Raw genomic sequence first — 72,089 nt, forward strand, 5'->3', positions numbered from 1 at the left:
AGCCATCTCTTAAAAAATTATAACCATTACCAGTGCAGACACCTAAACTTTTTTTTTAATTGTAAGGAAATAGAATAGAATAGAATAGAATAGAATAGAATAGAATAGATGTAATCTGTGTCTGTAATACCTGTGGTGCTATGTGGAGTAACCTTAAATGAAACTATGTATGTTTATCAGTGTATCTGAACTGGTCTGATCACAGTCCGTTGCTGACCTTTCCAGGTCTTGCCGCTTGTTTGACAAGAGAAAACAAGGCTATGAGTCCAGCATTTCTCCTGTGGTGCCTGGTTCTGTGCTCTAGCAGCTGCGTAGTGGTCTACTCACACATGCCTATGGAGGACAGGAGCCATGGCAATGAGTCATCTTCACCCAGTTTACAGACACAGAACTCCACAAATGAGCCTCCCGTGATTGTCATAGGTGAGTTGTATGAGAAGTGGGACCTTTTAACTGGATATCTATAATGACTGTTTTTACACAATGATGATGCAGCCAAATACTAGACAACTTCTCCCGAGCTGTAACCTAATGCTTTACACTCATTTGTTACATTGTGCAGTTATGCGTTCAGGCCTGAATCCACTATAACAATCTGAAGGGACTATTTACAATTTCATTGAATCTGAAAAAATGTAGTTATAAGGAAAACCTGGTGCACTTGGTGAAACATCTGATATCTGATTCAGAAAGCTGTCAATTTTCAGTACAAGTCAAAACAAAAAACAATTCTTTTTCCTTCTGCAGCTAGTGAATGCCAGCACTGCATTCTTATTTCCGTAACTAGGCAAACTGCAACACACACACACACACACACACACCAATATATACATACAGTGACAGGCAGACAGATAGATAGATAGATAGATAGATAGATAGATAGATAGACAGATAGATAGATAGATAGATAGATAGATAGATAGATAGATAGATAGATAGATAGATAGATAGATAGATAGATAGATAGATAGATAACTCCCTCCTTATATCTGCTTGTTTTGTTTTGTTTTGTTTTTCGTTTTTGTTTTGTACCATGTGTATATGTAGAATAGGATGATATGTCCTCTTCTCTTCCTCTTCAGATGGATCACAATATTTCCATAGTGTGCCGCCAGTGCATGTGTGCAGCTGTCTCCATAATTATATATAACCATAATAACTTCATAATAACTTACAGTACAACCTTATAACACATGTTAATATTATTATTGTTATTATTATTATTTCTGATGTTATTGTTGTTGTTGTAGTAATTATTATTGTGACTTTTCAGAATTGACCAAAGCTAGTAAGAAGAATAAAAAATCCGAAAAGAAACCAAGAAAGGTAAAGTCGATTGAAACGTCTATCGCGTAAAAACTAGCTTCAAACAGAATATACTCAGAAATTTAAAAATCGTAAATAGCCTATATTTCCTGATATACATTTGCCTGCTTCAGTAATTGCAATGACTGGCACATTAAGGAAGGTGTTTGATCGTTTAATTTTTGTATATTCTAGTGCTGTTGTTGCAACCCGAGTACAAGAATTTCAATTAGATTATCCATAAAAATACCCTCTACTCCAGAGAAAAAAAGTCGAAAAGATAATAATTCGTGGACTACTATACTTTTATAGTTTTAAAATGGCGATATCCGTATTTTAATGTTAAAGTAACTTGATATATAAGCCTTAAGAAATCTGTAAACGTTTTCAAATGATTTTATGAATGTGAAACTACTGTGAGTGGAAGCTGACTTAAATTACCGCGATCTTGTCCATCAAACCTGTCCAAATCAATAGAACAAGTTTAGCACCAGGAGTAAAAGACCGCCGCCGCCAGCCAACTGCGTGCCACTCTGGGGAAGCTGCAAGTCACCGAACGCAGTCTGCTGCGAGTATTGCGCCTTTTGCCACTGTCGCCTTTTCAAGACGGTCTGTTACTGCCGGATGGGGTATCCGCGATGCTGAGGACATGCTACAGTAAACCAACGCTATACATAGGAGGTGGAGGAACCTCCAGCGAATCTCTTCAGCGGACTGATGTGGTCGCTTTGCAAAAGGCGGACAAGGGATGTATGGTAACCAACTGTCACCTATTCGGGAAGAAACATTTCCGACTGTTTTGGCCGTTGTAGGCTATCACTGTCATTATCTAGATCCAGGGGATCAGCGCTCCTAATTTTCAATAAAGTGCAAAACCGCTGAGGGAAAAGGCAGGCAAAATTTTTGTCAGCTAAACTGACGTTCTGCACAAATGAACAACGTTTGTTAGAACACATAAAAGTATTTTATTATCTATTCAAAATGAACATCATTGAAAATGTTTTCGAGTTTCTACCATGTACGGTAGGCCGCAAATATCAGTGTTACTTCGCTTAGTTACTTCATGTAGTTGTTTTTTTGTTTTTGTTTTTTTGTTTTGTTTTATGTTTTGTTTTGTTTTTTTAATTCAAATTGTGCCCCACCAAGCGCACTTGATCTTGATGTCCCAGGGTCGCAGAAATGTTGTGTATTAAATAGCTGGATACAAATGGTGTGCCTTAACTGTAAAACAATCTAAATATAACATTGCAAATGACGGTCTTCACTCAGAGCTGGTTAATTTTCTGGCACGACTTGCTTTGCGAAAAGTGAGTTAACCATTTGTGAGTGTCGTAGACGTGACGGTGTCTGTGAGTTATAGGCGGGAACTATTTGTGCGCTCCTCCGCTGAGAGGGCCCGGTCTTCCTTTAACGGATCTGTGTGATGTGCACTTTAAAGAGGCACTTTAAGGGAGTGTGCGCCATGGGTACCATTCTCTGCCAAACATTGCGTTTCCTGCGTTGCGTTTTTGCTGCTATACATTTCAAAGGGTTTTTTTTGTATCTGAGATTTTTTTCGACTGAATGACTCATATTTCTTTATAATGGTGAGAAATTAAAGGTGCGTTGGATGCGCTTGAGGGCTATTGAGTTAAGAATAGGAGAGCACGTCTACGTTACCAATATTAAAAATATTTGGTTCAGGAGAACAGTTCATTCAGCGAACCCCGTCTTATAGGGTACAAAACTTTGTATTAGCATTTTTGTCTCCATTTTAAGTAAACAACAGGGGAACAGATGTTTATATTGTCCATAATGACTTGTTTGTGTATAATTACACTTGATAAAACAAGCTGTTTTTCTTTCACTGAATAAACTTATTGGCTTTTTGTAGAGACAATATCTCAGTGATCCATAATAACAATTCTGCAGATGCATGATGCTCATGGATCCTTTCTCTCTCTCTGACTGACACGCACACACAGACACACACACATTTTATATACACACACACACACACACACACACAAACACACACAGACACACGCACATTTTATATATATACACACACACACACACACACACACACACACACACATATATATATATATATATATATATATATATATATATTCCCTTTAAAGTTGAATGAACAGGTCTCTGTCTGTGACAAGCCTGTTTGGTAGATATGTGGAGTGCTGGTATGCAGACAGTGGATTAAGGCAAAAGCCAGATCAATATTAGACAGGAAGGGGGGGGGGGGGGGTACCTAAGAATACTCTGGGAATATCACACATGTTTTAGTCACAAAGGAAAACAGGATTGGGACTGACCATGCTATACAGGGTTAGACAGTCTTAAAACAGGACTGACCATGCTATATAGGGCTAGACATTTTTTAAACAGGACTGACCATGCTATACAAGGTTATACATTTTTTAAGAGACTTAAAAGCATTCTGACTCTGCTCATAATCTGTTTCATATGAATTTGAGAAAAGAGAGAGCATCAAAAACATCTGAGAGAATGTAAAGGTAGAGTGAGGGTTTATCTCAAAACTGCTGACATATTGTAGCCATAATTGTCAGAGTTCTCCAAGGGTGTCACAAAAGTACTCACTCCAGCCAGGGTGGTACTTCAGAAAGCAAAATGTCGTAATGTCTCACTTTGCAGGTAAACAATCTGCCAAATGCCAAGATGGTCTGATAGAAATCTCTCTGAACTTTCCCCGCACTCTGCAGTGCTCAGTCCTGACAGCATGTTTACCTAAGTAGTCCTTCTTATTAAAAAAATCTCTTTTGTGTGTGTGTGACATACACTCTGTATCTCATTTTTTATTTAGTTTTCTTTTTTTAAGATGATTCTGGAGGGGGTGTTTTGTCGTAGTACTGGTCAGTGTATTTGTTAGGATGGAGATCAAAGCCATGTGTCTTGTTCTCTTCTGAGAAGCTTGACACACGTAATGAGCTTAAAAACATGGGCTTGACTTACCAGGCACAGGTAATAAACCAAACACACACACGCATGCACACACACACACCCCACAATGACACTTAGGTCCCAGATGCTGCAGCTGTTTCACATTAAAGGAGGGGTAAGTGAAAAGATGTGGGAGGAGGGGGGAAGGGGGGTCTCAGAGGAGTTTTCATCATTTTAATGGTCCAGGGTGTCTAATTGACCACAGCTTTCCCCTCGCCCCTTTACATTCACAACTACCAGCACTGCATCACACTCCATGTCCTTGGTATGATCTGTCGAAATTCCCTCTCCCTCAAAGCCCTGTCAGAGACTGCTTAAAGAAGACATCCCAAGCAGAGCAGCACAAAGAGTTCAAAAATGTTTTGGTTTTTTTTTTAGCATGACTTCAATTATCTACATAATTATCTATATTCCACTTTATCTATCTATACCTGCCTATCTATATACATCTATATTAACACCCCAAAGTAGCAGAGCAGGGTTTTGAATTTTACATTTTACATATTTGAAAATGAGAAATGATATACACACCAGACAAGTCTTATCCATAGCGACACATCTTTTGGGAATTCAACCTTAAAATGTTGGAATTCCCAAAAGATGTGTTTTCTCTCCACCTGTTATGAAAAACTGTAATTGTTCACCATTGATGTGAATAAATGACCAGAGATCTCGGAGACATTAGAGCTCCCCTTATTGGTCAAAAGGTGGAAAACACCATTAGTTATGCTGTAGTAACAATCTCTGAACAACGGCTGGCTGATATGTATGACTCTGATACAGGGCAGACACTGACTAGCAGAATTTGACCATTATCGATTTGTGTGCTTAGCTTTACATGGGCGGTGTAACGGCCGAGACATGAATAGAATCAAGTGTTCCTGCAGTCAGAACACTAAAAGATGCACGTTTTATTTATTTATTCCTCATTCTTTTGGGAAGGGGACCTGCAATAACATCATTAATGGATAACAGCAGGAATGTTCCACAGAAACACCGATGGATGAATGTAAACAACGATTGGATGAAGGTGACCAAAAAGAGAAAGCATGAAAACAAGAGCTTAGATTCTACATGGTCATGTAGAGTCATTAACTCTATCCATGGTCATATCTCTTTTAGCCCATCCAAATTCTATCCCACATCTCAGCCCCCAGACCGCAATGGCCTCAGATTATACCCACAGGAAAATAACTACAGGAGCAGGGTTTTTTTTTATTTTTGGAGGAACTCCACTTCCTTTACTTGGTTTACACAGGATACAGTGAAAAGTGCAGACAGACCTGTTCGGGACTAGTCCACAAACTCTGGAATCACTCTGACATAACGCAGACAAACCAACAGCGGTGACTTTATTCATCTGACATGCTGATGCAGTTCACCGTTTCGAGCACTTAAGTCAGGAATTTTAACAACATGGATATTCTTAAATTCAATTATCATAAAAATCAGGGAATGCAATTAATACACAGCAGTGCTCTGAAAAACATCACTACATTTTGATATTGTAAAGGCCTTGTTTTTGCAGTCTGAAGAAGTCTGTGGTGTGATGAGTGAGCACTTTCACCTAATGAAACCATTCTATCTGCCAGAATGACAGTGCTTTCCCTGGACTTCCTCTGAAACAAAGTTAACTCCTGACTAATCCTTAAGCGCATCAGTGACTGCGGCAAGGAGGGCTCCGGGTCCTTAGTAGCGGTAGTGGTCTGGTTTAAAGGGGCCATCACGGGGAAGGCCCAGGTATTTGGCCTGCTTCTCTGTCAGCTTGGTCAGCTTCACTCCCAGCTTGTCCAGGTGGGCTGCTGCCACTTGTTCGTCCAGCTAAAAAGTTGAGGAGACAGAGAAAAACTGTAACAGTTACATATCTCGGGGTGTGTGTGTGTGAGACAAGCATGTTATTCTTCCTCTGAGCATTAATATTTGATTTAGTTTTGTTAACAGTGACTTGCATCCTCATTGACTAGACTAATTAAAATAAAAAACACACACAGTTAAACAGTGAGCCCTCAGTCAGTCAGTAAGACCTGACTTTGTTGTGAAGGTGGCATCTGTCTGTCTTCACACAAATTGGAGCAGAAAAACAGATCAATACAAAAGGAATACGGTGATATCATAATCTCCTTTGTGTTGTGCTTGGCCACACAGCAATCCAAAAAAGAAAGAAGAAAAAAAAAAACAAAAAAACCCACCCTTAACTGTCCGTACTGTCAGGATAAGAATTCCAGATCCCAACGATAGCAGATACTCAAACTATGGCTGGCAGTGCTCCAGTGCACCATTTCCATGGCAACCCACTCACCGCGTATGGTTTGAGTTACACGACACAAGATGTTTGCTACAGTCCAAATGTATGTTACTCTGTGGATGTCACTCCATACACAAATGACATCAAACATCTGGGTGTGAGTAGTGTCACACAAACTCTCTCTCCCTGCCGTTTGCTGTCCCTGGTAGTAAAAAGCTTTAATGACAGTTTCATGTGTTATCTTTCTGAAGCCTGACAGAGTAGCAAAGAGTACGCATGGGTCTGTGGCTTTGAGGTTCTCGATGAAACTGATATTCTTAAAAGCAGCATAAACTATCAACTTAAAAAAGCGAAAGTACAACACAAACAGTCAAACAGATTAAGGCATCTAGTTGATGACACATCCCGAAATGCAGCAAAACCAATGATCACATCCTCAATTTGTGAGGTTTTTAACCGAATCAGTTTAAGGCATGAGTGTATACTTTACTAGTCTGAGACCAAACCCCTCCCCCACTCTCTAGTTCCTCAACCCTATACCACCAAATCACTGCAACCCGCTCAGTAACAGCTTTACCCACTGGGCCACTGTCTGAGGGCAGAGCCAGCAGACTGTTCTGGACCAGACCGCTGATTCACAATGGCCTCTTTCACCAATACCTTCCTAAATTTTTTCTTAAATTTGTTCTTGAGAAAGATCCTAAGAAAAAGTCTACGTCAGATTCATGATGTGTTCTTAAACCACAGAATTGTTTGCATCTTTGTTCTTGTAATGATTAATCCCATTATCATCTTAAATTGGAAGCGCATGCCAGTTGTTCCTAATTAGCATAGGTAAACGCCCCGTCAATCCTCATAAAAGGCCAAGAGACTGCAGGGCCGTGTGCACACAGAAATCCATGGAAGCCCATTTCAGCCACATTTGGGGAAAAAAAAAAGTTTGCTTAGTTGCGACTTTATTTCTCTGAATTCCGACTTAATTTCACGGCATTCCGACTTGATTTCTCACAACTCCAACTTTATTTCTTGTAATTCCGACTTTTTTACCTCACGATTCTGACTTTTTCCCTCGCCATTCCAACTTTTTATTTGTGTTGATTTTGTTTCTCATAATTCTGAGTTCTTTTCTAGCAACCAACAAGCAGCTTGAGCCATCATTTTTGCTCCCACTTTAATGGTTCAATGCCACCATTTAATTGTAAAATAATGAAAATAATTATTAAAAAACATAAATGATAAAAATATTATTGTGATTTCAATGGTATAATATAATATACAACTGTAGAATTTAAGAAAATGCAATAAACAATTAATTTGCACAAACATGTCAGCATTCAAATGTGCGCAAGTGTGCTCTTGTGTGTGCGTAGATTCTGTTCTTACCTAGGAACAAATCCCAAATAAAACATTGGTGAATGTCAGAAAACTGCGTAAGTAGGTTTTGAGAACAAATTTCTTCTTAAGAACGGTTGGTGAATGAGGCCCAATGAGAATGCCTTAGCATGTGACCGCCATACCTTCTTTGGCAGGAAGTAGACTCCAATTGGGTACTTGCTGGTGTTTGTCCACAGTTCGATCTGGGCGAGGACCTGGTTGGTGAAGGAATTGCTCATGACGAAGCTGGGGTGACCCATAGCACAGCCCAGGTTCACCAGTCTGCCCTCAGCCAAGATGATGACATGCTTGCCATTCTTCAGGCGGTAACGGTCCACCTGCGAAGGGAAAGGTAATGTTTAATACACGTAGCACACTGGAACTGGAAAAGGATGAAAGGAACAGAGGGAAGAGAGAGTGATGAGCACTCTTCAGCTCAGACAATTCGTCTTTAATCTGCACCTAAATAATAGATTACTGATAATGTAATAAGAAATTATTGATAATGTGCTTAAGGAATTTACATATTTGTATCCTGGCAGGCAGTCACATTTTTTTCTTCCATATTTTCACATATTTCTATACCCTTATCTGAACTCTGGCTTTCTACACATAAGCAGTGTGAATGGACACACTGACATGACACATAGCCAGTATGAGAGATTTGCCAGCAGGTTAAACTTTCTTTAGTTATTGGTGATTCAGTACTGGGCAGTCAATCATTTATCACCAAGGGTGGAACTTGGACCACACAAGCAGATTCAACAAGAAGCTGAGGGAAGCTCAAGATCATCTGAAGGTCGTTTATCTTTGAGCAAGCACAAACAGAATAAATCTGAAGACTCACATACTCATTAGATCTCTAAAGTCCACACTGTGTAATGTCAACTAGACAGCCATCCATGATCTCTTAAGGGTTTGTCAGTGCAGACTGGCTGCCATGGATGGCAGATAGAATATTCAGCCATCATCCTAATGTTGAGATCCACCATCTCAGTTCGTTTTCATGTCACTGCTTGAGACATTAGTCTAGATAGTTTCATGATTAAATTAAATCCCTTTTATACACCTTAAGTCTGTGTTTGCCATTTAGTACTGTGAGGGAGGACTATTACAGTTCCCTGTCTGGGTGTTTATGGCTATTGCAGATACATTACCTGTCAAACAAGGCTGTAAGCTCCATTTCATGTACACTGGAGCTCACATCAGTGACAGAGCCTTACAAGTCACTTAAATTCAAGTTTGATAAAGCATAAGGACCCAGGGCCCGCCCAAGTTAAATAATCCAACTAGTAGGTTAAACTAGGTGGGTTGCGGAGGCAGTGTCTACAGCTGAAAATAACAAATATAAGAGACTCCACTGCCTTGTACTCTTCACTTTTAAGTAATTACTTGACATAAGCTAAATTTCTTTGACTGCCCTTTTCACAACGTACTCTGTTTTCATCTAAAGTAGTGCTTATACTTGAGGATTAGTTTTTTGAGGATTACCTATTTCATATCAGGTCAGTATCTTGGTTACTGATTGCTGTGAACTGATACTAGGGGTTTGATATCTTGGTTACTGACATGAACTGATGCAATACCTGAGGTTTGATGTTGACCTTCTCAGCAGCGTTGTCATCAAGCCATTTCACATCAATCTCACAGTCAAAGTGACCAATGTTGCAGACAATCGCATCATCCTTCATCTGCTCAAAGTGTCTGAGGAAAGAAAGAGAAACAGGTGATTCATTAATCGCCAAACTGAGGCAAATTTAATTAAGTAAATGCTGAGATTGAAACCTGTTTTAATCCTTCACTTGAACAATCCCTATGGCATAAAATAAGCACAAACTATTTCTCTCTCCTTTATGCATTATTGCCCAAATCCTTCCCTAGAACCCAAAGCCTGTATCACTTCTGAAGAAGAAAAAGAGCTGCCAAAATCAGACAGAATGCTTTGCCACTTAAGAGCATCCAAGGTGAAGTTCACAGTGGAGACAAGCATCATGTCTGACATTTCTCCTTCCCTAGAACAGAATGCTGATCATTCACAGGCCCATAGAGAACTTGAGGAAGCAGGTAGCTGAGTTGAGAATGCAGTTTTCGTAACAACAACTCCAGGGAAGAGCAAACCCAAGAAGCCTGAAGCCTGGAGTCAGTTAATATCTAAAGCAGAAGTACAACAGATGCCGTCCAAGGCTCAGTCAAGAGGCATGGTTCTGCTTCAGATGCAGTGAAGATGGCCCTCTTGCTAGAATGCGAGGAAACTCCATTAATCAGGTGGCTACTGACGAGATGGTCAAGTAGCTCTTGAACTGAGACAGTGTTTGTGAGTGATTTCATAAAATCCAAAGATACGTATGTAAAGAATGTCATCTCTCATCTTGCATTCATAATAAGTATCCATACACCAGTAATAACCATTCATTGGAGCGGTTACCACACAGCAGTGATTCCTGCATGGATTAGATCACTCGCACCTCATGCCTCCATTCATATATAGGAATGCCAGGAAGGACCAGTGGCCCATTCTTCTTGGTTGCATGGCTGAAGGAGGAAGGTTAAATGATGCAAATGATGCGGAAACAGAGGTGGGTTTTGGGGCATGTTTTGCAGGAATTTAAGAGACTGGCTGATGTTCCATCAGGAACAGTGGCTAAGTGGATGAAGTACACGTGAAGTTAAGACAAAAACTAGGGTCAACTGCATGTGGTATATGCTACAAAAAAACTCTAGGTTCATGATGACCGTATCTGGCTCCTCTGCTGTGGTGTATTGTGTAGTTTTCTGGGCGTGGCCTCCATCCAGCCTACCCCCGTAGAGGGCCAGGTAAATGCAAAAAGATACAAAGGCTCTGAGTGATCATTCTATCCTGATAGGAGTGGTTTCTTCCAGAATGACAATGGAAACCATACCCACCAAGTGGTTTGATGACCTTGAAAAGAATGTAAACCATATGCCAGGAATGTATCAGTAATCAGATCGACACAAATGAAGTGTGGAAGTCCAGACACCACGTAAAGACACACTTAGACTGTTCTACTAGATCATTACAGCCGTGTTAATAAGGTTTATGAAGGCTTTTTGCTTCCATCTGCAGGTTACGCTTAACACAGAAGTATTCCAGAATATTCTACATATAGGGGCGCAGTTTGAACATCTGTGGGTAATCTTGAACAGCAGCGCAGATCCCACTCTTTTCTCTAAGACAGGCCCATGAATCCACTGCCATTCATCACATTGATACAGAGCGAAAAACACACTGATACAGAGTTAAAAAGCACCAGGCAACAGTAACTGTATCCTTCACTGCCTGTGTGTGAACATGAAGATGAGCGGGGGGTAGTGATGGCAGATGATATACTACCATAGCATGCTGTATATGTTTTAAACACACAGGAGGGGGAACGGTGAAGCTACCAACTTTACAGGACGTGCTTACATTTCATTCTATCAGAGACATAAGCAGCAGATCAGTTATTTGTGCCAATGGAGGGGAAACACACCCTTTAGGCTACTCAACTGCACATACAACCCTTTCCACCTACCACACTACAACAAAATGGTAAGTGTGCCCTCTAGCTATGATTTAATCGTCTGCACTCCATGGGAGGACCAGGGGAGAGTTTACACATATAAGATAAAAACTGCAGGGCAATCCACAGTAAATTAACTGCCTTTATGTGGACCTGTACACCAAGCAGCTCAATACCCCCCCCCCCCCCCCCCCCCCCCCCCCCCTACAATTTTAATGAGAGCAATACACTCACCCTCAGCCTATAGTGTTTTCAGGATTAAGACAGGAAACGTTATAGCTTTTCTTAAAGGAAGAATAGTTCTGTAAGTAGTCCTGTAAAACTTGGTAGCAGGCATTAATCACACTTTCCCATAACCGAACAGGAAACTGTCAGTGGCCTTAAGTCTGAGGCAGATCTGTGCCAACAAATGGGTACTGTTTGATGTAACCATCCAAATTTGCCTATGCTAAACTAACCAACAAACTAACTAATTAATTAATTGATTGATTGATTGATTAATTAATTAATAATCCAGGGAGTGTTGACAACATGACTTGCTTTATGGGAGTAAGATTACTGGAGTCTCATGGCAAATTTTTGTTGGGTTGCGAAACTAGTCCAGAAAGTAGTCTAGACTTATTGAAGTCAACAGGAGAACCCTGAGAATTACAACAGGTTTTACAGTGGGAGGTCATACAGAAAAAAAAACAAAAAACAAAAAACACACTCAAACAGGAGTGGTCCTTTAAACACTGTGCTTTAAGAGCTGGTGAACTCAGTGTGTGGCATCCATCTGTAAAACAGAGTGCAACACAAACCTGCCCAGGATGATGTCCTCACAGCCAGTGGTCGTCACAAAGATGTTACCCTCCCTGCAGGCTTCATCCATGGTCGTGACCTCATAACCTTAAAATAAAAAAAACAGGGAAATCTTAACAAAACAAAGGAAATAAGACACTAGTATATTCCTCTCCGTTTTATCATTTTACAGAGCACTAAGGTGTACAGCTGCTACCTCCACAGTTTACAACAGATAAAATAAGCTGTAGATGCTGAACAATATAAACTGGCATCCTCTAATGGTCGACAAGAAAAGTTCACCTACTGTGTTTACTGAGAAAATTAATTCAATATATGTCTAAAAATGACCGTAAAAATGAACCAAAGAAGGAAACGTACCCTCCATGGCAGCCTGCAGAGCATTGATGGGATCCACCTCAGTGACTATGACACGGGCACCAAAGCCACGCAATGCCTGAACACACCCCTTACCGACATCACCGTAACCCGCAACCACGGCAACCTTACCGGCGATCATCACGTCTGTGGCGCGCTTAATGCCGTCAATGAGAGACTCCCGACAGCCATACAGGTTGTCAAACTTACTCTGAGAGAGAGAGAGAGAGAGCAAACATACACAAGGAACTATTCATTCACAGATTCACAGGAGCAAAAAACAAACGCATTGCTGCACAAAGCATCAGAAAAGCAAACAACATTTTAGGCCCAGTAGGAGATGTCTACACCTGAGACAGTTAAAAACTTGAACGGATTGAGCACACATGACAAACACTCTCTTTCCCATGCACTCCGTGACCTCTACCATCCCCATGACTAAATGCTAATCCTCTGAACAGTTTGAGCAGTACAGAAAGTCCTAAAACCTCAGGATCTTTGTTACCTTGGTTACAGAGTCGTTGACATTGATGGCTGGTATTTTGAGCTCTCCGTTCTTCAGCATCTTGTACAGGTTGTGCACGCCAGTGGTCGTCTCCTCAGAAACGCCCCGGATACCTTAGTAAAAAAATACATTAAAAATAAATAAATATCTAGGGAAACAAACAAAAATGTCTTTGCCCAACAACCATAATCGTGCCAGTTTATTACACACACGAGTCAGGTGCTGGGTTGGACTCCCATTGTCCCCAGAGCAACCTGAATTCCTCGGGGCTCGATTCTGCAGTACTCTAGTGTTCTACAGGGGCATGAGGGCATGCTGAAACTGTGCCATCTGGCAGAGGGCACCAAGCGGGACAGCTCCCCTGCCCCGTGCTCCTCACACCAAACAGTGACTGTGCTGCCAGCAGGACTCAACATGACATGGCATACACCCAACCAGACCATGTTTCTCCACTCTTCAGTGGTTCTGGTTGTGTCCAACTGGAGTGAGTTCTTGATTTTAGCTGAAAGGAGCGGATGGCAGCACCGCCGTCTGCTGCCATAACACAGGCCCAGTGAGTTGGATATTCCACAGTACCAGTTTACACCACTGCACCATCATCTCCCCCACAGGCAAGAATCATGCAAATAAGCAGTACACGTCTTTCTTTACTCTCTCTCTCACCTTTAACCCACAAGATTGCCAAAAATTGAATGGACCTTTTGTAAACCCCAGACACCGAGCGGCCATTTCTGACTGACCTGAACACATGGGCTTTGCCTGGCAGTCTGTTTCACACAGCAAACCGCAGTCAAAAGACTCACTATTGCTTTCAGTCAAAATTTCAACTCTAGTTTTATATTATGGTTCAACACTGCCACCATGTGTCCACAGAGCAGAACAGTCACAAAGATACTCCCTACTGAGCTGTGATCACTTCCCAGGTCACATGCATCACAGAGCCAGTTTTGAGAGTAACACCGCAGACAGACTGTGACCAGTATGATCCAGTCTCACATGGCGGGTACCATGTGACCAACTACACGGCAAACACATCAGTGATGTTTCTTCACTCCTACTAAATACATTTCACTTTGTTTGTTCAGTCAGGCTGATTCAGGCTTTTGTAACAACAGGCATCAGCTGTGAAGTACATGCACTCATGAATGCATTTGGATCACTTTGCATATGGTGGGTAGTATTCCCATTTGTCTCCCAATAAAAAAAAAGGCACCTACCAGATCCAGCCGGCTAGCATAATGAGCGAAATGCTTACAGAATGATGCTAATCTGATTTCAGGCTTCTGGCCCCACACTGAGGCCACAAGCATAAATTATTCTAGTTAATACATACGCATTACAAACTTATTGCGGCCTCCAGCATGAGTTAAAACAGCAGTACGAGGAAAACTGTTTTAGATAAGGCTAAAAACTCTGCTAGAGGCCTCACAGTCAATAGGAGGTCATAGCTGCAGACAGACGCAAGCAGGTACCTGCCAGCAGTTTGGGATACTTCTTGTGGACCAGGTTAGTCAGGTCCCCTCCATCATCCAGGATCATGTTGAGTGGCTGTCCGTCCTTGAAGTAGATGGTCTGCTCGATGCACCACACATATTCTTCATCTGTCTCCCCCTTCCAGGCATACACTGCAAACAAAAAAAAGTCAAAGGTCACGGATCAAAGCAGTGGTCTTCCAAGATATGTTCAGAGATTTTAGAAAATCCATTCAAAATCCAACACCAGAACTATTAAAAACTGTGCTGAGACGTTAAATGTGCATCAACAACAACAAAAAAAAACATCACACCGACAAGACAGAATGACCTAAGCACGTTTACTGATTAACCAAAATTTCAGACAAAGCAACACAGAAACTGCACCAAAGTTAAGAAACCCACAAATGCATCACAGTCTGTTTTTGTTTCAGTAGTTTCAACACTCAGAAATGTGAGATTTTAAAATGAAATCTGACTTTCATTAACTTCTTGTAGGTTACTTCACAAACCAAAATTAATCAGTCAGACAGATTAGTTCAGTCATGCTCTTTCCCAACCCCACAAAAAGGCATTGCTCAATCAAACAGGCCCCAAGGACTAAAGTATACAAATCTCACATAAGAAATATTACTCAAAAGCCTAAGATTCTGGCTAAGAATTTAGGCAAAGTAACAAAAGAATTTTCACTCTCTCTGAATCTTCTTTTCAAAAAAGTCAGCATAGCACTGCATGTGAATTCATGGTATAAATCTACAGAGAAACTGTCCAACTTACAGTAGCACACTAGCCTCAAGTAAGCAGTGAAAAGAAGAGAGTAATGATGAAAATCCATTTCCCTCTGCCAGTTAGACCCATTTATCTTTTAACCTACATTAACTGCCAATGGCAATGCAGCTCTACAATGAAGCAACCAGTCAGTTCACCTCCAACATCCAATCAGGTTCCTCAGAGTGAGGCAAGTTAGGCCAAGGAAACATTTTGCATGTACCTTAAGTGAAACAGTAATTTCACAGCATATCAAAAGACAACAGCAAATGACAGCCTGCAACAGCTGTAAGCACAACCCAGATTCAGTGGGTCTGAATGAGTCTAGTCTACTCCACTCTGACATGTGCTTCCCAACATGCCTCCACTGGCTCTTCTGTCGCACTAGCCCCTATCACCTGCTGGTCTATACAGCACCACCTTTGTGTCTGCACTCGTAACCAGGCACACATCTGTGATATGACCCAATGTTTCATGCAGCTGTATCCTTGCCCTTTAGCCTAGGACTCATTCAGTGACCAACAAACAGGGGCTCTTGTGTACTTAGTGTCAGGCTTTATCTCCTATTGGCCGGTTTGAACATAAACTGCCCAGCAGGCCCAAACCGGTTGTGTGTCAGCTCAGTGGGCTAAGAGCAGACCACGAACACAAACAACTGTTACCTGGAATGCCGGCTTTGGCAATAGCAGAGGCAGCATGGTCCTGAGTTGAGAAGATATTGCAGCTCGACCACTGAACCTAAAACGGGAAGATAAATCCGAGAAAAACAGAGAGAGAAAGGAGAGTGTTTTTTCTGCTTGAAGAGCAAATGAACAAACCAAAAATGGCCTGCAAGGTAATTTTCTGAAATAGTAGTGACGGCATTCAGGCCAGTGACTGTAGAGTAGCAAAGAGTACAGACTCAGCATCTTGAGTCTCTGTCAGAATTTGATTAAGATGTGAACAAACAACTTCTTAGAGGAATTACTTATGTGTAAACACTTTATGTTTTTTTTGTGAATTCAAACAACACTGGGCTTGCATATGGATAACTGGTACTGCTATATTGGCCTGGTCTGTATCTATATTTCAGAAAAGGTCGGACAGCTTTAGAGAGGGACACTCTGTCCGTAACACAGGCAACAAAAGGGCTGGGACCACAGAGACCAACCATGAATCCAATCAATATAAAACAAATGGAAGATTCACTGAACATAAGAGAAGTCAAAGGCAAGTCAATGGTCACCCTTGTGTTGAACCATTAAGAGGAGATGAAAATGGGAGGTTTGTCAAAACATTGTGACTAAAGGGTAATGTGCTTATATGACTGCTGCCAATGGACTGTAATAAGTTAAACTGTCTTTAAATATTATTTTTGACCAATTATTCTATTGCTCTACATCAAGGATAAAAAAAATTGTTCTTGGCTCTTTTTTAAACTTCTTGTTTTAGATGCAGGTATAAAGACATCCCCTGTTTCAGTACTGGTGACATGACAGCTGCCCAGTGCTAGATCATTTAGTCCACATATGCCCTGCTCTGATGGCTCAGAGCTCCAGCTTACCTCAGCTCCCAGTGCAGTGAGGGTCTCGATGAGGACTGCCGTCTGCAGGGTCATGTGCAGGCAGCCAGCGATACGGGCACCCTTCAGAGGCTTAGACTGCCCGTACATCTCCCTCATCTTCATCAGACCTGGCATCTCATTCTCCGCAATCTCAATGGCTTTACGTCCCCACTCTGCCAGGCTGATGTCAGCTACACACACACACACACACACAATATTACTTCAACAACACATACAGGTAAATAATGTGTAAATGACCATAATATTTGTATGCATGTGTGTCTTTAAAGCTTTTTCATTCTTGTTTCAAGCTTGCCAATCTTAGTCCTAGACTAACACCAAACACCTAATTTGACATGTGAGCTTTGCCACGAAATGAATCAACCAAAACTCTACTCCCAACTGCAAATAGGTTACAGATAGGTTACCCCTAGGTTTGGTCTTTGATGTGTGTGTTCTGGAAGCCAGAGTGAAATAGCTTATTGACGCTAGGCTAGGCCAAGGAATGTGCAGTGCATTCCTAAATTTAAGGCAACAGGATTCTAAACAAGTTTCCAAGTTATGCAATCTGTGACTTGTGAGGGTTTAGCTGTGGCAGGTGTTTGACTCAAATCCCTGAGCGACTGATTACAGCGCCTCGCCAGCTCCCAGTGAGAAAAGCCAGCCGCACCATCACCTGTCCTGTCGGTACAACGTACTTCACATTATCGTTTTTACGGGTGTGGATTAAATACTTAAAAAATAAAAATGTCTAACCTGGTGAGCAGGCATAGTACTTTCGCTCCTCTGAAAAAAATTAGAATTTGGATGATGTCTGAAAAGAAACTAACACAAAATAAATTTCTTTAGAGGAGTCGCACTGTGGGGGGTTGGATGTGTGTCTGAATTTAAGTCATCCAACCGGCAACTTTCTCTGAACTTGCGTCAGTTAAGATCGTATTTTGTACTGATTTCATATTTGATTTCCTACAACTGGAATTCTCCAGCTGCAACTCAATCATTCGTAAGTGACGCCCTCCCATTGCGAAAATCATGTGTGACCAGTGTTTGGCTGCAAACCTAGCCGCACTGATCTGGAACACGCCTGTGCGCAGCACATCTGTTTCTTGCCAACAAAGTCTAATATTCCACCGTCAGTTTTTTTTTTAAACAACAACAACAACAGCAACAAGCATACATACCAATTCGTACCGTTTGAAGGGAACCGCTACCGCTAAAGCATAATCTGAATCCATGTGTACATTTCGTTCCTTAAAGCAGCATGTGAGAACATTACATAAAAGTGGCCTGATGAATCTACGTGCAATGCAGCAATATTTCTGCCAATATGTCTAAAGGCCTATCATGTTTGTGACACATATACAGAACACGTTAATCGTAAGGGAAGCGTGGCTTTTGAAATTTGAACTCAAGGTGTTGGCCGAGGGGGCAAAGTCTAAATACTATTACTATTACTACAAACTGATGTCCTGAATAGTGATTCAACAACGTCAAATGGTCGATACAAATATTTCCTTATTTACTTAGGACAAGCGGTTTGTAAAAACACAGGGCCTCAACAGTTCTATGTACAGGAAAATCTCACTGCAAAGCAATAAACTGCAAACAGTAAACTTTGCAACAAAATAACAAATAATAAAGCTTTTCATTTTACGCTTAGCATAATCACACGTGCACGTCGAGTGTACTTGTGGCTGCCGATCAACGAAAACTGGCGGCGTAACGCATTGCATCATAGGGGGTGTAGTTTTCTCAAACAACTGCATTCAATGGATCGTCGTAACTCACCACCTTATGTGGACTACAATTACCGATATGGATCTGAGGTACTCTTCTCAAGGAAACCATGCTTTCTCGCTCGGTTCCTGGCGAGGTGCTATGTATGCAAGAAACCTTGCAATATAAATATTGTTTTTACAAAATAAGTGGTAAATCTGAACTATCCCCAGCGCCGAGACGTATTTGTTTATATGCTGCATTGTGTTCTGTTCGTCGTTTAGGAACATTAACATCACACACAAACGATACGCCCCCCGGCTTCTTCACCATGTGATAACTAAATATGAATCATGAATTAAACAAAATACATTAGTTTAAACACGAACAGTCGCTTGCAATGCAATTTGCGTGGCGTTTGAAACTACTATCAACCTAAAGCCATTACCAAAAATATTATCTGCAAGTACAATTGATTTGCACCGATAGCGTGAGCATAACCCGGATAAGAATCATTTACAAAGTAAATTCATACTGACCGACTTTGAAGGGTAGCTTCTCAGACATGTTGCTGGTCGTTTCTGGTTGACACTGGCGAACAGGCAGCTATGCTCTTTAAGCCCGGTTGTTGACTTCAGTGGGGAAGAAGGAATAATAGTTGTCAACTTGGTTTTAAGTGGCGACAGACAGCCTTATTATAATATTCATAGGATTTTTGTGCCTATCCCACGCCTCTTGTTTCATATTGGCCAAGACCATCGCACAACAAACTTAGCAAGGGCGTGGCCAGTTATGTAGTACGGCAGCCAATGAGGGACTGAAGTACAAAGTGGGTGTGTTGACCGAATAATGTATAATGTTTGTTTCAGTTGGGACTGAGTAGTCGGTAAAGGTTACAGTTTTGCGCCTTGGGATCACCCGTAGGCATAGAAGTTGTACCTAATCGTACCCGAGAAATTCTTTGATCTGAAACAAAGTGAATGAAGTTTGTTAGACAGTTTAGACTTATTAATTACGACAGAACATGAACCGTTCTGCACGTTATGACAATGTGGATAGTCATTGGAAAACGTAAATGTTCACGCTACTGTGGCAGTAATACTACTGACTGTTGTTAGTTGAACATTTTGTGTGGAATGAAATGCATGAAACATAGTCCAGTGCTTTTATGTTTAACAGACAACCTGTTTGAGGCTTTTCCAGTATCTGACATCACATATGCACTGTTTTCATTATTTGCAAGTTAAAGGAAGATATTTAAGATTCCTAGGTTTTAAAAGGCTAGCTTAATAAATTACATGACCCCAATTCAATTCTTTCATCTAAACAAATTCTCCACTAATTTTTTTTAGCAGTTTCCCTTTTAACATTACACTTGTAAGAATAGTATCCTCATAATTTAGAAACTGTAATGTATTCAAAGTAAGGAAGAGTGGGATATAAGTGCATTTAGTACATAGTACCCATCTGTGTTCAGGAGGTCTCCCAAGCTGTGTTGTCTTGTCTTCTACATATGAGGCTATGACAGTGGACCTGAGGGCTCAGCTCAGATCACCTTGTGTTTACATCCTGTTTGTACATCCTATTTGTGGCCATCGTTGGTTTGAATGTTTGGTTTAGCCCAGGGCAGAACCCACCACCACCACCACCATTACATCACTCATTTGGGTTCTCTCTCTTCTGTCTTTATCACACACTATTAACACATTATGTTCCTTAACCTGGGCCTGCATGTACAACAAACCATATGTCACTATTCGAAAGAAAAACATTTTCCCCATTACTGATTGTTACACAATTAACATTCTGTACTATAGGGAGACCAGCCACTGAGCATACAACCAAGTTATCGCCTGACCTGAACACACGCAGACAAATACACACAGTATGATCAAAAACTCAGAGCTCAGCAAACTCTAGGCCGATCCAGCCATAACTCCCCAGTGCCAATTTCACTGCTACAAACAGACATGTTGAGACGAAAAAGTTTTCACAAAACCATTTATGTAAGATTGTTCTGGAGTAATTGTGTAATACTAACCTCAGAAAGGAAAACAACAGACAAACAGGACTGTATCAGAACTTCCAAAAGGACAAGCCACCAGTTCGCCAGTACTTTTTAATTCTCTCAAGCATACCATGACTGGGGTGACTGACAGACAGACAGACAGACAAAAGTGCATGCATGAGTCAGAAAACAACATTTTACTATCAATTTGTTGAACCTTTAAGTGGTAATGTTTTTTGTTTATTTTTTGGAACATTATAATTGCGTGAGCTCGCTAATGAAGAAAGATTACATTTGAATTACTAAAGATACATGATAACATCTCATTCAGTAGATTATTTAGTTGGGTACGAATTAAACTGGTTTAAGTGTTTTGAAAAATGGGTACAGGAATCACAGCGTAACAGGAATAAGGTTGAGGGGGGAAATGCTGAAATCATGTGTTTTATTACACCCCATGCATGTGTATCTGAGGTCTCTCCTGCTAAATTTGGCACATGCACAGACAGGCCCACTCTACATTGGCTGACTGCATAACCCCACACGTTATGTAGATTAGTGCCTCTTACACACATGCAGATCCAATGCTCTGGTGACCCTCTATATTCTTTAACATGCCTGTCTGAGTAACAGGCCAGTGTTCTCACAGCATGGGGAGAGCTGTGCACTGCTCTTCATGTGTATGTCCTTTAGTTGATTCATCTTCATTCTCAGATTATCATGGTAAGAAACCATTAACCTGCACCAATAAGCATTACTGTTTTAATAATAACCAATCCAACAACAACAGGGTCATGAAAACATACAAATGCATTAAAGCTACTTCTGTCATATCCTGTACACACAGACTGCCACTGTACGCTACAGTATGCTGATTACCCAGACATGATCTCATTCAGGAAACGGAGCTGACTTGTGGCAAGCTTTGGTCATACCATAGACACTCCATTAACCTCTTAAATCACCCATCCTGCTGAACAAACTTACACATTTGGAAATGGATCTTACAGGGCTGAATCAGTCCTGTCATTTTACAGGCTTACAATCTGTTTGAACATACACATACAAAAAAAGGCTTTGTTATCATGACAAAATGCTGTTTGTGACACACATCACTGTGACAAAGAAAGATACAAAAAAGGGAAAAAACTACACCAGATCAAAGAGAATGAAGATGCAAAACAAAAGTCAGGGAGAAGGGGGTGGTTTGGCAAAACTTTAATTTAGGCGTTATATTAGATGATACAGGTGAAGGCAGGCCGGAAGGGCTGACGTATGAAAACGAGGGTGCAGTCTTAAAAACTTTGGCCCTACATACAGACACACAATCAAACTCTAAGCCAGAGGTTCAGAGGGCTGTTTCATGGGGTAAAATGTGTTGTTTGACTGGCTAACTCTGGTAAATGAGATGTCAGTAGTCCAGATTGTCTAACAAGAGGAAACACTGAGAATGTTCCACCAGGACTGGACAATCCTGACTGTTACGAAAGATTCCTCAAGAAGTTATACGGTCTGCAGAGAAATTTCACCTCTATGAAACAGCCCTGGAACACATGAAATAAACGTAGTGTTGTTATACATTTGTTAATTGCTTTTCCTTACTCTGAAGGCAGCATATTTCAACAGAAAATAAACTTTATATACTCTTGAATGAAGAAATCTAATAAAAGGAACCTTTGTATCAAGATGAACATTTTAAGAGCTAACTGCAGAGAAACCATGATATTAATTAAATCAATACAACCGTAGGGACCCTCCTATCTGAACACAATCGTTCACAACTTACTAAAACAAGAAAAAAACAAACAAACCAAAAATTCTCAAGTCCACAAATCTGAGAAAAAATCCCCTGCCCCAAAAAATTAATTTTGAAGCCATTTCTAGTGTTAATTTATATTGCAGTTCAACAGTTACACACACACACACTAACAGAGAAGGGGTGACTGTGCATGTTGGGGTGGGGGGGTGGGGAATGTAACGTGGTTGCAGCGGGAGTGTTGTGTTTTCAGGGAAACCTTCTCAACCAGGATTCACACCAGTGCTAGTCCTCCATAGCGTTTACAACCACACCCACAATACAAAAAAACCAAAAACAAAAACGGAGGCAGCTTGTGTAACAGCTCAGTAAGAATTTTACATCATAACTTCTGTACCATGGACAATTTTGAATATAATTCCTCATTAATTAATTAATAATAATAAAAAAAACAGCAGCAGTTCCTCTCATTCCAGGTGGGATCAAAATGCAGGATGATATTGACAAAGTTTGCAACATATTCTAAAGGTGATAGGATTATACAAACTTTAACCGTAGCCTACGCCTGACTGTGGACTGACCGGTTATCAGGCATATAACCAGCGTCACACAAGTTTGCATGACATGAAGTTAAGTAAATCTGGCCCTCAGTCCTTTTCTTTACCACATAACACCGAGTGTTATTTCATGTGTGAGGGGGTAAAAAGCAAACAAGAAAAACAAACAAACAACAAAAAAAACAACCACCAAAAAACCCTGAAATGCAAATCATGAATCTTGTCCAGTTATAAATGGCAAAGAAACTTACCTTTTTTTTAACATGGAACTGTCTCTTACAAGATTTGTTTTGAATTCTCATTGTTTTATGTAATATATATATATATATGTTTTTTTAATATTATTGAGCACAGACACGTGCTGAGGGAGTGCAGAAAGCCAGTCATGGAGGAAAAGAAAAAAAAAAAACAATGGGAATATCATACAGATATCATACAGAAAAACGTATTTTTTATGGGGTTTTTTTTCTCTGTTTGGTCCTCCGTGCAGGAGGCTTGACCATCGGAAGGAGCTACGAAACCAAATGGGTCTGGAGCAGTGATGTAAGTGCAGTACGGTCTGAATCAGCCCTCTTTATTTTGTTTTCTTTTTTTTCCCCTCTTGTGTATTCGTTCGGTATTCCATTCCTACCAAACAAAAAGACGTCACACGCTAAACCATAAGAGTCCTTCTAGTTCCTCCTGAAGCAGGTCTTAACGTGCAGAGAGTGGCGCTGATTAATTGGCAGCCCATGCTTCCAGATCTCTCATATCATCCTCGTCCTCTTCCTCCTTCTTCTTTGCTGTGAGGGGGGAAAAACAAATCCAGCAGAGTTGTCAAGTAATGAAAGGTCCTTGCATTCAGCATGAACAGCCCACTGTGCTAAGAGACTGTCTGAAAGCTTAGGGAAATATTTTAGTGTGTGTCAGACAAAAAACAAAATCAGAGCACTCTTTCTGCACCTGACAACACAACTAACTCAGGGCATTTCCTCACAGAACGGGACTGAACTCTGTCACTGTCAGTACCTCGTACGGAGAGCCGTCGGATCTCACAACAGAGCTGACAAAAGTCCTGTACAACATGTACTGAATGAGAATGAAAATGGGAATGTGAATGTGTGACAGTACCTGGTCTGGAGGGTAAGGACGTGGATGGCACATTGGGCAGTGGGACGTTCTCTGTGCCTCCGATCTCCAGCAAGTTCTTATCCAGCTCTTCCTGCTCCAGCTCTTCCAACTCTGCCAACAGTTCATCCTGGAAACGGAGCCAACCAAAACATCACATAAGGGCATATCCAAATCATTACACAGGTAACACCCACACCCTTACAGTTCAACAGCCATAGCATGACCTACAGCCAACAGATTACAGCAAGACGTGGGGGGGAAAAAACTTAGTGAAATGGTAACAGTTGGTGCTCCTTACCTCGTCAAACTCCTCGCCAAAGCCAACAGGTTTGGAGATGGCGTCAGAGATTTCTTGCGCCAGCTCCTGTTGCTCTGTGATGTCCTGCATTAGATCATCCACTTTATCGATGTCCCTGAGGGCCGACAGGAAAGGAAAGGTTTTATAGCCAACTGATACAACCATTACACCATAAGACACAATCAAACCAGCCTCTCTGTGACCTTTCACAACACTTCACTGAGACCACTCAGGTATACAGCCTTTTTCATCATATAAATACATTCAACGGATCACGTTACGTCATTTTCTGCTGTCGTCAAATATTTTCGGCTAGCAACCCGCCTGCTGCTGGTTCACATGGTCTCAGATTTCCTGAGCTTCACTGTGTGCATCTCTGGTCTGTGAGTGAGGGGAAAAAACACACTCATCTGTATGGCAGACAATACTCACATGTTATCATGGGCAGCCTTCATGGCCTTGGCAGCGAAGCCCATGTTCTTGATGACTTCTGTGTTAGTGTTGGCGTTCTCCAGAGCCTCTCTCTGGAACTCAATGGTGGACAAGGTGCCGTCAATCTGGGCCAGCTGCTTCTCATATCTCTTCTTGCGTTTCAAGGCCTGCAAAGCAGCTGGAACCCACGACGACGAGAACAGTGAGTGAAGAGGGCAAATAAGACACAACAATGTGTTCATCCGTGTGAATCACACAAGCTGAGCACAATCCCTGCCACTGCAGCTGGGGACAGAATAAGCCAAAAAAGTTTCCTTACAGGAGGACAGAAAAACAGACTTTGAGCACAAACTCTTCTGTGAGTGAAGTTTCAGTCATTTTAAGAACACATTTTTACTCTAACCAAGAGATTCATATCTGGAATAATGAGGAATGGTTAAATGAATGTGAGTGCAGATCAAATGACCATGTAGACTGTACGAAACTACTGAACAACAGGTCTGAAAGCTATGGCTGACTGTGAGTGCATGTTTAACACTGATGTTTAACCTCAACAGAGCCAGGGCACTGGGGCACATCTCTGACAGAGTACCAGTCAAAAAAAAAACAGTCCAAGAGAAATGTGTAGAAACAGTACTGGTAGTGGGATGGAATGTTCAGATACTCGATTTCACTTGTTACACACAGTGTGCACTGCCTCATGTTGTCAAGCAGATCTGACGCTAAGTCTAACTTTACTGCTGTACAACATAATGTGAGAGATAGCAGTGACATAGCTAAGCTGTGTGGTCATCTGTATTAGTGTTTCCATGACAGCATCAGCAAAAGTTGACTGTGTTTCTCTGTTACTTCAGCATGAGTGCACTCAATATGACATACCAGAGTTATCACTGGACCAAAACTGTTCTTTCAGTGGACGGAGGCGCTGAACTCACTGCCCATGTGAAAGAACAGGTTAAGTTAACAAAGTCTCTATTCTACAGTAAACGGACAACATTCCTACATCTCTCCAACAATCCCACTGCATTGCCACAGGAAGACCAGAGCTCTGAGAAAATCAAATCAATTCTTGATTACTTGAGTCTTGGAGACGATAGACCTAAATAGATTAGCCTATGAGTTATTCAATCCTTGGGGCTCTTTAATGCAAATCTTTCAGCAATTTCTGATAGATTAATAATCTATTGTCTGTTTTATCACAGTCAGTGGTGGTCTGAGACAAATCTAAGCTCTGTACAAGTGCAGATATTTCAGCACGTCAAAAACTCAATTCTTTAAAGATAATACGGTGCAATAGTATTTCTAATACATAACAGATGTGCCTTTTAACTATGCCGCTCGAATAATTACAAAATTAACAGATTCAGTTTTTCAAAAAAACAAGACGTGCCTAGCTTCAAACCCTAACTTTCAAGCGTCATAAAATGCATGACTAATACCTTTTGGTATACAACAGTTCTGATCTTTATTAGACTTGTGTCAGGCATAGACGTTACACGGTTATTTTTAGAATCAGAGCGTAGGGAGTCCCCAACTGCAACAACCTAGCGCCCAGCCCATTACTGATTAAAAAAAAAAAAAAAACATACTTCCCCACAGCCTCGTATCCGTTACAAGTATACTTACAGAAAACTAACCTCGGATGAATGTTGCCTATTAAAGAAAGCCATTATCAAGTCAGCTATAATGTTTTAAGGGTTTCGACGTTCGTTTTTGAACGATTGTTGTGCACCTTTTTCGAAAGCTGGGTTCAAGTCCTGACTATAACTCCAACAGCGTTCATCTTTGGGTGTTAAACGACATACTTAATATGAGTCACTTAAGATACATGGTTGCCACTTGTCACATTGTGTTTAATAGGCTACACTATATTTCTGAACATTGCTATTTAAAATTTAGTTTTGATAGAAAGTCTTGAACCGTTAGGTAGCCTAAACCTAACATAAAACCTTAGCTTCACCGCCAATAAGGAGGGTACATAACTGGCGGATTTAGCCTAATAACCATTAACTGTCCTATCGCAAGCTGAACTTCATTTCGGCTATGACGGACCTAACCAACTATAAAATCTAGCTGAACACAACCAGACACGTCTACCTACTCATTTGCAGCTAGCGATAGATAGCTATGCTAAAAGCCTACCAAATCACTAGCATGATAGCACAAGAGGCTAAGAACTTCCTTCTTCCCGACATGATACTCACCTCTTTTGTTTTTTGTGCCATTCTTTTTTGCAATAAGGAGTTCCTGGTCGATCTTTTTCTCCAGAAATTCTTGTTTCTTGGTTAACATTTCTTCTGTTTCTCTAAGTCGCTGAATTGCCTCCTGTGCGCTAGGAGCTTTCCCCCCTTTACCCCCACTACCAAACAACTTTCCAAACAAAGACATATTTGCGTTAAATTATAACAATGGCAGATACGGAACGCCGGCGTTACTTCTAAGAAAGACTGATTAGAGTATTAGAGTATTGATTATAGACACTAATCTCTTCTGTGGCCTCACCGTCACCAGCCAAGCGCTGCTGTTGTTGTTGTTTCTTCTTCCTCTTTCCAACCAGGCCTCGTGATGTCAGCACGTCATTTGGGCGTGAGTCACGTAATGATATAAGAAGGAACGCAAACACCCAGCATTGGTCACCCAATAAACAACTGGAATTTTTTAGTAACGAGCTGACAGAATTTAATTTTGTAATTGTCCGCCATGGAAATCAGGTATAGGTATCATACTTCACCCTCATTCTTCATGATTTATCTGTGCATTTAGAGGCGTTTGAAGTATCCTGGTTGCTTATTAAAGATCCGGAGATGTACACCCTGTGTTAATCACTGGATTTTCAGTTTTTGCATGTCAAACTGAAAAATAAATACGAATTATTATCCAACTTCAGATGTTGTTAACACACTCCTTTCTCCTGCAGTTTCATCGCTCACCACTTATCTAGCCCGCACCTAGCAGCGCTTCCACTCGATCTCTCCTCGTTTCAAATGAATAATCAAAAAAGTAGACTGTATCAAAATCTAACATGATTGTGCCGCTTGTTTAAGATGGTTTTACGAATGTATATTGACTGCACAGAGGCATTTTTTAGTACATTGAAGGCACTAGTGCTTTCTTTCTTTCTTTCTTTCTTTCTTCTCACGGTCTTGTTGATGTCTTTAAAACAACATCCTTTTCCACTTGATTATACAAATGCTGCTGACTATTGCAACATTGAGGGGGGATGAAATATGGAAATATGAAAGTATGAGACTCCCAGGAGAGACAATTACACTAAGTTAACACATCTTAGCTACACGTCTCGGTCCTACGTCGCTGTCTCAGTGTGGAGTTAAATACTGTAGCACCACACAGCGTTAGTGTAGCCTAGGAAATCGATACAATGCACATAATTTTGGAATGTAACATAGTGTTTTATTAAAAATGCTCATCAGTAGGGGCTATCTTGGTGATATACAATATAATGCAGCCATGTGCAGTACAAGATTTTTGATTTAATTTATACAAAAGTGAACCGTATGTATGTATGCTTTTTTTTTTTTTTTTACATTGTACAAAACGTTAACAGTAACAAAATGAGTTGTCAGCTCTCATGATGAACAATGTCACTGCATTAGTGGGCCATGTAAAACAACAAAATGCAGGATGGTGTATCTGTTTCATCAGTGTGTAGGCAGCAGGTAAGCAAGATCATAAAAGCAAAAGACATACAAGAGTAGGATGGAGACACCATATGACATTTTCACATTTAATACTGTGTGTGGTTCAAAGTTCATGCTGAGTAATGGTGAGTGAGCAATGGGGTGGGGAAATCCTCAACTGCAGGCATCAAACGCCCAGCCCAGTTCTTTCAGAAAACTCTTCTTCCCACAGTTCACCTTCCCGAAGCGCTCCAGTTGCAGCTCTGGCACCGCAGAGCGCCAGCCAATCAGAGCCTGTGTTGTTTTAGGCACAGGAGGTGAAGGCCCCACCTACACAAAATACTTTGGTAATGTTCATAGTTACGGCATTCAGTCAAAGTCACATAAAACTCCATAAATAATTTGTAAATGGAGCGGACACCTTTATCCACCCTTCACATGAAAACAGTCAGTTCATATGATTTGCTCATGCATTTCCAGTACAGATTTAAAACCATGAATAAGAACAGATATAAATCAGTGTAATAACAGATGTACCAGTGATGTTCCCTAGACTCTTGTTCTCTACAGCGGTTGAGTGAAGAAGCGATTCATCAGTAAGTGGCACTTCAGAGAATCACTCTGTTCAGAAGGATCCAGTTTAATTCTGAAGCACAGCCACTTACTCCAAAAACATTTACTATCTCTTACAGTGTTTTATTTCTTACTATCTTTGGCTTGCTTTTCCCAGCCATCTTCAGAATTTTGCTTCCAACAGTTCAAAGTTTACCAAAAACTCATTCCCATACATTATATCAAAATAAATTCATTTTGGTGTTGTTTGAAGAATGAATATAAAATAATAATTCAAAAAGTTTAAAGATGTTTAGTTTTGCTGCTTACTGTTTTACCATTTATAATCTGAAACTGTTATTTTGATGTAATTCAACTGAACATTTTTGTCATTTCAAACATTAACCCTGCTTCACTGCCTCATTCGGAGGATGTGTTTACCTTGATGTATTTCTCGGGCGGAGTCGGAGGGCGAGTTTTCAGATGTTTTGGAAGCTCCAGCTTGGCCATAGACTCCTCTACTTTGCCACTTTTCTGTAGCGTCTAGTACAGATCAAATGTTCCCATGATTCATATTTTTGTGAAGAAACATTGTGAGAGCTGCAATCTTAAGCTGTGATCTTCAGCCACTACATTCTTAAAACCTGAATTTTTATTCACTTGGGCTGTCTCCTTTTGACAGACTCAGATGTAATGTAACCTGTACTCAAGCCTATGATTTAAACATGCTTACCTCATTGTACGATTCCATCAGAAAACCCCATTTATTTGGCCAGGCCTTTGCTGATTCTTTCTCAATCTTCACATGAACTTTCCTTAAAGTGAAATGCGCATGTACACACACACATTTTTTATGGCACCATTCTGCTTTTATCCCACTGAGTCTACATGCCCTCTTTTCACAAAGCAATGGCTTCTGATATTTGAACTGATGGTATCTGAATTATAATTGGCCTGCTTTACAACAAAGCATTCTATTATTATTATTATTCTCTTTACAGTAAGTTACTCCCCTTCTCAAACAATGCCAACTGCTACCACTCACCTCTACCACTACTGCTACTGCTACCAGTAACAATGATAATAGTAGTATTAATAGTAATGTCTGTTTTTTACTGCTGCTGTAATGTGTCTTAAGTAATAAAGCTTTCACAGTTTACTAGCATAAATTCAAGTTACAACACGACCGTATGAACAACTGTTAATGCAACTACATGTATGTCTCCAAATATTCCTACAGATAAACTGACACATTGTTTTACTAAGGGTGACACCAAACAAAATCAGACATAAGAAAGCAGAGTTTACCAGATTTCATCCAAATCCACATAGTTATATATTTTCTCTGTCGTACTGGGCACAGCCATTTTATCACTGAACAAAATTACACCTCTTTCTGTCCTCTAGTGTTTCAGCCTGTGTAAAGTATACTGACAGATCTGTTTACCATCACTATGACAACGTGGTTTTGTGGCACTACCTGTGGCATTCTGTATCCACAGTAACAATGCAGAAAGTTCTTCTGGTTTGGGGATTGTCATTAACAGAGAACATGTGTATTAGGCTGTCTGTGAATCTCAAATGACCCCAACTTCTGAAACGTTCCCAGTTGGATTTTGTGATGTGTATGAGCGCTTTTGTATCAGTTACAGCCCATGAAAGGATTTTTTTGTTTTAATTAATGTTTCCATTAATCTACACAGTGGTTCTGGGGTCTGAAGAGAATACAGACTCAGTGTTCAGTCACTATTTTCAGCTCACAAAACTGATGTCTAATTAAACAATACCAGTAATACATATATATTTCAGTTCTTCAAATCTGTGAAATTCCCTTCCTTCCTAGCCAAACATAGATTAAGATTATACACAGAAATTACATGACACATTCAGATTTAGCAATGAGAATCTCTGCTATGGTTCTCCTGTTTTACTGGTGAGCAGAGCCTACTGAATCTACATAAGAAACAGCCGTTGAGACACTGTGTGGTCTACAGTTATGGTTTCATCACTTCATCTCAGTAGAGGACCAGAGTCTGACTAGGATAAGCAAAATACTGTCTGTCAAACACAATGACCCACTTATCATGGATCTGAGTGAGAAACAGCATTTGCATGAATGATTACAGAACCCATAAAGACGAGAGAGACCCCTCACTGCACTGTGGCCACTGGGGTCCTTGTTTGGGGAACAGTAACGAATAGTCTGTTGGAGAACAGCATTGAGGTGACAGCTCAAGGTGAAATCCGAAACATACATAGATCAAATTATTTAAACAAGTGCAGTGGAGAAAGTGTGCTGTGGACATGAAGCGTCTACATGGAGAAGACCATTCTGTGGGTAATGAGATGCTGCACTGAGCATGTGGGAACACATCAGAAAACCTGTACCTGCAAACACACATGAGAATCTGATTATAACTATGCTGTGCTCAGTCCCAGGACAGCTGTGCTGTCATCATTTACATAATTGCACATTTCCTTGGTATTTATCTGGTAAATATTCATGAGCTGTTCACCCTCTAAATTTCATTGCAGGGGACTCACTGTGTCAGCTCTATATGTAGCTCAAATGTAGTAACTCAAGAAACCAGCAGGAGGTGCACAAAGTCTTGCACGCACACATGCAATTTTAGCTCCATTTTATTTATATAGCACTTAACTTAATTCATAAAACGGTATACCCAGGACACCCTGCCTTAGTCTGTCAGCGCTGCTCAGATAGAGAAGACTCAGGAGAGATTCCTCTGGTAAGTACCAGGTTTTCAGTGAAAGTGCAGTGTTAGTTTTGGTTAGTTGGTTAGCTGTTTAATTTATTTTAGAGAGTGTGCAGACAGAGAAATGAAAGACATCTGATGCCATCCACAGTGCAGAAGGAATGACCTGTGTCCACAGACAATGAGGGTCAGTTTGCTTGGGACAGTTTAACTGGAGTTAAATAGGATAGAGTTAAAAGGAGGGGCAGACAGTCATAATGGGGGTGGGGTTGCAGGGTGAATGGGAGGTAGTCTGTGGGGTGACAGTGAGGTAGTCTGTGTGGGAGGACAGTGAGGTAGTCTGTGTGGGAGGACAGTGAGGTAGTCTGTGTGGGATAACAGTGAAGTAGTTTGTGGGATGACAGTGAGGTAGTCTGTGGGGTGACAGTGAAGTATTGTGGGGTGACAGTGAGGTAGTCTATGTGATAACTGAGGTAGTCTGTGTGGTAACAGTGAAGTAGTCTGTGTGGTAACAGTACATTATTGTGGGGTGACCGTAAGGTAGTCTGTGTGGTGTAACAGTGAGGTAGTCTGTGTGGTGTTACAGTAAATTATTGTGGGGTGACAGTAAGGTAGTCTGTGTGGTATAACAGTGAAGTAGTCTGTGTGGTGTTACAGTAAATTATTGTGGGGTGACAGTAAGGTAGTCTGTGTGGTGTAACAGTGAGCTAGTCTGTGGGATGAGAGCAGAGGTGGACAAAGTACACAACAGCATTTCTTGAGTCAAAGTATAGATACTCCTGGTCAAATATTACTCCAATACAAATAAATGTTGTTCAGTTAAATTTTTACTTGAGTTAATGTACCGGAGTACTTGCTTTTAAAAAACACCTCAGTATTCAAAAGTACATTTTCTTTTCAATGTCAACAGATAGTTGTATTGTTGCCACAATGCATTTACAGAGCCTAATGACTCTGAAACAACCTACTGAATGCACTGACTTGCTTGTAGAACCTGTAGAATAAAAAGCTTGTGGAATATGCTACAAAGCCTATAGAAACACAGTTGAATCAAATGCTTCCTCTATAAAAGACACGGTATAGCTTCACTTAAATAGGCCCTAGGTTACCTCAGATTGGCCTTAAAAGGATAAACACGTCATAATGTTGTAGGCTAGGTTCATTTTGCTTCTACTACATAGTACTGCCTGAAATGTGAAACAGCTGGATGACCTTCGTCACCGCTTGTCCTCGTCTTATTATTGGGACCGGGTCCTACGTGCATCCGCTACCTATGCGAGACCTTACTGATAGTACTGTGTTTATCTGACAATATTGAAACATATATTTCTGAAAGGATTTTTGTCAGTAACGTTAACTCGGCATTTTTTCTAGCTAACTATTAGTATGCATTAGTATTCAAACAGGACCCTGTGTTATGCCCCAAATGGTTTCCAAGCCAACAGGCTTCCGACGTGTTCACACGCTGTGTTAACAGTGGCAGTTGTGGTCTGCCTCCGTCACCAGTTTCGTCACACATTCACAAACATATTAATTGCGATTTTTAAGAACCATCTCATATCTACTGCAGCAAATATGATTGTAAGTGAGCAGTGAGCACTACATCACAGCCACCTACGAAAAAAGTAGAGCGAAAACAGCACGCCAATGCGTACGGGAAGCAGTTTGAAAACCGGTCTAATGTGCACTCAATAATTCTGTCATTCAAGTTCAGTAAATCTCAACAATTGTGTATACTGTAGTCTAGTTTGTCGATTTCTTTTGCCGCAGTAATGGTATTATTTTTTTCCTTTTAGAGGAATTTTAAAAGGTCTTAAAAGTCATTAAATTTGTACTTTAAAATGTGCAGCTACCCTGGCTAGCCGTGTAAACAACAGCTCTTAGCGTGACGTTGCTATACCACCGTCGGCCAGCTTACGTTTCTTCAGCGGTCCTACTGGCTGTGCGAATGCAAACAGAAAAAAAAAGCCCTAGAACTTATTTAGTTTTAGGGGAAGCTCCCCAGGTGTAGTTCCTATCGAATGAGACCCTAGAACTGTTCGGTTCGAAAGTGCCTCATGGGTGCTCTGGTGAGTAACCTTTATCTTTATCATCTTTATCTGCCGTAGTAGCAGCCATCAGTAAAACCGCCAAGTTCAATTATTAAAAAATTGCAGCACGCACCTGACTGACAGCATTGGAGTAGTTTATTGTGATTGGTTTTTCTCCTGTGACGAACGCAATATGGCCTATCGCATTTTAGAAAAGAAAATTCATCCGCTGAATTCAAGGCTTTACTTCAAAGTAATGAGTAACGAGAACATACATAGAAATGTAGTGGAGTGAAAAGTACAATATTTGTCTTTCAAATGTAGTGGAGTAAAAGTCATAAGTTTCCAAAAAAACAAAACAAAAAAAAAACTCAAGTAAAGTACAGATACTCGAAAAATGTACTTAAGTACAGTATTCAAGTAAATGTACTTCGTTACTGTCCACCCCTGGATGAGAGTGAGATAGTCTGTGCAGTGTCACAGTGAGGAGGTCTGTGGGGTAACAGTGAGGTATGAGAGATTACTAGGAAGCGGGACCAGTACAATTTATGTGAATGAAAAAGGATAGCTTTTTGCAGACAGAGTTTAAATGTCATTATGCATCTCCTGGCTCTGCAGAGAAGTTCAGCGTGAAATGATCACTAACAAACCTTACACACTAAAGAGAAGTGTGGTTAGAGACTCTGGGGGCCTTCTGTGCCTGAGTCTGAGGAGTAAAAAAAAAAAAGGAAGTTCAGTGAGCTCTCAGTTCTCAGTTTCATTCTCCCTTAGATATTTTGATTGCCATGGATCAGTGGAAAATTTCCTTGCTTTAGATGTCTGCAGCCAAAGGCTGTTTTGTGCTCTGATTCAAAGTAACAATTGCTCATCCGAATCAGGGTCGCGGGGGGTGCCAGAGCCTATCCCAGCATTCATTGGGCAAAAGGCGTGGAAACACTCTGGTCATCAGTCCATCGCAGACATTAAAACTTACCTTGTGAATCATTTTTGGGGTAAGGAAATCAGGGGGCTTTAAAATTTTGGGAAGGGACCCCTTCTGACACTCCACATGTGAGGGAACATGAGGGGTATGGGGGGGCAGTGAAGCAGGCCACAAAATGTCAAGATGAATGTCCTGGCCACAGCTGACGCCAGCAGCTCACGTCACACTTGGCCAGACTGCATAGTGAAGAAGACACATGCTGGTCTGCAGACTCCACTCATAGATCAAAGCCTAGAGGCCGCCCAGCGCCACAGAAAACACGGTGAACAGGAAATTCAAAGTACAGGACATTAGGAAGGGTGCAAACTGGGTATTCAATGTGGGAGCAGGGGGAGGAAAAATCCAATCGTTAGAGGTGGGCGACATGTGTATGTGTGTGTGTGTGTGTGTGCGTGTGTGGGGGGGGGGGGGGGGGGCACAGTGGTTCAGTACTTCAAAACCAGAAAGACCTTTCATGCCTCACATCCCACTCCAACACCTATGTCCACAGACTGCCTCAAAGAGCTGAGAGAAAGAAAGAGAGAGGGAGAGAGAAAAATACAGAGAGGCTGTTGTTCAGTAAAAGGCCTTACAGATGTAACAGACTGCAATGTGGGAAATCCAATTTAGCAAGGATGAAAGTGTTCTGATGCCTAAAAATTCGTGGCAGTTGAACTGCGGGAATCCTCACTCGTATCTCACAGGTGTCTGTTGCTGACAAGAGCAACACTGAACCCAGAATCAAATCCTTATTCATCCATGATTTACTCTGAGCGCAGCACCAGGTATTTCCAAATCACTTCTGGGCATCTTTTGGTTATGCCCTGGTACAGCAGCACTCCATGTAATGAACATTGCTGTAATGGCCCCAGTAGAAAATCTGCATGTATACACACTGAGAGACAGTGAGCTTGAACACAGAGTCCTGGAGCTGGGCTGTCTGCTATTTCTTCACAAATGGGATGTGGATGGAAGTGGCGGAAAGGCTCTGGATGGATCAAAAACCCCAGCAGAGACCAGCATCTGTTTCCTGTTTCTGGCTTCAGGCCTGTCTGCTCCAGAGAGACAAGGCTCCACATCCTCTCTGGAGGAGGGCCAGGGAACACAAGCTATATTTGTGCAGCTGTGGAGGAGGAGAAAATAGGTAAAGGGATGGGAGAGGTGTGCTCCATGGTGAAGTCACAGTTCCATCCATTTGGTGACGGTGAACTTCAACAGCTGTGCCTGTTTTTCTTTCCCCTCTCTCTTTTCTTTAGTTCTTGACAGCAGTAAACAATGACTCTACAGGGACCAATGCTACCGCAAGGAATACACTGACATGTTTTTATCCAAAACCTGATTTAAATGAGACTGAGTTCTCCAAAGCTAAAAAACTTCAGGAAGTTGAAAAACTTACCCTCATTCTTATCCTCAAACTTACCGCTTATTCTAAATAATTTCCAATGATTTTGCAATGTTCTCATACCTCTGTAACATTCAGACTCAAATACAGTGTATGTATATATAGATAATAGTATTGCCAACAGTTCACAGGCTTAATTGCACAATCTGGAGGCTAAACTCATATTCAACTACGCAGGAGTGTGATGCTGTGAGTGTACAGCCACAGGAGTGTGACTTTGGCTCTCACAGTCCAATATGAGCTGACTGTGCCTTGACGGGAATGCCAGAATCAGCATCTGCCAGGGAGCCTCTCTATGACCAGTGAGCCCCTCTACAACCAGCAAGCCTCTCTTTCAGCTGCTCAGAGCTACTCTGGTGTTTGTCTCCTCAGTTCTAGTTGTTTCCATTCTTCAGGAGCAGGGTGAGAATGGGCTGCAATGCCTGAAATTTCTGCAGTGATTGTACAGAGCAGGGAAGGCCTGGGATACGCTCAGATCGTGAGAGACACTGTGACCTTGTTTATCTTTATTCAGTGTTGTGTTGGTCCAAATTCTCTCACCACTCACTCTACCTGCCCAAAACAAGACTTCGGCTTTCAGGGGCTGGTAATTTGGTGTCTTCAGCTTTAAGCCACAGTTCGGCTATACATTAGGTAATAAGCCATCACCTGTTTTTACATCTTAACTCATTATAATAATAGCTTCCAAACATATGAGTAATACCCAACTCCTGCTCCACTAAATCCATGTTCTGCTTGCGGCAAGAGGTCACACTGAGTGAACCAAAGGGCACTGGTGTTCACTTATATGTCTGGTAAAACACCGACTTTTTATGGCCTGTCTGACAGACTTTGATCTGCCAGTGGCATCCCACCAGAAAATCTAAGAAGGAGCTTGGTTTCACTCAAGGTATCCAGGAAACCCCTCAGTTTCGGGAAGTAGACTGGTGGCCTTTGTAGTCAGGGTAACAGTGCGCTGGAAGTCTATGCACTAGTGCACTCCACCAGGCTTGTTTCTGATTAGGACTAATTTGGTAATGCCCCCTGGCTTGGCATTATGGCATTATGACAATCTTCAGTCTTTCATGCCTCAGAATCTTCTGATCCTCTTCTTTTTACAAGTCTACTCTCAAGAGAGAGCACTACAGAGGCAGGTTTAGCCAAAAATGTGACTGCAAAAAAAAAAAAACCCTGCTCACATCAGATGTCACCTGCTCGTGAAGCAACCTTGACGTTAACCGCTTTGCTCAGGGCCACATGAGTAGTCATACACACAACATCTTAAGTCACTACATCATTATCAGCCAGGATCAAAAAATGCCTTACATCCCATGCAATGTTTTCTCGATACATCAGGGTCCGTGAGATTAGACTCTTTTTCTGCCGACACTTGCCATGGCTCAGATGATGTTTGTGTGACCTTCTTCCCCTCTGACTAAGAATAAGGAAAAGCTTTACTGTGTGGTCTCCATTTTGCACTTCTAGACCAGGGTTTACTGGATTTACTGGAGGCAGGTTTTTTATCCACAAGCACACTGATCCACAGGATTCAGCTTTGTGTGATGCTGTCCACCACATAACAGAAGGCACCCACACTCTGGGGTGACTGTATTGTCCTCTCCAACATCGAAATGACATAACTGGGTCCATTTGCCTCTGTTTTGTGGGCAGGTCTGGGCTCAGTCTCTATCAGAACCTTGCCTGAAGTATGGCTCGTACCATCAGCTACCTTAAAAAAAACAAACAAAAAAAACCACCAAAACACAAACCAGGCCAAACAGGGCTGACTCATAGAGAGGGAACTATGCTCATCTCCTGCCTGTAGCTGCTTTTTGTCTTGTTGTGGTTCTCCACCTCCACTCCCACTGTGTAGTTCTGCTGCCTCACTGCTGCTGTCGCACAGACTAAACCTTTTTTAAACCTGGGTCTTTCTGGAAGGTGTCAGACATCACAAAAATAGATTCTAATATGATTTTTTTTACTAAAGTATGCCTCACACAACCAGTAACATACCTGCCGTAATGGTTTTGCATTTCATTTGCACTAGGTGCTTTCGCACCGGAGGAACTTTTCCATAGTTATTACAACTGTTGGAGAAAGTTATCCCTTTTTCGCGTATTCGCACCGCAGGAACTTAGAACGATTATAGTTCTTAGAACGCCGTTTTGAGGGGCTTTTTTTAGCTCCTACTTCAGGGTAGGTACTTTCACAGTGCACTAGGAACCTTGTGACATAGGTGTATGGTGTTTGGTCCAGACGTAGGTATATGAAGATTGCAACTGCCATTTTTAAAAATCTGTGTAAAATATAAAGTCTTCCAACATCTTAAATTTAGTTTTTGATATTCATGTCTAAAAATGTCTTGAAATGTGTGCACTTGAAGGAGGGGAGGCATGTTCAGTTATGTTTATATGTTTTATTTTACCAGTATTTTATATCCCAAAACAATGACCATTTCTGCAACGTCCGATACCTATTTGTTTGTATGTTAAAGAGGTAGTGTACACTCCGCTTCGGTAGGTGCTTTGTTTGTCCGCTTGTGTGGCTGTGATCCACATTTTAACTTAGAAGAAGGATGTGTTTATTCAGCTTACGATTTGAGGGCTGCGGCAGGGAAAAGGGGAAAAAACAGAAGCACGACGCTGCAAGCAAGCATCAGGCACAAGCTATGCTAGCACCCGAAAAGTATTATGCTCATTGAGTCGTTCACTGCTACTGCGGTGGTAAATGCAGGGGGACATTTTTTTGAGAAGGCACTTATTTTATCTAATGTGCACTGAATATTTCTGTCATTCAAATTCAATAAAACTCAGTAACTGTGTATACTAGTTTGTTGATTTCTTTTGCTGCAGTAATGGTATTATTTTTTTCTTTTAGAGGTATTTAAAAAGTCTTAAAAGTCATTAAATTTGTACTTAAAAATGTGCAGCTACCCTGGTTTGCCATGTAAACAACTGCTCTTAGCGTGACGTTGCTATACCACTGTCGGCCGGCTTACATCACTTCAGCATTCCTACTGGTGGTGCAAATGCAAACAGAAAAGAAGCCCTTGAACGTATGTAGTTCTAGGGGGAGCTCCCAAAGGGGTAGTTCCTCTCGGATGAAACCCTAGAACTGCTCAGTCTGAAAGTGCCTACTGTGCCTGTGTGATGTCTCATAAAGTAACGGAGAAAAGGACAATGTGTTCCTCAGGGATTTTTTTGGCGGTGACTGGTGAATGGTGTACACCACAATCATGGTTACCTATTAATGTACATTATTTCAGACCAATAGATTCAGGGAAGAGATGGTGTCTCAGAGGTACATAGATGGCTGTTTGACAGTTCTGTGGGGTTGATGGAGAACCCTCTCAGACCACCACCTGTTCACCTGGAGGACACAAGCAGAGCGTGCAGACAGGGCAGCAGGACAAACATTTAATTGAGGAGGTGTAACAAAGAGAGTCTCCTTTTCAATGTCCAGTCTCCATGCTGTTAGATCTGCCATGTCTCCCTTACTCCTTCTCCATACTGGGTCTGAGAAGATTACCCCCCCCCCCCCCCCCCCCCCCCAACACACACACATACACTCAGTGTAATATCATCACCACAAGTCTTGGAAACTGTCCTCATCAAACACTGTTTCTGATCCACCCGTTAAAATGGACCTTCACAAATCCGCCCATTAAAATGGCCTGTAGGACCCAATAATGTAATAATTTCCCGATAATGTAATAAAATGTCTTAACTAATAACGTAATAATCACTGTACCAATAATGTAATAGATTATTACATTAACAGAAGGTTATTACATTATTGGATTAACCTTAATTTTGAAGAACCCAATAATGTAATAATTTCCCAATATTGTAATAACTTGGCCAATGTTGTAGTAACATGTCTGTAGCAACTCATAATGTGATAACTGTGCATAATATAATAACGGCACATATTGTAATAAAAAAAATTAATAAAGACTCATAATGAATGGCATAATGTAACATATTTTTGCACATAATGTAGTACATTATCATGTTATATGCCAGTTACTACATTATAAAGTAAGTAACAGCTGCTTTAGTAAATAATGTGATAACTTGAACGCATAATGTAATAAAATTTTATTACATTGTGTGCCGTTATTACATTATGCACAGTTGTTACATTATGAGTTGCTACAATGCCACCAATAATTTGTCAATGTTTTGGGAATGCATAGTTTTTGTAAGTTGGTCATTATTTTCAGATAGGCAGTGCTACAATCATATGTAATAATATAATGGTACTAATCATGTGAAATAATATAGTGGTACTCTGTTTTTCATTTTTTATTTGTGAATATTACACAGTGCGGCACTGTCATTGGTCTATGGTAGATGAAAAGAGAGCTGAAGAGCCGAATAAGTCAGTCTTTTTCATCTACTCCTTTATCCCCATATGATACATGTTTTACTATACATCCTTATTCTGTATAGAGTATTATGTCCAGTACCATATATTTGTTTGGCTCTTCAGCTCTTTTTTCATCCACCATAGACCAATGGTAGTGCAGCACTGTGTAATATTCACAAATAATAAGTGAAAAATAGAGCACCATTATATTATTACACATGATTGTAGCACAGCCTATTTGAAAATACTGACTAAATTTACATATATAATGCATTCCCAAAACATTAACACATTATTGGTGACATGTTACTACAACATTGGCCAAGTGATTACATTATCAGGAAATTATTACATTATTGGGTTCTGCAAAATTAAGGTTAACCCAATAATGTAATAACGTCCTGTTAATGTAATAATTTATTACATTATTGGTACAGCGATTATTACATTATTGGTTAAGACATTTTGTTACATTATTGGGAAGTTATTACATTATCAGGTCTTATTACATTTTTGATGGAGTTGAGTTAAGTTGGGTTCTACATGGCCCCTCACAAATTCACCCATTAAAATGGCCGTTCACAAATGCACCTGTTAAAATGGCACTCAGAAATACACCAATTAAAATGGCCCTCACCCAGAATTGCAGCCCCAGTTAGCTGCACCCCTTCAACATCAGCCAGTATTTTAAAGATGCACCTCTGGGAGATGGTTGTTTTGCTGTTTAAACTGGAGTGGTTGTTCACAGCAGGTGTGGAGATGTTTGCTTGGTTTGTTCTGAAGCAGTGCAGTTGCAGAGACTTGTTTTTTGTTTTTTTTTAAGCATGAGTGGCTCTTCTTCTCATATATTACTGTGGTCTCTGTCCCCTAGTTAACTGGACTGACCTGAACTCAGTAAATATATCAGAATTACTTGACATGGAGGGTAGCATGGTGGTGCAGTGGGTAGTGCTGTCGTCTTACAGCGAGAAGGTCCTAGGTTTGATTCCTGGCTGGGCAGCCAGGGTCCTGTCTGCATGGGTTTTCTCCGGTTCCCTCCCATGTCTGCATGGGTTTTCTCTGGTTTCCTCCCAGAGTCCAAAGATATGTAAGCCAGATGAGTTGGAGATACTAAATTGCTTCCAGGTGCATCTGTGTGTCTGCGCTGCGATGGACTGGCGACCTGTCCTGGCTTTCAATGAGTGCTGGGATAGGCTCCAGCAACCCACTTGACCCTAATTGGGATAAGCAGCTTAGAAAATGAGTGAGTGAACTTGACATGGACCCCCGCACCCCACCCCCACTTGTGTATTTAGAGAGGCTGTGATGTTGGCTTGTGTTAGCAGGGGTAGCTTGTCCTCCTTTTCCCGGGGAAAGCATTGAGAAGTGTCTCTGGGAATGTCCCGCCCATCCACACAGGAAACATAGGTCATTAAGTCTTCTGGGCGGACTGTGCTCACGATCGGGTTGTGTCATCGTGCTGGGTTGAGCTGGTAGCTCTCTGCTACTGGGTGGGAGTCACTGTCTGTAAATGGGTGCCTGTGACATTATACAGTAAAAAAGGATCCAATCACTGCTGAGGTTTATCAGCTGCGTTGTCTACGGCCGACTCCAAGCATCATGCGTGAGGCTGCTATCTGTACAAAGCCACTGCTCTGCTCAACCTCCTTGTCGGTAAACAAGACTTATCAGGTCATCTGGTGCATACAGGCCATGACCCAGCATGACTCTGTAGCACAGACAGTGTTTTTGACTTTATAGTTCACCCAGGGTTACTGAAAAGTGTCTCATGACTGTACTTCATGCATATGCAATCCCATTCAAACCCTTTTCATTAGCAGCAAATTTCTCTCTCAGGTCCACACTGGAGTCGTACATATTCAACTAATGATAACATGTTCACTGGCATTATCATCAGGTGTAACAACTTCATATGCATTATGGTGCATAACTGCAAGAGGACATTTAAAGTGGACACTGAGAGACGGATGGAAGAATCTGAGGTGACAGGAAGTGATGTAAACCACTCTCTGCTGTGCTGCTTCAGTGGACATCATTCACTGTGTGAGACAGGCTCCAGAGGAGCTGCCTGATGAGCCAGTGTTACTGAGAAACCAAAAGGGTTTCAGAGCGCATAGCCCACACATTCCAAAAGCATAAGAGACAGACTGTTTAGGTCAGTGGTTCTAAATCCTGCTCCTGGAGGACCCCTGCTCTGCATGTTTTCCATCATTCCCTGTTCTGCTTACCTAGCTGAACTCATCAGTGGCACTTTTGATTGGCTGAGCACGCCTGATATAATCAAGAGGTTGTTAATCACATTAATCAGATGTGTTTGGAGCAAGGATAGACAGAAGATATGCAGAGCAGGGGTCCCCCAGGTGTAAGATTGAGAAACACTGGTTTAGGTTTCAATACAGACAGTGGTGTTTAAGTCACTCACAACAACTAAGTGGTACTGATTTTATGTGTATATCAAGATTTATGTCTGTTACAGTGTTGCATATTATCTTTGCTTGGAGACATCTATCAAAAATACATAACTTTTCACATTCATTTGTTTTGTTGTTTTGGCAACCCAGTCCATGTCTGTGCTTATGTCAAAATGTTCTGACTTTCTGAAAGCAAAGAGGTTGATACCTAATAAGGCAGATGATGTCTGTGAAAGAGTTACCACCAATGAATTCTCTCATAGGAAACTGCAATGTGTAATCAAATGACATTTCAACTGGACATGCAGTAATCCTCGAACAGGCAAAAAAAGGCAAAATGTGGACACTGTATGTGTGGCTGAGTCTGACAATCCAGACCAACACAAATTGCTTCTTTCACACAGTTTGGAAATGGCCAGCTACAAAAACCTGAACCTTCCAGCAGGATTGAGTATGTGGATAAATGTGGTGTGGAAGGATTAGTACACCATGGATTCTCTGTGTTTCACTGTAATGTATTTCTGATACTGTCTGTCTTCCCCCATCATCACAGACACTGACAAAACAGATGTTGACACTCTAACTGTGTTATGTTTTTGGTCAAATCCCCCGATACGAAAGTATACATCAAATTATTGTTTGTTTTGGATATTGAAAAGTCACATAAGTCCCTCCTCTGATATCAGGCAGAGATTTCACTTCTACTTTCCAGCATTCCTGTCCTTCAGCCTTTCAAAACAAAAGAAAAACAAGGCTGCTTTATTTATTAAGCATCCATCAGCCAACTGCGTGTTTGAATGTGCTTAAAAAAACAGTGTTGGTCAGGTAAGATCACAAGCTGTGTGTGTGTGTATGCTGTAGCTTTCAGACAAACAGACACATGCACACACAGGTGGGAATGTGTACATTAAACAGAACAAGACTTACAATGCAACTCTCATCTCCTGTGTACCTTTGCTGTACCAGTTCTCTTTGTAAATCCTGAGGAGGTAAGCAGATGACTGTCTTTCTTTTGACTGGGAGACGCAGTGTGACATGGCCTGACTTGTAAGCCAGTGAAATATCTTTATGTGAATAGCTGTCTGGGACAATGACACAGGGAAAGTGTTATATGGAGCAAAAATGAAAAATAAAAGGACAAATTGTCTCTTGTAAATCCTCTGTTCTAATTCAAAAGAAGCTGAGACTACTTGTCATTGCACTTGCAGTGATGATGACACAAACTGGTTTTTGAAGGCTTAACAGATATATCTAAACATCACAGTGTCACAAAGGTCACCCCATTCAGAACCAAAATCAATTTTCAGCAAAGTCAGTTCAGTAAAGAAACTGCAATTAAATTAATGTACCAAAGAAAAAAAAAAAATAAATCAAGGAACATTGTAAGAGGTCTTGAGCTGAATTACATTTTATGCTCTGAATTCACTGAGCGCAGAATCAAATTAACTTCACTCTTACACGATGTTAAATTCCAATGGTAAGTAGAAACTGAAAGACTATGATTCTAAAAAAGAGACAAAAAAAGAAAGAGAAAATATTTGAAAAGTTGACCTCCATGCGGCATCAAACACTGACACCCATAAACTGACACACATACATTGACACACGTATACTAACACACATACACTGAAAACCATACACTGACAACCATAAACCAACATACACACACTGACAACTATACACTGACACACGTATACTAATACACATACACTGACAACCATACACTGACAACCACAAACTGACAACTATACACTGACACATGTATACTAATACACATACACTGACAACTTTACACTGACACACGTATACTAATACACATACACTGACAACCACAAACCGACATACACACACTGACAACTTTACACTGACACACGTATACTAATACACATACACTGACAACCATACACTGACAACCACAAACTGACATACACACACTGACAACTTTACACTGACACACGTATACTAATACACATACACTGACAACCATACACTGACAACCACAAACCGACATACATACACTGACAACCATACACTGACACACGTATACTAATACACATACACTGACAACTTTACACTGACAACCACAAACCGACATATACACACTGACAACTATACACTGACACATATAAACTAACATACATACACTGACAACTTTACACTGACACACGTATACTAATACACATACACTGACAACCATACACTGACAACCACAAACCGACATACACACACTGACAACCATACACTGACACACTTATACTAGCACACATATAATAACACATGTGCACTGACACGTGTACACCGACACACATACGCTAACACACATACGTACAACACTCTCTGATAATATGATCAGCCGGTGAGATGGCAAACGATGTTAAATGCCAACTAATAAAGAGAATTAAGGGTGCGAAGAAATTTTTGTTACAATTAGATAAATCATCGGACATCTGGAATGCCTTGCAACTTCTTCAGTGTTTCCCACACACAGGCTGGCCCCCCAGGTTTATTACTAAAGTATAACTGGTGAGCCATTTTAGCATTTTTTTCATGTTTATTTTTTTATCCGTCCAACAGAACAACGCCATCCATGATCAATTAACTAGTGGACAATCTCCCCTCGCTCCACCCCTCCAGCAGCATTGCCAGATGTATGATAATTTTGCCCTCTGTACAATTTATGATCAATAATGCCAAAAGTCCAATAATGTACGATAATTTGATCATTTTGTGACACTTAGTAGCTGTAATCAGTCTAGGCTCTCACATTTCAGCTCATTTCCCGACACGACTAGGATAGTAAAATATGGATCCTACGCCTCTGCTTACGCATCTCTTCTCACGTGACGTCTTTCCAGCCAAGTATGCTTGTTGTGATGATGAACATGACTCACCATTCACATTCATCACCACGCTGTTGTTAACTTAACCATTAATCAAATCCTCTTTACAAATCAGAAATGCAGTGCCCATAACCTGCATCACTCTCTCCTCCTCCAGGCTGTTTCACTGTCAAAAACACAAATGTCCTGTTTAGGGATAGCCTTCGTTATAGCTACATTTCATATGAGCATTATTACCGGACATTTTGACCGGCAAAATTTCAATTTATCTGCCTTTTCTTTTTTTTAATAAATTTAACCAGGGAACAACCAGTGGTTACTGACTAACAGAAACCCTGAGCCGCACATGCTCTGCCAAGAAACACAGAGAGAGAGAGAGAGAGAGACGCCCTTTGGTATTAGGCAATGTAAGAAGACATGGGTATGGTAGATATTTTGCAAGCACAAGATCTGTGAATTATGTTATGTGAAATTAATAGAAATATTCAATAAATCAAAATATTGTGTTAAAGGTCACACGTATTTGTTGTTTGTCACATGTAGTAGACCATTTTTGTGCCAGCAGGTAATCCCAGCCCTTTCCACCAGCTACAGCCACAAGTCAGACCTGTGGGAAACACTGTTTTGTATTTGTCTGCTACTGCCATGAGGGAAAATGCACGAGGATTTTTTTGTTTCACTGTGCACTTGAAGGAACATGCACAGGGAGGGATATTTTTAATAAACTCAATAGGAAATTGGACGAGGAGGACCTGTGGTGGAATAATTGCGTCGCTGTGTGCACAGACGAAACAGGTTCCATGGTGGTGAAAAATAAAGGTCTGAAGGCAATGGTTCGCGATATAGCTCCAAATGTCCGTTTTACTCATTGCATGATTCATAGGGAGGCCTTTGCTGCAAAAACGGCCCCGTCAGAGTTTAGCAATAATGCCAAAAGTCCAATAATGTACGATAATTTGATCATTTTGCGACACTTAATAGTTGTAATCAGTCTAGGCTCTCTCATTTTGAGCAGTGTGCTAAAGACAGAAACACAGTGGTCCAGTAAAGTCAAGACTGTTGACTTTACTGGAGAGATGGGATCAGAACATGAATCGTTACCCTACATACAGAGGTGAGATGGCTTTCGAGAGGAAAAGTGCTTCAGTGGATATTTTCACTGCAAGATGAACTACATTTTTTTTTTTTTACTGGATTGTCATGGGAAGCCAACTGCACTCTGGCTTCACACCAAATTGATGTCACCCATCAATTCATAGCCTGCCTAACTGTACAACATCATTGAAATTGAAGCTAAAGTCAAGTGTTGGTAACTCAGTCGTTACCAATAAACCTAGGTAGCAATAGCTAGCAAGAATGGAGGGAGGAGATTTGGAGTTTTCACAAAATTGCCATATGAGCTCCAGTTAAAAATAAAACAGGACGGGAGGCCTATGCCATATATGGAAAAAATAAGACAGAGTAGAAAAGGTGGAGGAACACGGACATTGCTCTTGAAAATTATGCGCAAATGGAGTGGCTACCTGACAGCAGCAACCTCCAGCGGCTATTTTGTTGGCCATGCCTTCTGCTTGATTGGGCTGAACATCCCGAGGCCTAAAACAGGATTCAATGATTCAGCCAACTTGGCTCGGGCTATTGAAAGACAGGGAAAGTCAAGAAGTCACATCGATTTTTCTGTGAAGCTAAAACTGTTCGGGCGCATCAGGATTGATGAGGTTCTTTATCAAGCAACAGCTATTAGCGTGAAACACCACAATGAACAGGTCGAGAAGAACAGGGATATTCTGAAGAAACTAATTATAGCAGCCTTGTACCAAGCACGCCAGGAGCAGGCATTTAGGGGCCATGATTCGTCTGTTGGGAGTTCGAATAGGGGCAACTTCATGGAGCTGGTGCATGCTTCTGCTGAGTTCGACACTGCACTTGCTGAGCACTTGGGGCCAAGATATGTAAGATATGTAAATGAGAAAGGCACAATATGTGATTGATTTCTTGGGTTTTTGATATCAGCTCAGACAGAGATGCAAATGCTGTCACAACAGTGATGATGAAAGAGATGGAGAATTACAGTCCCATTACTAAACGTATTTGTCAAACTTACAATGGAGCAAGCTTCATGAGTGGGCAGCATGGTGGAGTGCAGGCTTTAATAAAATCGCACCGTGCTAATGCATTATTTATACATTGGTATGCTCATAAGTTCAATTTAGTTTTGGCACAGAGTACATCCGAGAGGCGAAGATTTTTTTGCCTGTCTTGATGCCTTTCACAACTTTTTCTCTCATTCATGTAAGAGAACAGCATTACTTTGCAAGGTTGATCAGGCAGTGCGTATACCAGGGAGATATGCTGTCAGATGGATCTTTAAGAGTCGGGCTGTTTACTCAATCCATGAAGGACGCAGATTGCTTTGGACAGATTTGGACAAGATAATGACCGAGCCAGGATGGCATAAAGATTGCAGTGCACACAACAATACAACAATAAGTTGTTCCACAAGCCCCCAGGACAGCTGCTAGAGCTGCTTATTAAAGATGAACTACAGACCACGCTCTCTGAGGTCTGCAAGCTGCTCCAGCTTATGCTCACAATACCTGCTACTAGCAGAACAGCAGAGCACTCCTTTTCATGTCTAAAAAGGATAAAAGAAAATATAGCTGCAAGCAGCAATTCCGGGGTCCAAGCACAAATAAGCTAATTGCCTGAGGGTCTTTAATTTCATGCACTAAAAGTCTGTGACAAAGATTTTATTAAAAATTGGGTTAAAAATGGGCGTGTTGAAGTGCTTGTAGAGGCCATCATTTCAGCGAGGCCTTGTCATCATCTTCCATCCCCCGTCAGCCTCCTGTCTACATCACCATCCCCTTTGTTCATGCCCCAATTTATTTTCAGCTGTAACTGCCCACGTGGTCGGCACCTATTGCACACCTGTCTGACCAAGGAGGGGTCTCCTCTCTCTGTGGTCCTCCTCAAGATTTCTCCCATTTTCCCATTTCCCTCTTGGGTTTTTGGGGAGTTTTTTCTTGCCCGCCATGAGGATTAAGTCAGGGGGTGCCGTCATATTTTGATTTGACTGTTGTGGCCTGTAAAGCCCCGTGAGACTGTAAACAGTGATATTGGGCTCTGAATAAACTTGAACTTGAACTTGAACTTGTCATTGTGCACAAGAATTTTCAGAATGATTGATACATCAGTGAATGATATAGGCTATTTCGCATATCAATTAGTAGGTGAACCAACTTGATTGGCTTGTGGCAGCCAAGTTTTTTGATATCGCAGCTTCTTCTTCGCAATTTAAGAATTTTGTGTAAATCGGCCCAACTGTTCAGGGGAAGAATTTTTTTTTTTTTTTGCTGAAATCCTAATTATGCAAACTAGCTCAAAATCCAATATGATGGACCTGAAAGGTTCAAGAAGCAAAGTTGTTCCTTGTGATGAGGGGAACCTGTATGCTAAGTTTTGTGACTTTTTATCAAATGGGTGAAGGGGGCTGAGCTTTTGAAAAGACAGAATACAAGTGGTTTGATTTCACTTTCCAAATCTTCCAAAAGAAAATACAATTGAGTGTCACAACCTGCACCGCCATTTTGGACTTTTAGTTGGACATGTCTTTGTGCTCCTGTTCTCTGTCTGTCTCCGCCCCTCACCTGTACCTGTTTGTCCAATTATTACCTTGTTAATTTTATCCAATCCTGTTTTTGCCCTTTTTAGTTCTCCCTCTATTTAAGTCCTAGTGTTTGCCTTGTCCATGGTCTATCGTTGTTTGTGTTTTTGCACACTGTTATGCTGCACCTTTTTGTTATCAGCTTTTGTTATTTGTTTGCACTGTATTATGGTCTTCATTTTAAGTAAAGCCTTCCGTTTTATCACCGTCAACCATCGTGCCTTGCACTTGGGTCCTGCACCACACCGCCAGCGTGACAGAACGATAGACCCAACAAGGACCCAGCAGACACTTCTGTCTCCCAGGCAGAGACGGCTCCAGCTCCTGACCTGGGTGCGGCGGGGCTCCCTCTCTCGGTAGGTTCTCCAGCCCCTAACCCGGGGGGGGAATTTTTTGGGGGGGGGCTCCCAGCCCTAGACCCAGGCACCACATGGACTGTGGTGCTGGGCCCAACCATCTCTAGGGCTGTGTCCGCTCCTGGGCCTCCTGTCTCTGCCACCCTGAATCCCCGGAATCCCCTTCAAGCAGTGACTCCGAAGGCTCCATGGAGGGTGCGCTGCCCAGCGCGAGGAATGCGCTGCCTGGCGCACCATGGAGGGTGCGCTGCCCAGCGCGAGGAATGCGCTGCCCGGCGCACCATGGAGGATGCGCTGCCCAGCGCGAGGAATGCGCTGCCCGGCGCACCATGGAGGATGCGCTGCCCAGCGCGAGGAATGCGCTGCCCGGCGCACCATGGAGGATGCGCTGCCCAGCGCGAGGAATGCGCTGCCCGGCGCACCATGGAGAGTGCGCTGCCCAGCGCGAGGAATGCGCTGCCCGGCGCACCATGGAGAGTGCGCTGCCCAGCGCGAGGAATGCGCTGCCCGGCGCACCATAGAGAGTGCGCTGCCCAGCGCGAGGAATGCGCTGCCCGGCGCACCATGGAGAGTGCGCTGCCCAGCGCGAGGAATGCGCTGCCCGGCGCACCATGGAGAGTGCGCTGCCCAGCGCGAGGAATGCGCTGCCCGGCGCACCATGGAGAGTGCGCTGCCCAGCGCGAGGAATGCGCTGCCCGGCGCACCATGGAGAGTGCGCTGCCCAGCGCGAGGAATGCGCTGCCCGGCGCACCCTGGAGGGTGCGCTGCCCAGCGCGAGGAATGCGCTGCCCGGCGCACCCTGGAGGATGCGCTGCCCAGCGCGAGGAATGCGCTGCCCGGCGCACCCTGGAGGATGCGCTGTCCTGCCCTGTTCCCGAGGCCGCTTTCCCGGCCCAGGTCAGCTCCCATGCTGACGCCCTGTCCAGGTCAGCTCCCATGCTGACGCCCTGTCCTGGTCAGCTCCCATGCTGACGCCCTGTCCTGGTCAGCTCCCATGCTGACGCCCTGTCCTGGTCAGCTCCCATGCTGACGCCCTGTCCTGGTCAGCTCCCATGCTGACGCCCTGTCCTGTTCCCGAGGCCCTTTCCCTGAACCAGCTCAGCCCTCTAGCCGACGTCGAGGCTGTTTTGAAGAGTTTGCTCCGTTCCTGTTCCTCTGCCGGTTTGGAAAATCTGTTCCAGCCAACCCCTCACCTGCTCGGCCGCAGAGGGGGCCCGTCGGCTGCAGCACCTTCGGTCATCCCTCTGTGCGCCCCCCCACCCACCCGGTCTGTTCTGGACTTTGTTTTTCTTTTGGGCCGTCTGGGAGCCGCCCCTTAAGGGGGGGGCTCTGTCACAACCTGCACCGCCATTTTGGACTTTTAGTTGGACATGTCTTTGTGCTCCTGTTCTCTGTCTGTCTCCGCCCCTCAACTGTACCTGTTTGTCCAATTATTACCTTGTTAATTTTATCCAATCCTGTTTTTGCCCTTTTTAGTTCTCCCTCTATTTAAGTCCTAGTGTTTGCCTTGTCCATGGTCTATCGTTGTTTGTGTTTTTGCACACTGTTATGCTGCACCTTTTTGTTATCGGTTTTTGTTATTAGTTTGCACTGTTTTTTGGTCTTCATTTTAAGTAAAGCCTTCCGTTTTGTCACCGTCAACCATCGTGTCTTTGCACTTGGGTCCTGCACCACACCGCCAGCGTGACATTGAGCCCAAACAAAGTACGGTAGTGGACTTATTTGCAACCAAATGCTAAAGATGGGCCCTGCAAGTGGCGCACTCTTTTCTCGATTAATTCAATGGCAACAACCCAGTGCATGTGCTAGCATACCGAACAAGAATTCCTTGAACAACATAATCTTCACCTATCGAGATTACTTTGGTTTCACCCCAAGGATATGCGAAGCCAGTTAAGAAGGCAAGTTGCAAATTTTTTTTATCCAAGATGTGGCGCGTAGGAAGTGCATCATAATTAGGGTCTCTCACTTAAAAGGGCAGCGCCTTATTTAAAAGTGATACTACGTTTATGTAAGTATGTCTTTCATCATTTGGCTACAATAATAATAAAGAAAAGAAATAATCCGAGTAAAAACAAGAGGGTTCCAGCTGCGCTTGGATCCCTAATTACTTGAGAAACACATGTGGGCAAGAGGGGCTTGGGCACTTGGCAAAAATCTCAGTGAAGTTGTCTGTTGTGGATGACCTGAAGTCCAGTGGACAGTTTAATGACAGGGCCACCATGAAAGACAGAAGAATGGCCTTTCTCTTCAAATACGTAAGCCAAATGCAATCTCCACCTCTCTCTCTTTCATTACTGATGGCAAAATGGCCCGTTGTGGCAGTGTGTATTAACATGCTTTTCAGTTGCTAATGTTCATAGCTGTGCAATTGCTGTGCGTATTCTAGCTTGTTAGATTTAGGATTTAGGCTATTAATCCTTGCTTTGAATTTAGGCTCTGCTTGTGATGAGTAATTGATGTTGTGTAAGCTACTTTGCACAGCGTTAAATAGGCCGACACGTAAAGCAGATAGACATTTGTGTGTGTGATACCGTTGCGTGTCACGTTTCAGTTGAATCATAAGAGTCAATGACACGGCTTCCCCACAAATTTTCCCCAAACCACGCCACTGCCATTTTCTATGTAGATATATTCAAGAAAGCAATAAAAAACATTTATTTAACAAGAACAAGCTGCAGCAATCATCATACATAAATCAATGAACAATCAGTCAACATTCATCAAAATAATTATTCATATTATTCATATTATCACAAAACAGATTGAGTAATGGTAATAATATGTATAGCAAAGCATACATGCAGGCATAGCTAGACATAAAAAAGTTCAGGCAAATGTTCATAGAAACTTTACAATATAACACTGCATCCAGAACTGTATTTTTATTCATTTTTGACAACATTGTCCTACAAATCCAATGCGATCTTCTTGTTATAACGTTGCTCTTATCTTGGGGCTGGATTCTCAGAACTCACTGTAGTTTGTGACTGGTATTGATTGGATTGTAATCATCTTTGTGATTAAAAAAAAATATTTTCAAGCTTCAAAAAAAAAATTTCACATACTCCCTCCTGACATAATGCACTTTGTCTAATTCACTATATAGTAAATAGTGAGTGAGTGAACAAATGAGCGATTTCGAACAGAGCCTTCTTCTTTCCGGCAGACTAGGCACGGTTTAGTGCATTGCTGTCTCACACTGGTGTAGTTGAGTCATTGCCACTTTAGATCTGCGAGGGCTCTACCGGTCAGCACGGCATAGTCAAAATCCATACCGTAGGGCAAATTGGTGTACTTTCTATACCATTTATACTGTCCACCCATAAAAGGAGGAAATTTTATTTCACTTTATTTCATTTCTGATAGCCCATCAGGCAGGGTGTTGTTACATTTTGGTAGCCCAACAGGAAAACTTGAATGTCCCGGGACATCAGGCTAGCATTTTTGCAAGTTCTGACACTGAATAAGGTAAATTGTATATCCTCGCTTAAAAGAAAATCAATGAAAGGATCTGAAATGCATCTGTGTGTATACATAACATTACTTATATTGTTTGAGCGTGTCAAGGGTGTTATTTGCATGTGCTACTTCTTCAGTGGGTTTTGGGTTGGGATGCGGGCGTGGGGGGCGCAGATTCAAACGTAGACAAAGAGGGGGGTGCATATCGAAAAAGGTTGAAAACCCCTGCTCTAGATTAAAGACTGTATGGCCAGTAAATTCCTCCTGCTGAATTCTGATAAGACAGAAATATTAGTCCTAGGACCCAAGTCCTCCAGATATAAACTGCCTGATCTTGATTTCTGTTTAGATGGTCTCACTGCCACATCATGCGCTACAGTTAAAAATCTTGGGGTAGCGATGGACAGTGACTTTACATTTGTTTCCCATATTAGTAACATAACCAGAACATCCTTCTTTCATCTCCATAATATAGCCAAGATATTCTCTGCATTATGTCCTTGCATAATGCAGAGAAGTTCATGCATTCATAACATCAGAGTACTGTAATGCACTATTACCTGGATGCCCTGTCACATACATAGACAAGCTTCAGCTGGTTCAGAATGCTGCAGCTAGGGTTCTTACAAGAACCAGGAAGTGTGAACATATTAGTCCAATATTATCCCATCTACACTGATTACCTGTTAGAGTTCGTGTAAAATTCTGCTGCTAACATATAAGGCTCTTAATGGTCTAGCCCCCCTGTACCTACATGACCCCTTAAGAATTTATAGCACGATCACAAAATGCAAACCTTTCCTTACCGAGAATAACAAAATCTACAGTTGGTGGCAGGTCCTTCTCCTACATGGCTCCAAAACTATGGAACAATCTTCCCAATGTCTGGGATTCTGACACACTCTGTCAGTTTAAGTCTAGACTAAAGACCTACCTATTCAGACTAACATATAGCTGATCATCTTAGCCAAAGGGGTTGAGGCAGTGGACTGTGGTCATGGAGTGTTTTGGTAAACTGAGATGTCAGTGCTGTCTCCTCTCTATTCATCTGATCTCTTATGTTTGTTGACGATGGAATGGAGAGTTGTTGATGTCCCAAGGACCCCAAATGGCTATCTGGCCTGGTGTCCCCCCCCCCTTTCTTTTGTTTTTTGGGTCAACGCTGCATTAATTAGGACTGCCGAAGCACTAGTGCTGCACATGAATCAGAATCAAAATCATTCTAAAGCTTCTCAAAATGCTGCTGCACGCCTCAGTTTGCATAACTATCCTGTTCCCTCTCTTCCTTTATCTTCACTTCCCTGCCCCAACACTGGGGTATCTATTCTGAGGTCTACAAGGTTCCAGCCCCAAACTTACTGATTACTGATTATCACACTTCTTGGTTATCAAATCAATCTATATCTGATGCCACCTAAAACTCCTAGAACCCTGTATGTTTTCTCCTTCATACTGTAAACAAACCACTGTATACACTTTATACTGTATACTGTAAGTAATTGTGTTGACCATTGAATCTATTTATCATGGACCCATGTAACCCTTTGAATGTCTACCTCATGTGTTGGCCAGAGGAGGATGGGCTCCCCATGTTGAGTCTTGATTCCTCCCAAGGTTTCCTCCTCCTGTTTGCTTCATTACGGACTTTTTCCGTACCACTGTTGCCTTGGGCTTGCTCACTGGGCGTTAGGCACTGATCGCTGTAAAGCTGCTTTGAGACAACCTAGATTGTAAGAAGTGCTATACAAACAAACTTGAACTTGAATTTGAACATACACCAACACTTATACACTGACATTCATACAATTACACCCACATACTGACGCACATACACTGACACCCATATACTGACACTGATACACTGACACATATGCAGACACACGCACACTGAAAGCACTCCTAGTTAGTGACTCAATGCACTTTTGTAATGTTTTGTGACATTAGCGATACAGACTATAGAGTAAAATATCTATCAGTAGACATTTGTATACCTATCCGAAAGATACATATTGTCATGCCACACAGCCCCACGTGGAACGTTAAGCAGTATTTCATTTGGTTCTAGCTGGTTCGGGAATGATCATTTTAAGGTGGGATGCAAAACCAGAAATGTTAAAATACCTATTCTGCTCAGAATGAACCAATTGAAAAAAAATTCTGGTTTGAAGCCCTTTTTGTGACTAATGATCAAAGAAAGATCACAAGACTGTGGTTACAAATATGTACAGAACACTGAGAAACATTTAAATTAATGGAAAATGCTTGGATTTAGTGAACTACCAGCTGTTAATTGTAGCAGAAAGAAAGTAGTTCAATGAACTACAAGGCCCAGTATGGATGACAGCATGATTTAACGACAAGGAGGGGTCTTTGATGTAAAGGCATGCTGTTAATAATGTAAGGCAGAGCACGATAAATGAGTTTGTCCCCTCTCCCTCCCCTTACAAAATGCTTTGCTTGTACTGAATGTAGCATGCTGATTGGTCAGGAATGTGACACGATCACACATGAGGGATGTAGCGAGATTCAACCATTCCACCAGTTAGTTAAGGCTGAATGATGGTGCTCATGGCTCATCGCATGGACAGTGCTGTGCTAGCTTGCTGTTCTGCGCCTGAGCTGGAGTCCGCTGCCCTGCATAACTGCCCTCATTGATGTAAATGGCTGTATGTTCTGTACTCACCTGCCGAAGTTCAGTAGTAAAGTCAATAAATGGAAGATCCCTTGTCATGTGAAGTGATTTCCACCCACACCATCCTAGCTCACTTCAGAAGGCCCAAGCACGACAACTGGTGTCAGAGCAGGATTTCCAAAACTTTTCCAACCGTGAGTGCATCCATCTGTCAGAGAAAAGCTAACAAGAGATAACAGAAGCTAACTAACCAGCTGACCGGATTCAGAAGCTAATGTCACAATGCTCACAGTTGCTAGCTGTGGTTTTCCAGCACAGAGGACTGTTAATGTGCGCTAATCACCAAGCAAAATTGCACACTCGCCTAAACAGTGGAGCGGCTCACTGGCAGAAATGTTACTAACCGTAGTACTCCAATAATGACAAGATAATCACTTCGTGAAAGTCTCTGGTGAACCATGTGAACCCTGTCCCAACTATACGATTTACTTCCTGTTGACTATCATTCATGTGTCTCACAATAAAAGTCCCAGAGAAGCCACAAACCAAATAAACAAACAAACAAAACAAAAAGATACAATTACATGACTGAGGACAAGAAAATAATAAGATAACTGAAGAACTACAAGGAGCTACAGCAGGATCTTCTGAGCCTGATAGAGCCCCAAAATGGATAACCAAAACAAAGCACCTGGATATGATGCTTGCCCCCATCCTTACACACATAACAGGAGGAAACCCTGCTCCACAGCAAGCCTCACCACCTCTTGCTGTTTCCAGTAGAGATGGGGATGAGGTCTTACACTGCCCCACATGGGACAGGCATGCACCTGAACCTGGTGCTAGGCCTTCAGTCTAATTGGGAGATACCAGTAAGTTAAAGTTGCAAATGACCTCTTACTGGCCTCTGATCAGGGTTGTGTCTCCTTGCTTGTGCTGCTTGACCTCAGTGCAGCCTTTGACACCATTGATCATACCATTCTCCTTGATAGACTAGAAAATGTTGTTGGCGTTAAGGGAACGGCCCTCTTATGGCTTAGGTCCTACCTGACTGATCGTTATCAGTTTGTTGATGTAAATGGTGAGTCCTCTGCACATACTGAGGTAAAGTTTGGAGTCCCACAAGGTTCTGTTTTAGGCCCACTGCTTTTCTCTTTATATATGCTACCTCTAGGTAATGTTATTCGTAAACACGGTATTAGCTTCCACTGCTATGCTGATGACACACAGCTGTATGTCTCAGCGAAGCCAGACGAGAGACACCAACTTAACAAAATTGAGGAATGTCTAAAGGATATTAGGCACTGGATGCTTACGAACTTTCTTTCACTCAGCTCTGAAAAAACAGAAGTACTTGTACTAGGATCACATGCAGCTAGGAGTAAGCTTTCCGATCACATAGTTACTCTGAATGGCCTTTCTCTTTCATCAGGTGCGGCAGTAAAAGATCTTGGTGTAATTATTGACCCCAGTCTTTCATTTGAATCTCATGTAGATAATATTACCAGGACAGCCTTCTTTCATCTTAGAAATATTAACAAGATAAGAAATGCATTGTCATTTCAAGATGCTGAAAAATTGGTTCATGCTTTCATTACCTCTAGGTTAGACTACTGTAATGCCTTACTGTCTGGATGCTCTAATAGATGTATAAATAAGCTACAGTTAGTTCAGAATGCAGCAGCCAGAGTTCTTACTAGAACCAAAAAATATGATCACATCACCCCTATCTTATCCACACTGCACTGGCTCCCCGTCAAATCTCGTATTGATTATAAAATCTTACTATTAACATATAGAGCATTACATGGTCTTGCGCCACAGTACCAGCGCGAACTCCTGGTCTCTTATGATCCACCACGCCAACTTAGATCAAAAGGTGCAGGCTATTTGTTGGTACCTCGAGTTATGATGGCTACAGCAGGGGGCAGAGCCTTCTCTTACAGAGCCCCACAGTTATGGAATAGCCTCCCAATTAATGTTCAAGACTCAGACACAGTCTCTATGTTTAAGTCAAGGCTGAAAACTTTTCTGTTTAGCCAAGCCTTTTACTAATAGCTCTTCACTAGGCAAAGGAGCAGATCTGGAGGGTTCTCTGGCATAGATTGTTTGGTGAACTGGGATGTTTGGATGCTGTCGCCCCCCCACTCTAACATGTTCACTCAGGTTTGTTGACTGTGGAGTGGGTGGCCGCCTTGTGTCCCAGAGTGCCATCATGTCCATATTACCATCTAGCTCTCCCTTTTAACTATGCTGTACTAGTTAGTCTTGCTGGAGTCCCTGCCTGCACTCGGCACACGATGTATATTTACCTTTACCATTATGTGGAAATGAACATCTGACAATGTGTGTCTCTCTCTCTCTCTCTCTCTCCCTCTCCCTCTCTCTCTCTTTCTCTCTTTCTCTCTCTGTCGAGCCACACATGCTACTCCTGAGACACCAGTGATCCTGACTCCTCCCGCCCTGTGGACTGATCCATCCTGGTGTTATCATCTTCCATCCCCCGTCAGCCTCCTGTCTACATCGCCATCCCCTTTGTTCATGCCCCAATTTACTTTCAATTGTAACTGCCCACGTGGACGGCACCTATTGCACGCCTGTCTGGCCAAGGAGGGGTCTCCTCTCTCTGTGGTCCTCCTCAAGATTTCTCCCATTTTCCCATTTCCCTCTTGGGTTTTTGGGGAGTTTTTTCTTGCCCGCCATGAGGATTAAGTCAGGGGGTGCTGTCATATTTTGATTTGACTGTTGTGGCCTGTAAAGCCCTTTGAGACTGTAAACAGTGATATTGGGCTCTAAATAAACAACAAAAAAAAAAAAAACAGTAAGACCAAGAGATTGTGTTGGTGACCCCTTTGCAGCTGAGCTGGATGTCATCAGTCAGCAGGCTCGCAACTCCCCGCTAGGAGGAGTGCCAATCTTGAACCTGACAGTAGACGGAGAGAAACTAGAGACTCTGAGCGTGAAACCCAATGCTCATTTCCCTACCATGATGAATAGCTCTATCCACAACAGTCAGCACACTCTGCAGGAAGTGCATAGACCTAAACTTGCCACGTTTGATGGAAATGATGACTGGGACTCTTTCTTGTTGCCATTTGAGCGCCTGGCCAGGAAGTTTGGATGGGACCCCCCCCCCTTACCACAGCAAAGAGAAACTTGGGAGAGCTTCACCAAGGTAGGGAGATGTCAGCTGAATTTGCGGAAAAGGTGCGACGCCTCGTCACACTTGGATATCCAGGAGTGGATCTCCAGCTGCAAGATCAACTGGCAACTGATGCCTTCCTTAACCCTTTAACGCCCACGGTCACAAATATGTGATTGTGTCTGAGTGGTCCCCATAGCCCATGGTCACAAATGTGTGATTTCAGAATTTTGGTAATTAGACATTCTATGCTGACATAACAATGGGTAAGCTAAGGCTCTGTCCACACTAAATTTGAAAACACATAAGTAGTTCTCCGGTTAGCCCTTCAATCCACACTAAAACACCATTTTCGAAACGAAAACTATACTTTTCAAAAACACTCTCTGAGGTGCATAAATGTGAAAACGCCGTCGTAACGTGGACAGGAAAAATGGAGAGTTACAGAAACGATAACATATGGTTGCCATGGCACTGGCTGGTGAAAGTTTGTGTTGGGGACACCAAAACAAATATGGCAAAGTGTAGTGAATGCTGCTCTGTCTATCAAATTTGCTAATCTATCTTCAGTTACAGATTATCATACTGTACGATGCACATGCACTGATCCAACGCAGAATACGAGCTTTATATTTGCTGTGTTAAAGAGATGGAAAACAACCACAACGGTGGTTCAAACCCTACATAGAGCGGCGATTTTGGACATGACATGGGTGAACAGGTAGTTGGTGGTGGCATAACTTCATAATCAAAAGGGTGTAAAATCAAACACTAAGGCGTTTCAGCATTTTGGTGTGGACGTAGAACATCTGTAAGACATTTTTACATAAAATCTGCATTTTCAGAGTTACCCAGCCTCAGGAATTTAACAGAATTTAATTTAAACAGAATGGAACTTAATTTTAGAATGTTGGCAACTCGTGTGCACAAAAAACTCGGGCTGGGGGAACTGTTGCCATTTCAAAGAACTTAGGCGTCAAAAGGTTAAAGGTCTAAGAAATCAAAAAGTGACCTATGAGGTTATGAACCGAGAGCCGCGCTTCCTTGCAGAGGTTCAAAAATGCGTAGAAGATCATGAACATAACCTGAAAGCTGCTATGGGACGTGGAACTGAAATAAAGAACAGAGCAAGATACATTTCTTGGGCTGATCATGGAGACATCTGTGAGGACTTCACTGCTGCCTCTCGTAGGGTGCAGAACCCTCAGTACATAACTGCTGATCAGTTTGCTGCACTGATGGATCAAGTAAAGACCCTTGCTCATACGGTAGGGAACCTACAGCTTGAACATTTTCAGTCTACATATGCAGAGCACCAGCAAAGTAGAGCCACAACACAACTTCCCCTGCCGCTAGAGAGGAAGCAGAACCATCATCAGGTGCAGCCTGGCTGAACGCGCTCCCAGTCACCAAGCCCAAACTGTGCAGCAGCTGGCCCATGTTTTAGATGTGGAGAACAGGGACACTTCAGGAGGGACTGCATAAGGTCACTGAGCCTAACAGTTGCACGTAACTATGGTGACGAAGACCCAGACCAACAGCTGTGGTCAGAAGGGACACTAAATTCAGATCACCAACCACAGGGGCTAGAGATTGGCTGCACCAAAAACAAAGGTGAGAATCTACAGATTCCTGTGATGGTAAACGGTGTTCTAACACAGGCTATGGGGGACACTGGAGCTCAGACAACGGTAATCTCCGAGGAGCTGTATAGGAGTTTCTCTGGAGGTGATCTGACAAGCCTACATAAGACTAGGGCTATGCGATATGACCAAAATTTCATATCCCGATATAGATCATTTCATAGCCCGATAACGATACATATCATGATATCACACATTTTCTGTAAATTCAATTAATAAATTCTTTATATAAGCACATGGGAAGGACTATTTCTTATTACATTTTGAATTATATACTCAACAAATAAAAGGTACTTACTCATATTTGATTATTTTTCTCCTTTTATTTAGAACTTTTGTGCAAATTTGTAACAAAATATAAAATATTAATGTATAAAATATAAAAAGGTAAATACAAAACACTCTTCAACTTCAGTTGCAAACAAAATAAATATAGACCTAGAATGTGAATATGGTCAAAAATATCAAAAACAAACATATTATACTCTTTAAGTGTAGAACTGTTTGAACTGTAGCAGCAAACAAAAATGAATACAGGCCTAAAATAAATATTGGTATATAAAGTACCAAATGTAAACATGGAACGCTTTCAACTTTAAACTATAGCAGCAAAATAAGGCTCAAAGTATAAATATATAAAATATAGCAAGTAAACAAAACACTCCCTCAAGCTTGAATTATAGCATTATAGGAAAACAACCAAAGTGCCACAAACAAAATAAATATCTGGCAACAATGCTTAAAAATGTTTGCTTGGTGTTGCCAAATCCTAAGGAGTTAGTTTTACAGGTTAAGAGCCAGGAATGCAAGCTGGTCAACTCTTTCTGGTTTAAGTGATGACCTCTGACATGTCACAATGTTCCCACTTGTACTGAACACCCGCTCTGATGGAGCACTTGTGGCAGGGATGCATAAGTATTTCATTACTATCTTGGCCACTAGTGGGAAATGTGCCTCATGCTGCCTCCACCATTCCAGTGGGTTTGACTCTGGACCTGTCTCCACGGTTTGGACATAGAGGTTGAGTTCCTTTTCAATGGACTCTCTGCTTGACTTAGGGACCGTCTGGCTCAATGCCTTCTTCACAGACTTTAAAACTTTTAAGTCTGGCCAAGATAGGACCAGATGTCACGTTTTCTTGTTGGCATGGAGGACCTGTGAGAGAGCTTTCTCCTGCTCTAGGACCCTTTCAATCGTTTGTTGCAGAGAGACCCACCTGGTAGGGGTGTCTGTGATCAGCTGATAAGCGGGCAAGCCCAGTTCTGCTTGAGCCTTGGTCAGTTCACGTCTTCTCTTCCATGAATTAGAGAAGGCACTTAGCAACTTCTTGCAGACGCTGACTGCTCGTTCCAGTTGAGGTAGTTTCACACTTTTATCTTCTCCATTATTTACACAGAGCAATGTAATATATATACATTTCTATATTACACTTTACAGGACAGGTAATACATTATTATGATTATATTTCCTATCAAAATTTTAATTTATAAATTATATTTTATTTTTACTGTATAGAGATGTGCACTAGGGGTTGGGAAAAATAATGACTTTTGAAAATTGTTCACAAGGTCAGGGGGAGTATTCAGGATTTTAAGCCTTTAAACTGGCTTTTAGATGCTCAGAAACTCAATCACTGGCATTATTTTGGTCAATTTCAACAGATAGACTGAGCTCTAAATACCATTTGTGGCGAGTTAGGGGTTTAAGAAAAATACAGTGTGATTTGTTTAGTAGCAAACAGCTCACTTAAAACGGGATTTACTTCGAGTACACCCCCATTCATCTTTTAACATCCGTGTCACATGACAACAACATAGCACCTACAAGACAGTAAAATATTACATGGCCTACTGTAAGGTTTATTATTACTGAAATATACTTTTACATTGTTTTAGACACTCACAAATGGCTAGATGAAGACGGTGGCCAAAACACTGTAAGCATGTCCAATCATTCAGCTGAAGTGCAAGGATGTTGTTCGTAGCGTTATCCGTGGTGACACAGACTAGGTGATCCTCATGCACTCCGCATGACTCAAGAGCTTCCCTGAGACCTGTGGCTATCATTTCTCCCGTGTGATCACCTGAGAAATAGCCTGTCTGTAAACACCAACAGCAGAGTGTCCAGTCCCAGACGAAGTGTATCATTGTATCAAGTGAAACGAGCCAAGCTGCAAAGCTACCAAGCTGGAGCACCTCTGGACCGTCTCCATTTAGACATCCTTGGGCCATTGCCGGTACAGGTTGAGTATCCCTTATCCGAAATGCCTGGGCCTGGATTTTTTCAGATTTTGGAGTACAGTTGTGCACAGCTTGACGACGGGGATACACTCTGAGAAATGCGTCGTTAGGCAATTTCGTCACTGTGTGAACATCATAGAGTGTACTTACACAAACCTAGATGGTATAGCCTACTACACACCTAGGCTATAGGGTATAGCCTATTGCTCCTAGGCTACAAACGTGCACAGAGATGCGGTAAACACAAGATGTGTGAGGCTGCTGCCAGCGTAACACTGCATACTGTTTTACAGAAAACTTTTACAAAGAGTACACTCTAAAATAACAATAAAAAGTACAGTACAGTAAATACATAAACCAGTAACATAGTTGTGTATTATCATTATCAAGTAGTATGTGCTGTACGTAATTGTATGTGCTATACTTTTATATGACAGGGAGCACAGTAGGTTTGTTTACACCAGCATCACCACAAACACGCCAGTAATGTGTTGCGCTACGACGTTATCACTTATCAACAATATCTTTTTATAATAGAGCAAATAATAAGCAAAAAACACAGTGAGTGATGCACTTAGGTCTGGCGTTGACAATGGTTGGCAACAAACTGGCGCAACAGAGTGTCAGGGCTCCACATGGGCAAAAGAGCTCAGGTGTAGAATTTTCCACTTGTGGCATCATGTCAGCGCTCAAAAAGTGTCAGATTTTGGAGCATTTCGGATTTTCAGATTAGGGATGCTCAACCTGTATCCAGCTCTGGGAACAAGTATATACTTGTCATAATTGACCAGTTTACCTGATGGGTCGAAGCCTCACCTCTTCCTGACCAATAGGAAGAAACAACAGCCAGGAAGATTGTGTATGACTTTATTGGAGCCCCCCCCCCCTCCCCCCGAGCTGCACACTTAGCAGGGTCACCGTTTTGAGAATTCCTGTTTCAGAGTGTATGCAAGCTCCTGTAGATCACAAAGGCAAGGACCACCCCCACCATCCTGCCTCTAACGGACAGGTGGAACGGTTCAACAGAACCTTACTCCAGATGATCCAGTGCTACGTGAACCAGAACCAAAAGAACTGGGATGAGCATCTGCTAGTACTCACCTCAGCCTACCACAGTTCCCAGCATGCAGTCATGGGGTTCACACCTAGCAGGCTCATGCTTGGCTAAGAAGTTCACCAACCACCGGATGTCCAGTCTGAGGCTGCAGAACTCAAATCTGACCAAATGGAGGTAGCAGATTTCCTTTACAACCTGGAAGAAGGACTCAGGGAGGCACAAAACACGGTGAGAGAGCATCTCTGTACTGCACAAGGGCGTTAGAAGAAGATGTATGATGTTCAAGCACAAGAGCATTCCTACAGCATTGATGATTTGGTTTATATAAAGGATGACACCAAAAAGAAGGGACTAAGCCCCAAGCTTTAAGCACCTTAGAGGGGCCTCTTGATTGTTTTTGCATGCCATGGTCCTGTCCTTTACGAGATTCAAGGGTTGCAGCAGTTGCAAGACCCGGCTACACAGCTACCTGAAGAGGATGTCTCGTTGGTAGCTGCCACTACAAAAAGACAATGATAAAGATCCAGCAGAGGAAGGAGCTTCTTGAGAGTCACATGCTGAAGAGGAAACACCTCAGCCCAAAGCTTCAAGGTCTCAGCAGGAAAAAAACCGAGGGGTCAAAGACATTCCAGAAAAGAATGTTAAAACCTCCAGTGGATGTGTAATTCATAAACCAGAGAGATTCAGGAACTACTTGTTAAAAGAGAGACTGTTTAGTTAATCTGCAGATTTGTTAATTCATCTGAGTTAAGGGTTTACATTAAAACATTCGAACTTAAGAGAGTGATCACAGAGAAAAGAAAGGGGTGTTTTACTGCCGTTTGGCTATATGTGTTTTGAGTTAGCCAAGACTGTGATGTAAGCTGACAGTGATAATTTAGTTCGTGGACATGTTCATTGAGTCATCTGTACTGAAGGGACTCAGTATTCCAGGAGGGGGGTAATGTAAGGCAGTTCATGATATGTAAGTTTGTCCTCTCTCCCTCCCCTTACAAAAAAAGATTAAAAAAAATGTGTTGCCTGTATTAAATGTAGCATGCTGATTGGTCAGGAATGTGACACGATCACACATGAGAGATGTAGCGAAATCAGGGCTAGTTGAGGTTGAACAACGGTGCTCACGGCTCATCACACGGACAGTGCTAGCTTGCTGTTTTGTGCCCGAGCTGGAGTCCGCAACCCTGCATAACTGCCCTCATTGATGTAAACGCCTGTGTGTTCTGTACTCACCTGCCGAAGTTCAGTAAAGTCCATAAACAGAAGATTCCTTGTCATGTGAAGTGATTTCCGCCTACACCATCCAGACAAGTAGCCTAGCTCACTTCAAAAGGTCCAAGCATGACAATACCCCATACTGTCCAGGGTATTGATTTTAACTCCAGTTAGAGACCAGTTATCAGAGTAGATGATTTAGTTAGCATGTCCCAGGAGAAAAGACAGATTAAGCCATAGTTAATGATGACAAATTAACCTCATGCCTCTGCTCCAGCTCTGGAATCACAACATGCAGGTCAAGAGAAAAAGCCATGTTGTTTTAGGTTCCACAGAGTTAGAAGGTGCAGACAATTCCAATGTGGATGAACAGGCTCCATATGACGGTGTCTGGGGCCATTTCGGAATCAGACATGTGGAGAATGAGAGCAATACACGTCTATGGAGAGAATTACACACCGACATGTCTAGCCAGAGAAAAATAAACATACACCTATGGAAAAAATTACATACCGACATGTCTATCCAGAGAAACATACACACACACACACGCTTATGGAGAGAATTACACACACACACATCCATCAAGACAAACGCACACATACACCTTTAGAGAGAATTATACACGTCTATCAAGAGAGACACACACACATACACCTGTGGAGAGAATCACAGACAGACATTAATGGGGGGATTAACAGGGATGACAACTGGCTGTGCCTGTCCAAAGAAGCCTCTATTTGTGGGACATTCATCTACATGTTATGGAGGAAGGGAGGGGAGGGTGGGTTAGAAAGGCCACTGCAGAGTTGTCTGGCACCTACAGCTGGCTGTCAGAAAGTGTTAGGGGAGAGAAATGTACCCCCTTCCCAACACACTCACACAAATACGCACACGCGTACACTAGCACACACACACACTCTTTTCCCACTATCAGCCCGTTGAATTTGGCAAAAAAACCTACAAGAATTAATTGTATTGATTAATTGAATTAAAGTATTTACGTAACTGTTACATACAGAACTGTGGTTTAAGAATTATTGTTAAACTGTAACCTCAACATTAACCTCAACATTAATTTAACATTAATAACATGTTGATCATTAATGTGGTAATTATGGAAGCTTGTAAGCTAGTACACCCACTGTAGTGACCACAGACTACAGAGGTTGTGTATAAGAACACAGATACCACAGACACTTAATCTAGAACCTATTTCACAATCTCCATCCTGAATTTAGCAATCCAATGACACCAATCCAATGCACACTCAACCCTGTCTTTTCCTGTGTTTGCAAATCATGCAAGTGATTCAGCAAGAAAACATCAAACATGACAGCTAGTTTGCAAAGTTCAGCATCAGCTGCTAAAACATGTATTACAGACTATCTATCTATCTATCTATCTATCTATCTATCTATCTATCTATCTATCTATCTATCTATCTATCTATCTATCTATCTATCTATCTGTCTATCTATCTATCTGTCTGTCTGTCTGTCTGTCTGTCCATCTATGTTTCTGTTTGTCTGTCTGTCTGTGTGTCTGTCTATCTATCTATCTATCTATCTATCTATACACATTTATAGAAAGATAACTGATTGATAAAGGAGTCAGGAAATATTTCTTGGGAAGCGTAAGGTGTTTGACTTTATTCATGTAAAACAGTAAAGAGAGCAGGAATAATTTAAATATTTAAGGAGTTGAAATATGAGTCTGAGTTTCTGAGGAAAAGTGACAGACCCCAGCAAAGCTGAAATTTAAGTGACGCCATATCTCAGATATAAACAGAGGATCATGGGTAGACCCAATCCACTCGTTACTTCATATTTTCAAAGAGCACAGCGTCAGTTAAGAGCAGTCTCCATGACTCTGTTCCACTTCAAAGAATGTCTCTGACCTTCAGTTTCTCTTTGAAAACTACCGTCTACATTACATACATAGATGATCCTGCAGTTCCACTCTTAAAGCAATTTGTTACCTTAAAAAAAACTCACTGTGTTTATAAAGGCCATTCACAAAGAGACACTAAAAGAGAGAGGGAGAGAGGAGGAGAGAGATGGAGAATCAGAAAGGGGAGTTAATTTGAGACAATGGAGCATGAGTGCAATACAGAGAGACACATCAGACAAGCACCAAACAGAAAAAACAGGCTCTCTCAGGTATTCCTGCCCATCAGTCTCCAGAAGCCACTGTCTAGACATCTGATTACATGAAATGAAAGAGAGAGTGGGGGCATGCGACAGAGAGAGGGAGAGAGGGGTGCCGATGAGAGCAGGAAAGAGTGAGAAAGATAGACAGAACTGGAAAGAGATGATGAAAGAGAGAAGGACAAAGAGAGTAAGAAAAAGAATTGAGGAGGGGAGAGGAAGAGGGAGAGAATCACAGAGGGAGAGAGAGACTCAGAGAGAAGTGGCGAGGTAGATGGAGAGAGAGAGAGAAAGAGAGTAAGGGAGAAAGAGGGGGGGGGGGAGAGAGAGAGAGAGAGAGAGAATGACGGAGAGAGAGAGAGAGAAAGAGAGAAAGAGAGAAAGAAGCGATGCATCAGCTTCATGGCCTGATGAGAATTGCTGTGGTGAAATCAGTCACGGAGCTTTGGTTACCATGAGTCACCACAGAGTGAATTTAGGAACAGTGAATAATTATCTCTGAAACCAAGTTCAAAGCCTTTAGGAGGACAAGGCGAAGACATTTTCTGGTGCTTTGCAAAAGAGGATGAGGAAAGTCTCAGGCACTGCTTTAGATTCTGGATTTGTCAGTCATAGTCTCTTATTGATCATGTAAGGTTATCTATGTCATGCACTTATGAAAGCCCTTCATTTAAAGAATTTACCTCATTAACCAAATTACAGGCAACCAGCGTGGTGAAAACAAATCAAATCTGACTGTTACTGATAAAATGAATTAAACGGATGGGTCACACACTTCATGTTTATCGTATGTCAGCCATCACTGTAAGAATGCATGACATCTGGGCTAATGATATCAATGGGAGTTAATGATAATCTGCCATAGAGTGACAGAGAATCATGAATGCAGTGAATCATTACTCACGTGTTTGTCTGTGTATGGTGTTTAGCAGAAGCCACTGGGAAATTTAGATGAGATAAAGATATAGAAGTTTTGTTTTCTTCTGTCAGAGAGCTCTGATTGTTCCCAGTGTGGAGTTTCTTTCACATGAGATCAAGGAATGACAGGAAATCCACACAATTCATCGATGACCAAGCAAGATGCCGTTTGGTCAAATTGTATGTAAAAACTTCAGATGAAAGGAAGGAAAAAAATAACAGTGTTAATTTGTCACCCATTTTGTTTTGCAAAGTGTTCAATGTCCTCAGTTTCAAACGGAGGTAAAATCAGGTCCTCTTTTCCATCTCACAGGGGATAAAACATTTACAGCAATAGAGGCTAAAATGAAGACAATAAGAGACTGGTGAGATTGTGGCAAGTGTAAGACAGGGAGAGAGAGAGAGAGAGAGAGAGAGAGAGAGAGAGAGTGAGATGGCTCTTGCAGGGTGTGCAAGACTGGTGGCACAATTCTGCCGTGACATTACCTCATGCATGCAGTGGATGGCAAACTGGCATAATGTAGTCCTGATGCCTAGGAAGGGTGGCACCAAAATTCCACTTTTACTCTCATCATCTCACCATAACGCCACATTTACACTCATCATCTCACCATAACGCCACATTTACTCTCATCATCTCACCATAACGCCACATTTACACTCATCATCTCACCATAACACCACATTTACACTCATCATCTCACCATAACATCACATTTACACTCATCATCTCACCATAACGCCACATTTACTCTCATCATCTCACCATAACGCCACATTTACTCTCATCATCTCACCATAACGCCACATTTACACTCATCATCTCACCATAACGCCACATTTACACTCATCATCTCACCATAACGCCACATTTACACTCATCATCTCACCATAACACCACATTTACACTCATCATCTCACCATAACTCCACATTTACACTCATCATCTCACCATAACGCCACATTTACTCTCATCATCTCACCATAACGCCACATTTACACTCATCATCTCACCATAACATCACATTTACACTCATCATCTCACCATAACACCACATTTACACTCATCATCTCACCATAACGCCACATTTACTCTCATCATCTCACCATAACGCCACATTTACTCTCATCATCTCACCATAACATCACATTTACACTCATCATCTCACCATAACGCCACATTTACTCTCATCATCTCACCATAACGCCACATTTACTCTCATCATCTCACCATAACATCACATTTACACTCATCATCTCACCATAACGCCACATTTACTCTCATCATCTCACCATAACGCCACATTTACACTCATCATCTCACCATAACGCCACATTTACTCTCATCATCTCACCATAACGCCACATTTACTCTCATCATCTCACCATAACGCCACATTTACACTCATCATCTCACCATAACGCCACATTTACACTCATCATCTCACCATAACGCCACATTTACACTCATCATCTCACCATAACGCCACATTTACACTCATCATCTCACCATAACATCACATTTACACTCATCATCTCACCATAACGCCACATTTACTCTCATCATCTCACCATAACACCACATTTACACTCATCATCTCACCATAACGCCACATTTACACTCATCATCTCACCGTTACGCCACATTTACACTCATCATCTCACCATAACATCACATTTACACTCATCATCTCACCATAACATCACATTTACACTCATCATCTCACCATAACGCCACATTTACACTCATCATCTCACCATAACATCACATTTACACTCATCATCTCACCATAACGCCACATTTACACTCATCATCTCACCATAACATCACATTTACACTCATCATCTCACCATAACTCCACATTTACACTCATCATCTCACCATAACATCACATTTACACTCATCATCTCACCGTTACGCCACATTTACACTCATCATCTCACCATAACTCCACATTCTGTACCTACCACATATTACCAGTCTGTAATAATGTTTGTATGTTTCGTGGAAAAAAGAAAGAAAAAGAGAAAGAAAGAAAGAAACTTTTTCTCAGTCCCCATGTTTTCTATATGATAGTATGCGTATAAGAGAGTGGTCATTAGTAGACTGATAATTTGGTAATAAATTGAGAATTGATTAGTGGGAATTAATTAAAGGCTTACAAGCCACATGACTGCAACTGAAACAAAAAATGAATGCAAATCAGAGGCTCATATCCTCATCAACAAAGTCACTCTGCCCTCTTTCCTCTGAAAGTTCAGCCCTGAACACTGCTTGTCACACCCTCCTACTTCTGCTGTCAGTCACTCTGAACCACCATTCAACAAATCAGTGTAAAAAATGATCACTTCTACAGACACATAAACACATAACCACACAGCTTGCTAGCAGCTAGCATCCAATGAATATCATTTCACATAGATACTGCTTCCACGAAACACACAAAATGTTGCTTTTTAAATGATTACATGATGCACAGAATGAACAGCTTGCCCAGTATAGTTCAGATTCTGAGTATGACGAAAACAGAAATATCTAGTGCAAGTCATTTTGATTGTTCTTTTTGGTTTATTTTATCACATTATATTGTTCAGCTGCATAGCACATTAGTGAGTGTTGCTTTTCCAGTGCAAATGAATTTTGACATCATTCATTTTACACACTGAATTGTTCTTCAACCATTAAACACCATTAATGCGACATGTGAGAGGCCATTTATGACCTTTTTGAATCCTCTGAATGCATTTACTCTTATGAGTGTAGATTATTCTAAACAGCAAAGAGTGTTTCTTTCATTTCATTACACAAATTCACCGGTAATTCAATGTGTTCTTTAGGGAGTAGAACACTGACATATGATTACATTTATTCTTTGAGCGGACTATCTAACTTGCTAGAGCAATTTGTACAAGATGCTTACAGTTCTTCTGTACACTCAGTCCAGACTCTTGACTGTCACACAAAGATAAAACACCAGTGGCTTTTCTGGGGTAAATGACACGAGGAATTACAGTTGTCCAAAAGTCCAAAAGACTTTGGAATCATATGGATAGTGAATGGCACATACAAAATACAAAAACAAAAGAAACAAATACAATTCAGAAGCAAATCAACAGTGAGAGCTAGGTAGGCACTGGAGTACATGATATATAGTGATATGATATATACTGTATTTGCATGATATATAGTCAAGATGTAATTTGAAAGGTGGCGTTTTTGGGGTGTGCTGAAATGCAGGTAGTGGCTGTGCAGTTCTGACTGAAGCTTTGAGTGGTTTTAGATCACTGGGTCATGCATGAGGAGACGTACATTTGGAAGGCACTGCAGAATGCAGAAGTAGAATGCAGAATGCACTGCATTGCCAAGGCAAACAGATGTAAAGGAGAAGGCAGACAAAAGGTAGAAAATGAGCACCAGACTGCCTGCTCTCTAAATCGACAGATGAGTTCCAAAACAAATACTTAGGTCAATAGGAGATGCAGCCAAAAGCAAGTGCTTCCACACTGGTGTGGTTACTACGTTAATTACATAGTTCACTTTCCTACATGCTTGGGATCATGTATGAAACCACAAGGCAGATTCAGTGACCTGTGATGTTTGGCTACATGGCTAAAGGAAGAGACCTCGTGGACCCCAAATGACAGGTGGGGTCTGGCTTGCAGGGAGACGATGATCTGGCATCTAGGTCTGAGGGAAAGATATCAGCTATAAGTGATTTGAATGGGGGGTGCTATCCCCCTTGTTACCAAAATGATTAAAATGCATTCCCCTTGTTAACCTGCTGTCCAAACAAATCGCCTACCGGATACCAGGCACTAGGACCAGCTGCAGTTGTGCAACATAACAGTGATGTCCATACAGTGGCTGAGGCACAAGGTGAAATGGACAAGCAAACCTGGAACAACTGCCTGTAGATATCAGTCCAGGGCTTCAGCAGGCAGTTTAATCAAGAAAAATCTGTCAAGAACTTTATAAAAACAACCAT

General features: G+C 41.8%; 4 protein-coding genes across 5 annotated transcripts; 1 reads left to right on the plus strand and 3 right to left on the minus strand.

Moving 5' to 3' along the window:
• Positions 1 to 260: 260 nt before the first annotated feature.
• Positions 261 to 1,950, plus strand: asip1 (agouti signaling protein 1). The gene is made up of 3 exons (XM_030780830.1): positions 261 to 423; positions 1,274 to 1,326; positions 1,783 to 1,950. Exons 1-3 carry the CDS (start codon positions 261 to 263, stop codon positions 1,948 to 1,950), a joined length of 384 nt encoding a protein of 127 aa, XP_030636690.1.
• A 3,521-nt stretch (positions 1,951 to 5,471) lies between these two features.
• On the minus strand, positions 5,472 to 19,231 carry ahcy (adenosylhomocysteinase). Its single transcript, XM_030780963.1, has 10 exons — positions 19,105 to 19,231; positions 16,850 to 17,040; positions 15,969 to 16,044; positions 14,539 to 14,691; positions 13,067 to 13,179; positions 12,565 to 12,772; positions 12,204 to 12,291; positions 9,469 to 9,586; positions 8,026 to 8,220; positions 5,472 to 6,084 (listed from the first exon to the last, which is right to left on the minus strand). Exons 1-10 carry the CDS (start codon positions 19,130 to 19,132, stop codon positions 5,953 to 5,955), a joined length of 1,302 nt encoding a protein of 433 aa, XP_030636823.1. The 5' UTR covers positions 19,133 to 19,231; the 3' UTR covers positions 5,472 to 5,952.
• Positions 19,232 to 23,188: 3,957 nt separating this feature from the next.
• On the minus strand, positions 23,189 to 27,255 carry chmp4ba (charged multivesicular body protein 4Ba). Of its 2 annotated transcripts, none has more exons than XM_030779917.1 (5): positions 26,931 to 27,255; positions 24,727 to 24,904; positions 24,295 to 24,409; positions 23,992 to 24,123; positions 23,189 to 23,657 (listed from the first exon to the last, which is right to left on the minus strand). In XM_030779917.1, the coding sequence occupies exons 1-5, from the start codon at positions 27,112 to 27,114 to the stop codon at positions 23,604 to 23,606; spliced, it is 663 nt and encodes a 220-aa protein (XP_030635777.1). In that variant the 5' UTR covers positions 27,115 to 27,255; the 3' UTR covers positions 23,189 to 23,603. The 2 variants fall into 2 exon arrangements, with proteins under 2 accessions (XP_030635777.1, XP_030635776.1); XM_030779916.1 differs by having other exon boundaries at positions 23,192 to 23,668; positions 23,997 to 24,123.
• A 1,283-nt stretch (positions 27,256 to 28,538) lies between these two features.
• On the minus strand, positions 28,539 to 30,283 carry LOC115816137 (uncharacterized protein C20orf85-like). Its single transcript, XM_030779107.1, has 4 exons — positions 30,225 to 30,283; positions 29,650 to 29,731; positions 29,358 to 29,459; positions 28,539 to 28,694 (listed from the first exon to the last, which is right to left on the minus strand). The coding sequence occupies exons 1-4, from the start codon at positions 30,281 to 30,283 to the stop codon at positions 28,539 to 28,541; spliced, it is 399 nt and encodes a 132-aa protein (XP_030634967.1).
• Positions 30,284 to 72,089: the final 41,806 nt, after the last annotated feature.

Source organism: Chanos chanos, chromosome 7 (assembly GCF_902362185.1).
Source record: "Chanos chanos chromosome 7, fChaCha1.1, whole genome shotgun sequence".
Lineage (NCBI taxonomy): Eukaryota > Metazoa > Chordata > Actinopteri > Gonorynchiformes > Chanidae > Chanos > Chanos chanos.

Coding starts and splice junctions, on each gene's coding strand:
- asip1 (XM_030780830.1), top strand. CDS start 261: ATGAGTCCAGCATTTCTCCTGTGGTGCCTGGTTCTGTGCTCTAGCAGC. Junction 424..1,273: donor GCCTCCCGTGATTGTCATAG/GTGAGTTGTATG, acceptor GTGACTTTTCAG/AATTGACCAAAGCTAGTAAG. Junction 1,327..1,782: donor CCGAAAAGAAACCAAGAAAG/GTAAAGTCGATT, acceptor CCAAATCAATAG/AACAAGTTTAGCACCAGGAG.
- ahcy (XM_030780963.1), bottom strand. CDS start 19,132: ATGTCTGAGAAGCTACCCTTCAAAGTCG. Junction 14,692..15,968: donor TGCCAAAGCCGGCATTCCAG/GTAACAGTTGTT, acceptor TTTTGTTTGCAG/TGTATGCCTGGAAGGGGGAG. Junction 6,085..8,025: donor TCTACTTCCTGCCAAAGAAG/GTATGGCGGTCA, acceptor TCAACTTTTTAG/CTGGACGAACAAGTGGCAGC.
- chmp4ba (XM_030779916.1), bottom strand. CDS start 27,114: ATGTCTTTGTTTGGAAAGTTGTTTGGTAGTGGGGGTAAAGGGGGGAAA. Junction 24,124..24,294: donor TTGGCGAGGAGTTTGACGAG/GTAAGGAGCACC, acceptor CTCCGTTTCCAG/GATGAACTGTTGGCAGAGTT. Junction 23,669..23,996: donor GTCCTTACCCTCCAGACCAG/GTACTGTCACAC, acceptor CCCCCCTCACAG/CAAAGAAGAAGGAGGAAGAG.
- LOC115816137 (XM_030779107.1), bottom strand. CDS start 30,283: ATGGCTGTGCCCAGTACGACAGAGAAAATATATAACTATGTGGATTTG. Junction 29,732..30,224: donor GTGGATTTGGATGAAATCTG/GTAAACTCTGCT, acceptor TTTCACTTTAAG/GAAAGTTCATGTGAAGATTG. Junction 28,695..29,357: donor CGCCCGAGAAATACATCAAG/GTAAACACATCC, acceptor TATTTTGTGTAG/GTGGGGCCTTCACCTCCTGT.